The following is a 70614-nucleotide window of genomic DNA, read 5'->3' on the forward strand; positions in this document are numbered from 1 at the left end:
ATGGATAGAGCCAAACTCCCACCTTCCTCTCCCTTCCTTTCCTCCTCACAGATACCAACATCTTGGTGGCAGGCTGTGTTCTTTCCACTTGCGTTTGATGTGTATACTCAAATTTAGAATTGTTTTGTGTGGATTTATATTTGACATAAATAGTATCATATCATATATTTCCTTTTGCAACTTGCTCTTTTCACACAACATTGTGTTTTTGAAATTTATCCAAGTTGATGCATGCAGATCTAGCTCATACATTTTAAAGCCTCCATACAATTTCTTTATACAAAAATGTATAGATTTTTCTTTATTCATTCTTCCAATAATGCGTTATTGCATTACTGGTTATTTACAGTTACTTTTGCTGCTTCGAACAATGGGGCCATGAAAAATCTCTGCATGTATCTCTTTGTGTAAGAGCTTCTCCAGCGTGTGTACTTGGAAGCAGAATTATCAGGTCATAGAGTTGTGTTGCTTCTACTTTGCTGTTGCCAAATGCTCTGTGAAGTGGGTGACCCAGTTATGCTCCCACAGTGTCTGACGATACTAGTCATTCCACATCCTCATGGAAGCTGCATGTTCCTAAACGCAAAACTTGCCAATCCAACGGGAACGAGTTGTTCTCTTTTGCTTTGGCTTTTGGGTTTGCATTTCCCTGAGGACTAGTGAGGCTGGGGCATTTTCACCTGCTTCCTGGCCGTTTGTGCTTCTCCTGTGCATCGTCTGTGTTCTTCCCGTTTTTCTGGGTTGTTTACTTCTATGTGCCAATTTGGAAGAATTCTTTACCTATTCCAGTTACTATTTCTGTGGCAGTTATTGGTGTCACATTTGTAGTTTTCCGTGCTTTGCAACTTGATGGCATCTTTTGTGGTACAGGTGTTTTAAATTTTAATACAGTCAAATTGACCTCCAATTTTTTCTTTATAGCTCTCAATTTCTGTATTTTGTTCAATGATCCTTTCCCTACTCAGATTTCTAAACGTTTAAGGATTTTAATCCCGCCTGAATTTCTTTGTGTACGCTGAGTAAGGCAGAGGTCCACTTCCCCTCCATAAAGATGGTCTATTTGTCCATTGTCCCAGAGCTGTTTGCTAAAAGCCCTTTTCTTCAGTGATACATAGTGGCGCCTAGGCCATAGTCACCTTTCATCTCTGTGGAGACTTACTTATAGACTCTGTTTTGTTCCATTGGCCCATTTGTCTATGCGTGCACCAAGAGCATATTTGCCTGCCGACTGTAGCCTTGAGTCCCTAACAAGTCTTGCTATCTGGAGGACAAGCTCTCCTTTCTTTTTCCTCTTCACAATTATAGTTGCTATTTTGAGTCCTTTATTCTTCAGATAAATATTAGTATTAGCTTTTCAAATTACATAGAAATCATTCTCTTTGGGTTTTGTTTGATATTATAAATTGATTGCTGGGAAAGAGAGCTTTAAAAATGATACTGAATTTCCTTATCAATGAATATGGTATAGCTTATGATCTGCACAGGTCTTTTAAAAAAGACCTGCAACATTTTTCTGTAACATTTAATGTTTTTCTTCAAAAACGTCTTGTGTAGTTTTACTTAGTTTTACTCATAGGTCATATTTGTTGCTATTTGTAAAAGCATTTTTATTTCTTTACATTATGCTTTGAAATTGGTTATTGCTTATGAATAGGAATGCTATTGATTAATGAATATTGATTTCAGATCTAGCAATGTGGTTAAGCTCTCTTATTTAATTGCATATTTTCTACATATATAGTCATACTATCCATAAATAATCATAGTTTTTCTTCCATTTCAATCATTGCATTCATTTTTTTTTTATTGTTTTATTTTGTCCAGCTGGAGGCTGGTAGAGCCTCCAGCCCAATGTTGAATAGAAACAGTCATAAGAGGATTCTTGTTATGTTGCTGACTTTGAAATCATGGTTCTAAAACTTAATTTTTATCTATTATTGGGTTGCTGCTCATCTGGTTTAGCTGTCCATCATAGGATTAAAGATATTTTCTTTTATTCCTTGTTTGGTACATTAAGGAAAATCATGAATGTTGAATTTTGTGAAATATCTTTATTTCTTTTGACTGATGAAACTAGATCTTCTAGCTGTGTTCTTCAATAGTTGGTTGTAGGGTTCTGTGATTCAATTATGTTGTTCAACTCTTCCATATTCATATTAATTTCTCTCTCAGCTTGATCTACCAATTTCTCTTAGCGGTTTGTTAAAACCTCCCATTCCTCTTTATAAAATTCTGTCCACTTTTTAGAATTTATGTAGTGTTCTGAACTTGGGAGCTCCCACTCTACCTTTAAAGTCTTTTATCTATGACATTAAATGAGTCCCCTTTTTTTCATGATAGGCTATCAAAATTGTTTTATTTGCTTTTTATTTTTGGCTGCACCTTACAGCTTGCTTAGTTCCCTGAGCAGAGAGTATTGAACCTGGGCCCTGGCTGTGAAAGTGCTGATTCCTAACCACTGGAGCTCCAGGGAATTCCCTATTTTACTTTGATTTTATCCAACATGGCTGTCTGTCCACATGGTTAAAGGGAATCCTAATTAGCTTGCTGTTTCATTTGCCAGTATTGGACATTCCAGACCTGCTTTTTCTGAGTCTTGTCAGCTATTGCCAGCAAACACTTGCATGGGTAGCTTCCCTCTGTGATATCCAGGAGAGACAAGACCACAGCCCCATCTCACTCTTGCTCCTGGCCTCAGTAGTACAGGAGACCTCCAGGGCCCGCTTCTGAGCCATCAGCCCTGTGCTGGTTGATCTGCTTGGGAGGGGAGTTCGGAGTCAGGGTCAGAGTGAGCACGCTGTGGAGCTTTCTAGGCATTGACAGACATGCCCTAATGGATGTGAGGAAGGCCTAAGCTAGGCAGTGGACATTTCTGTCTTCCATCTCTCCTTCCTATGTTCTTCATCTCGAGATCACTCATCCCCTGCTCTACCTGTGGGGTCAGTTCTTTCCAAGTTTCTGAATCAATCCTAATGGTCCACCACCCACCCACCCATTCATCCATCTACTCATTCATTTGTCCAGCCAGCATCAGTATTGTACAAATACTACAAGCTGTGTGATCTTGGAACTTCAGCGACATCATCTATAAAATGAATATAGTAATAGCATTGACCTCTTAGGACAGTTATGAGTTTGGAATTACACAATGCTTAAAAAGAAGTGGCAGACACATACTAAGTCCTCTATTAAGAATAGCTATTATCTTCATCCCACACTCACTGATTCAGTCAACTAACATTTCCTGAGCATGTACTATTGAGTACCAGAGATACGAGACACAATCCCCGCTCACTTCCAGGTGGACATCAGGAGAGGGTGATACCATTAAATTAACAGCCATGATGCACCATGCATAGTACGTTCCCCAGAGAGCTGGCAGAAGACACTCCAGCAGCACAAAGGAGACACAGCCAGTTTAGACTAAAGGAGTTGGGGGCTAGGGAAGGGCTCCCTTGAAGTGAAACTAAAGTTGAATCCTAAAGAAGGAACAGGGGTTCAAAGAAAGATGCAGGGCATTCCTGGCTGGAAGAGAAACACATAAGTAACCTAAAATCCAAGTGGCCTCTCAGGGCATTGGAGGCGTGTGTGACTGGTGTGAAAAAGTGACTCCAGAGGTACAGGGCTGCACCTGGAAACCAGTTAAGGAGTTCAGACATAGTGCTGTGCACAGGGCCATCGAGGGGCTCCAAGCAGAGGACTGGTGGGGACAGATGTGCAGCTTAACGTCCTACACGACTGTATGCACCAGATAAGCGACCCAGGTCATGTCCAGTGCTCCAGTGCACAGAACCCCGGTCTCTGCATGTCAGTTGAGGTGGGGACCTAGAGCCTGGGGCTCAACACAGGCAGTCTCAACCCTCTGAACTGCAGCTCACCCCCTAATATTTCCTCCTCCTGGCTCAGGTCAGAACCCTGGCCTCTGCAGGTCTCTCCTGAGTTTCACCAGCCTGCTTGGCCTGAATCTGAGCCTAGTTTCTGCACAGGAGGCGACTGGCCAACGAGAGGCTGCAGGAACGGGGACTTCAACAAGCTGGAGTGTAGCTAGATCAGGGCAAAAGGGAGAACTAGACGGGTTGGGGGAGGGAGATGGAGGAGGATGTGCCTCTTACTCTGGGCCTTGGCACATGCTGTTCCTTCTACCTGGAACACTCTGCTCCACACCTCCCTTGGGCATGGCACCTCTTTGTTCTTTGGGCCTTGGTTCGGCTCACTCCTTCCAAGAAGCCTTGCTCTGACTCCACTCCCTGGGTAACATCTCTACTGTGTGCTGTGGCATCTTCCGGTTTGTGCCTTCTCACCCAAGTTACGGGCATTAGCATTAACCTGCTGGTATCTGCCTTCCTTTTGGGCTTCCCTGGTGGCTCAGACAGTAAAAGAAGCTGCCTGCAATGTGGGAGAGCTGGGTTTGATCCTGGGTCGGGAAGATACCCTCTAGACAGAACTGGCAACCCATTCCAGTATTTTTGCCTGAGGAATCCCATGGACAGAGGAGCCTGATGGACTATAGTCCATGGGATTACAGAGTTGGACAGGACTGAGTGACTCACACACACACACACACACACACGCATCTCACCAAGTGGCAGTTGTCACTTTACGTGACTGTTTCTCCCGGCTGGCTGAGCACACTGTGGAGAGGGCAGGCGTCATGTCTTACTGATCTTTGCATCCTAACACCTAGAACCATGCCTGGCATATGTTGGGGTCTCTCCATAGAAATGTTGGTGGGATGGATGGGTAGATGGAAGGATGATTGGAGAGATGAGAGGATGAGTGGGTGGGTGGATGGATGGATGGATGAATGGGTGACTGGTGAATGGATGGAAACATGGGTAAGGTGGGTGGGTGTGTTCTAGAATGTTCTCAAGGCAGGATACTGGTTTCCACGACTCTTGTCGGCCATGGCTCTTCCATGAGAAATTTCCTCACCAGTCCTCTTAAAGAAGAGGCAGGAATCCTCATGCCCTAGATACTAATCCTTGAGACAGTACCGCTCAGTCCTGTCCACTAAGCGGCTCCTTCACGGAGGCTGTGGTATGGGTTTAGGGGAAGGGGAGGTGTGAGTCGCAATGTCGGCTCAGGCCGTGTGACTCATGGTGAGTTATGTAGCCTTTATGGGCCTTCACTGTCCCATCTATCAAACGAGGGGCCAAGGACAGACGTCTCTCCAAGTACAAAAGTTCCAATTTTGGTGTAATATTTAAAAATACTTCACGAGTATGGTACATTTTATAGAGTACATTTCCTACTGTTGTCACAAAAACATCAAATGATGCCCAACCGTGCAAATAAAATAAGGCTCATCATGTTTGTTTGTTATACTTTATATTAAAAATAGTTCATTCTCCAACACTGTGTTCTTATAAAAATGTACACCCCATCTCCATGGGAGAGTCCATGGCCAGTTTTTAACATTTAAGTCTTGCCGATCACACTTCCACCTCCAGCTCTCTGTATCTGTTCCTTGGTGCAGACCCTATGATTTAGGACGGTCACTGCCTCTGCTGGGGTCGGGGCTGCCTAGGGGTGGGGAATAGGGATGGGCAGTGACTCAGAGAGGCCTGAGAGTGAATGGCTCTGCCATTGTTACAAATGGCCTGGACACTTGCACATCATCTGATGTGACCTGAAACCACGAACTTGGTTTCTGGCCAGAAACTCTGGCTTCTGACGACTATGCCCTCTCTGTTTCAAAGATCTTGCTTTGAGCAAAGGCAGAGTGACCAAGCTGGAAGACCCTCAAAAGCCAACCTTTTCTCTGGGCTTCAGGGACAAGCCTCAGGACAGTGCACTTGCCCTGAGAATCAGGATAACCTCAAGCCAGGGAAAGCTCAGCCTTTATTCACTGGTGCTGCCCTGAGTCTATGAGGTCCTGGGCACTATCTTCAGTCAGCGAAACCAGTCTAGCTGTGTGGACAAGCAAACAGGAGCACTGAAGAGTTGCAAATGCTATGATCAGTATGAGCCTGGATTTTTGCAGGAATGGTTAAGGGGTGACTTTGAAAAAGGCTTGGAAAATGGGACATCCCTCGTAGCTCAGTTGGGAAAGAATCGGCCTGCAGTGCAGGAGTCCCCCTGCAATGCAGGAGTCCTGGGTTCGATTCTTGAGTTGGGAAGATCCCCTAGAGAAGGAAATGGCAACCCCACTCCAGTATTCGTGCCTGTGAAATCCCATGGACAGAGGAACCTGGCAGGCTACAGTCCATGGGGTTGCAACTGTCAGACACAACTTAGCAACTAAACCACCACAGGAAAATGGTATCAAGGTTTTCTGCTACTTTGTTGATGAGGAGGTAGGGGCAATCTTGGGGGATTAGAGACGGAAATTGGAGTGTGTACAGTATTTGGGTTCCTCCCCAAAGATTCGAAGAGGCCTCCCAAGCCTTCAAGTGCAGAGGAATCATCTGCAGAGTCGCGAGAGGTGGATACGGCAGTGGATATGGCTTTAGTAGGGCTGAGTCGGGGCTGAGGTTCCGTAAAGCGGAAAGTGCGGGAGGGGAGCGGTGGTGGGGTGGGAGGCAGTAGCGAGGCAAAGACAAGCATGCGCAGTGAAAGGCTCGGGGTGGAGAGGCTTGTGAGCTTCTTTCTGTCAGGACAGCCGCAGCGCGGACAGGCAGGGTGGAGGCACCAGCACTCAGAGCCGAAGGATGTGTTCCCAACTGCACTTTCACAGGTCAGGTGTCTCTCCCTGGCCTCCACTGGGAGCTTCCGGGCCCGAAGTGAGTCTTGGTCGTCTCCCCATGCTCAATTGTGCCGAGAACCTCTTGGTAGAAGAGCCTTTCTGAGATGGTCTCCCCTTCTCAGCAATGGGCCTCACATTGACCTTCACTCCCAGGAGCCAAGAGTGGAGGGGAGCATTCTGAGACATTCTTCCTTTCTACCCACTGGGACCTGCAACCCTCAGGTACAGAGAGAATGTTCTGGCCAAAGACTCCCCCATTTGGCCCGCTAGCCCTCTGCTGTGATGATCAGACTTTGACAAGCAAGGAAAGCATGGTTCAAAGGGGTGTTCCTTTACTCAAGTTTGTGCCACCAGTACAAGACAGAGATGTCAGCCAAACATAGCCGCAGACGGGCCTTCTTCCTACATGCTGGAAGCTTCTCTTCTGCAAGCCTGACAGGAAGCCCAGCTCCAGCTAAGTGACCCTGGTACGTGCAGTCCAGCTGTCCTTTCGAGGCTTAGAATAAAGGCTGCTCTATCTGGATGGTCACTCCTTTTTTCAAATGTTCAATCCTTTCTTGAATGAAATAACAGCAGGCAATCGTTTTTATGTGCTCATTTGCAGTGACTTTGGCAGGACTTGAAACCACATTAGCCCCACATTCTGGAAATTTAGCTCATGGCTGCATGATGCCCAGGAACCTGGGAACCACCACCCCAGGCCAGTCCTGCACCCTCAAGGGCACTGCCCCCATTTCCTCTCTGTAAACCCCTCCTAAGTGGGGTTGCCCCACAGCATCTGAAGTTAAGCTTAAAAAAAGAGGGTAGAGGTTTTCAGGGTCCTGATGGTCATAGACACTTTGCAATTTCTCCGCAAGTTCATCCCATTTCATCTTTTTCCGCAAAGAGTTGGGCAGTGGCAGCTACACAGGACACGGGTGTTAACTGTGGACTTCCCCTCTGGGAACTGCCCTGAGGAGACCCCCCCACCCCACCCTGCCTTAAACTGGGGAGACAGCACAGGGCTGGGGTCATGAAGACACTCCCTTTTTAACTGTTCCACATGATCACTTTCTAGGGGTGTGGGGGCAGTATGGGAACGCTTTAAAAAAAGAGGCGCTCACATTTATGGATGACAAAGGAGATCACCCAGGACGTGGGGTAGACAGCACCCCACCCCTCTTCTTGGGAGCGTGAGGGGAGGGAGAATGGAGATAAACTACTGGGGTGGGGCAGGGGGAGGAGGAAGAATTAAAACGCAACAATCAAACCTTTAAATAGTAACTTTTAAAAATATAAAAACAGGTCATTACAATGACTTTTCATTTTCTTTTTTTCTTCAGGAATCAATTTGTCTTCTACCCTCGCCTTCCCTTGTGGCAAGAGCCTTAACAACAGGTGGTGGCTAAGCATCCGAGACCCAGAGAGAGAGAGACTGAGAGAGGAATAGAGACACAGACAGACTCTGGACACCCCTCCCCAGCCTCAGAAAGGTTAGGGCACCCACCTTGCCCTTCTCTTCCGCCTCCAGAGCCAGGTATGTGGAGGGGCTCACCTGGGAGCAAGAACATTGGAGAGGGGTTCACTGGGAACCCCCCTTCCTTCTAACCAGACAGGATCACACATTAGAAAATAACACATAAAAATGCAGTATAAAAATTATCTTCCATATGCTACATCCACGGAGAGCCCACCACCAGGACTCATAACGGCCTTTAGCTTTTCCTTAAGAAAAAAAAAAAAAAAAAGACCAAAGGAAAACCAAAACAAAAAACAAAATTCTAATACCTCAGAACATTTTGGTACCAAAAAGTGGCACCCGCAGGAGCTGATATTCTACCTGTAAGCTGTTTGGGCTCCTAAGAGAGACAGGAAGCCAGGAGAAGTCAGCACGGTGCACCCCCAGCCCAACCCCAAGTCCCCTCTCCCCGCTGCCCTGCCTGGGGTGGGGGGGCAGGGAGATCAACCTTAGACTCCGTCCTGCAGGCTAAATACACATTTTCCCTCTAAGGAGAGAGTAAGGGGTCAGAGGCAGGAAAGTGGGGAGAAGGCATTTTATGAAAGGACATCACTTCTAATTCCTTTTATTCAAATTAAAAAAAAAAGCACCCACATCAGTTGCTATTTTCCTCTGGTAGCTCCCTGAGCTGAGTTGCTATGCGTTCTTCTACCTTTGTGTCCTTTTCAGGTTGTGTCCGAAGATTAAGTAGGGCTGGAGACAGAGTGCCTTTGAACTTCCATTTCTCATCACGACAACCAAGTGTGCACCAAAGAGAGATGGAGGCGGGGGTGGGATGGGGGAGACAGACAGACAGACAGCTTCAGACACCCGAGAGGGGAGCCAAAGGGCTAAGAGGCAGGTGGAACTCAGGAGGCCACAGAAAAATTCACTGTGTTTCTGCTGCCGTCAGCCTGGGTGGCACCCGTCTCGAGCTCTGCCTGTCCGTCAATCTGTCTGGAGCTGGGTCCTGACACGCCTTAAGACGATTTCCAGGTCCACAAGGAGACACACTCACCCAGGGGTACCTGATGGCTGACCTGGCCGCCAGCCATACTGCCCCTCCTCCACCCAGGAGTCTTCTTCCTCTCCCACTCCCCTCTCCATTCTGCCCCCCTCCCTGCCTCCCCTTCCCAGATGGGAACTTCTGTTTAAAAAAAAAAGCCACCACCACGAGTGGATTACGAATACAGCAGGCGAAATACACGGCTGGCATTGCCGGTGGGAAGGGGCCTCCTCCCCCGCTGACCAGTCCGAGATAGGAGTCTGTTATTTACACTTTTCACAAACCTTGTGCGCTGCACAATCGGGGACGTGAAACCCTCCCCCACTCCCTGGTACAAACGTGTGGTCCACACTCCAGTGTCCCCGGGCTGGGGAAGGAGGACACATCAAAAGAAAGGGGAAGGAAAGAGATTCATGAGGGTGTATGTGGAGAGCCGGAGCCATGAGCCTCCAAATCTACGTGCAGCCTCTGCCAGCATCGTTATGGGAGGAGGAGGGGAGAAATCCATGGGAGTCCGTGAGACACAGGAGTCCCGACGTGACGGGCATGTCCTCTCAGCCCGCCGGAGCGCGGTGCTGGGCCGCTCGCTGCCTGTCCTCCGTGTCTGCGGGGTCTCCCTGGCACAGCCGAGTCGGGGTCTCCCAGAGCTTGACAGCCCCGTCACAGTCCTTGCTTAGTAGATGACCTCATAAACCGTGGCCTTCTTGTCACCAGAGCCTGTTACGATATATTTGTCATCCGCCGAAATGTCACAGCTCAAGACTGACGAGGATTCCTTAGACTGGAGGAGGAGAGAAAGGACAGAAATTCACTCTCTGGGGGTACTCAGCGCTTTCTTGGTACTCGTGGGATTCACCCGCCCTCTGCCCACCCTGGAGAGCATGCTGTGAGGCCTTCAAACACAGCCCTTCCCATCAGTGGGGCCCCTTCTGCCTGCTTCCCCATAAGGAAAAGCTCATTAACTGGGCCAGATGTGATCTTTACAGTCAGCTCCGAGCAGCAAAACACAACACTTGAGTGTGAGCTTTGCATCCTGAGTTTACAAATAGGAAGAAGCGTTTCTGAGCTGAGAGCAGGTGTATCCAGTGTAACTAGAGACTCTTGAAAGTTACATGTGTGATGCACCAGATGCCAGACTTCCAAACTGCATCAAGAGAATGTCTTACTGGCTCTGAAAGAGAGTGTGTGTGACTGTGTAAGTGTGCAAGACTGTGTGTGTGTCTCTCTCTCTGTGTGAGTGTATATGAGTGAGCGAGGGAGAGTGCAGTGTCAGGCCCCAGGCTTTGAAAACCCACACACAAAAAAAGCCTCTTCCCTCTCTCACACCTCTTTCTGGATCCTTCTCTGGCCCCATACCTCTCTCCTTATATTGAAGTGTTGAGATGGAAAATGAACTTACTTTAATACCAGACAACACTGCTCAGAAAAAAAAAGCTGCCCAGTTTGCTCATACGCCCGGTGCGCCTCCTGTGAGGGCTCAGTGTGCAGGCCAGAGCCAAGAGCATGTTTTCATTCCTCCTTGCTCTAGAAATCCTACAAGAGCCCCTGCTAAAAGCCCTCGCCCCAATCGGTCAGATGCCACTAGCAGCAGAGTATGGGTCCCACTGATGTGCCCAAGTCCAAACCCTCGCCGCTGGAGAAGCCGTCTTGGACTCCCAGTAGGTAGGGGTCAGGGCAAGTCCTGCTCTGCCTCCCCCATCCCTGCCCCATCACCGTGGCCAGGCCCAGACTCTCAGCAGAATCAAGAGGGGCACTTGGAGGGCAGGTAGTACCTGGAATATGCTGGCTCCATACGGAGTCCTCCAGGCGTTGAGAAGGTTATCTTTCCCAGTGCTCACAAACCACTTGCCTGCAGGCAAAGGAAACATCAGGTTGTGGGCTGCTGCCCTCTAAAGCAAGACCCGCCCCACATGGCCAGCTACCATGGAAACGCGGTGTGACCCGCTAACTAGTGCTGGGCTGACTCTTCCCTTGTGAGAAGCGTTTTGTAATCAAGACATACCACACACACACGGACACACACGGACACTCAGATACTGCCTTTCTCTGCAATCAAGGGGAGGGGTGGACAGGCTGGGACAGAGAGGGGCAGGATCTGCAGTTAATCACAGGGATTACACTTCGCCAGAAGATTCTTTTTAAAGCCACTAAGCTCAACTGGCCCATCTCGATTCTACTACTGAAAGATGGCAGGAAGGACTGGGGATGGCGAAGCTCCAAGCAGCTAGAGACCCAGCCAGAGGTGGTGCGTCTCTGCAGGCACGCCACCAGAGCTTTGCCTGCGTTAAAGCTCCAGGGTTCCCAAAGCCCTGGGGGGGGTGCCTGCTATTCCTGGTCCATAAAGACCTGTTGGGGTTCAGAGAGGCTGGGACCGTCCTAAGCTGCATGGCTAGTCAGTGGGCCGGCACATACTCCAGTCCAGAGCTGTGGCCACCAAAGCCCATGGTCCAAACCACCTGTAGGCAGGTGCTCTGCTCCTGCCCCAGGCCAGCAAGGTCTGGCTCTGGCCTGGTGTCGCAGGTGCTTGGTACCCTGTGGCAGTACCTGCATCCTCAGATGCGGGGCGGGATGGGGGTACTGGTCTGGGTCAGGAGGCTGGTTCTGAGACCATGCTCACTTAGGGGGGCTCTGGCCCTTCTCCAAGCTCCGAGCGGCATCCCTGCACAGAGGGCTGGCCAGGCTCCCGCTCCCCCAGGCTCACCGCAGTAGGCGAACTTGAGGGACAGCACGCAGCTCTCGTGCAGGTGCAGCTGGTACTTGTCGGGCTTGGTGTGGTGCAGCACCTCCACGTTGCTGCTCTCCATGCCCACGGCCAGCCACTCCCCGGTGGGACAGTAACCCAGCGAGAAGATCTGCAGGGCAGGGGAGGACAGAGATCAGCATCCTCCAAAACCACGGCAGCGGGGTGCCGGGGGCAGTGCGGCGGGGACAGGAGGAGGGAGAAGAGGGGCGCTCCTCCACGGCCCTGCTCAGGAACCCTGTGGGCTCAGTCTTACCGACTCCCTCCCCTAGCACCTCCCCACCTGCCATGTGCAATGTAAAGTCCCCCTCTCTCCCCCTCAAGGGAATAGGATCTCATGTTTTATCCCCAATCAACTTCCCAGGTGAGGAAGCTGAGGCTCAGAGAGGTTGCTGACTCTAAAAAGTAAAGCGGCAGAGCCAAGATTCAAACTCAGAGGTGACACAGACATTTCACTTTCAAAGTTATTCTCTGTCTCAGTGACTTTCACCTTTCCTTAAGAAAAATATGAGTAAATAAAACACTAATGTATTAAACGTGCAAGATTAAAATATTAACACAAATAATACAATAACAAAAAGTAATAATACTTAGCATTTATGGAATGCTTTCTATAGCCAGGCTTACAGCCAAGGCTTTCAGAGGGACCATTGCAGGTACTCACATCAGACCCATGAAGTAGCTATGACTATTCCCATCCCATGAATGAGAAAACTGAGGCCAAATGCTCAATGGCAGAGGAGCTGGGAATCAAGGGGCAAGTGCGACCAACTCCAAAGCCTTGTGAATTCTGCTTCATGGCCACTTCCTCCAGGAAGCCTTCCTAGATGACTCAGCTTGGTCTCAGGTCCATTTGTAATGACTGCGTGTGAGGACCCCTTGGTCCCCTGAACCAGCCCCTGAGACCCAGGGAGGGAAGGCCCCATGCTGCCCCAGTGGACGGGGAGGGTCCCAGGCGCACACCTGGGAGGTGAAGTCGTGCTGCTGCAGCTGCCGGCCCTCCCGCAGGTCCCAGGAGCGCACCGTGTTGTCCAGGCCCCCCGTCCACAGCTTGGTGCCGTCGTGGGAGATGTCTATGCAGCTGGCCCCGTCCGTGTGGCCCTGGAACTGCCTAGGAAGGCCAGGCAGGGGTGAGGGTGAGCCCCAGGGAAGCACTGACTGCTATGTTGACAGCTGTCCCAGGGAGACGCCAACTCTGCCCCAGCAGAACGGGAAGCTCGAGGGCCATGGTCCCTCAGGGCTCCTCTCCCACGCGAGCGTCTCGGCCAGGGCCAGTACTTGCACGAGGTCACAGGGAGGGAGGACTCAGACCCAGCAGCTTAAGCTCCTCCAAACCGGTCTCAACGCTGCCTCTTCTCCCCACATCTCTGCGTGTCTCAACTTATCTGAGTTCTGCCCTGCCAGGTCTGCCCCAGGCCCCCTCTCCCTGGAGCCTGGTGCAAGCTCCTGGTCCACAGAGCCCTCCCGCCTCTGTGGGCACCTGGTACAAGCCGTCCTTTCACCTGGGTGCCCTCACCTGTGCCACCCCGGCCACCCCACAACACCTCAGACCAGCTGGTTGCAGCCACGATGCCAGCACGGCCTCCCCAGGGCGAGGACACCCCCGCTCCCCCCCGTGCCTCACCTGACCAGCGTCTGGTTGTGCAGGTCCCACACGGCAATGTTCCCATCACTGCAGCAGGAGAAGCAGACTTTGGCGTCAGGGCTGATGGCCAGGGCGTAGCAGGCCGGAGCCGAGGACGTCAACTCAGCCTTGATGCGGGGCGTGGGCGAGGCCAGGTCCCAGATGGTGAGCGTGCTGGCCTCACCGCCCACGATGAGCGTGCGCCCATCAGGGAGCAGCTTGCAGGAGCGGATGTAGTTGTCCCTGTTCTGAAGGGGGAGGGGACAATGCTCAGCGCCACCCACCTCTCCTCCCGGGGACCGGGAGAGTCACATCCAGCAACACTGAGCACCCTTGCCACATCTGCTCTCTTCCTGCCCTTAATCGCGGCTGCCAGGCTGACCCCACTGCTCACTCGTGACTTTTTAAACTTTCACTTCTTCACAGACCCCTGGAGACCAGCATCATCTCCCCAGACAACGAAAGCAGGGTTCAGAGAAGTTTGCCAGGTTGCCCAGAGTCGCTCAGTCGATACAGGGCTGCGCCTGGCCAGGTCAGTGGGGCGCTGCCCCAGGCCCCAGCTCTCCTGTAACAGCTAGAAGGGATGCCCGCAGCCCTAGGATCCTCACCAGGCAGTCCAGCTGGGAGATGGGGCTCTTGCTCCCCGGCTGGCTGATGTCCCAGATCTTCACGCAGCCCTTGCCTCCTGTGTAGACGTGGCGCGTGGGGTTGCTGATGGTCACCGCACACACCACCTCCCCGTGGCTGAGGGTGTTGATCTGCCGGGCGTGCCTGGGGATGCCAGGGCCTGCCAGGGCGTCGTGGGGGAAGGGCACGGGCTGCATCTGCCCATCAGCGCTCACATGGAAAGAGTAGGCTCTGAAAGGGGGAGAACCACGCTTCTGCCATCTCCAGTCCTCTAACAGTTTCTCCTAACTGGCCCTAACCCCTGCCTGGCCTGCCTGCCTCCAAGGTGTCCCCTGCCCTCATCTTAGGAAACCTGGTAACCCTAACCTCCTTGACCTGGTTCCACCAGGACGGAGACAGCTTCATAGTCCTGCCTTGACTTCTGCCCCTGCTTATAGATCCTCGCTCCGAACCACGTCACTAACCCCTCGTTGCCTTGGAACACCCTCTCCCGCCATCTATACAATCCCTAGCACTCTGACTCTGGAAAGGGCCCAGCTTGAATGCCACCCCTCCTCTAGGAGCCAGTAGTATTAGGGAAGAAAATCTGCTTGCCCCCCATCCCTGAATGAATCACAGAGTACACATCAGAGCCAGGGGTGAGCCAGTGTAGTCTGCCCGCTGGTTCAGGTCATAGGAGTGCCAGCTGCGGCTAGAACCCACAGGAACCCCCAGGGCAGGGAAGATCCGTGGCATCTGGTTGGGAAGCCCAACATGTGAAATGTTCCTCCCCTCTCAAGTCCAGGGATCACAACCTCAACCCCAAACCTTCTTCCCCTTTCAGAGGGAGCCTGGGGGCGATCAGGAGTGCAGCCAGGCAGCCATCAGTGGGATTGCAACCTGCCCCAGGGGCACCCCTAGAGAGGCAGACACCTTTCCCCAGGAGAGGCCCATCAGGGCAGGGGATGGGTGAGTGGGTGGTGTGCTCTCTGCCCTCCCCAACAAGCAGAAAATAAGTAGTCAAGGCTTACGGTTTTCCACCAGGAATGGAGGCGAGGCTTGAGGGCAGGCCTGTGGCCCGCATGGGAGGGTGAGGGTCAAAGCCAACCTGTAAGGCAAGACAAGGCCAGCCCTTAGTGAGGGGTGCCACCCTCCGTCCCCCTACTATACAACGCCGCAACCCCAGCTTCCTCCTCCACCACGTCCTGTCCCACCAGCACCACGCTGCCTCTTCAGAGCCCAAGATGGCTGAGCAGAGCAAAGCCCCTGTTCCAGCGACAACACAGGCCGGGGCCCTCTCAGTAACAGCAGACACGCCTTGGTATAACACGTGGGCAGCCCCACGGGCCGAGGCCCTGCCTCGTGAAATCTCCTGACTCACCATGGGAGTCCCACCCCAGAGCGCCCAGAGAGACGGGTGCCAGCCCCGCTTCCCAGATGGAAGGGCAGCCCAGGGCGGCTGCTGGAGGTCACGTGGTGACCAAAGGGCAGGGGTGGGAACCAGGCCTGTGACCCCAAGAGTGTTCCCTTCTGCTTCCTCATGAACACTCTCCCCCAAGGAGCTGCCTGTCACTGGACCCAGAGGCGCCCCCTGCACGCAGGACGGGTCTCTCTAACCCCCTCCACTCCCCTCCCACTCCTTGCCCAGCCCCCCAAAAAGGAGCCAAAAGGTCTACGTACAGCTCCAAAGCTCACCATTGGCGATCGGCCGTAGGCGGCGGCAGCGGCGGCTGCAGCCGCGCTCATCTGGGGCGGGATGTTGTGGAGGCCTGCATAGGCGCTGGGGCTGGTGAGGGAGCCATTCATCTCGTGGTGGCTCATCATGGCAAAGGGCGCGGCGTAGGAGCTGGTGATGGAGATGGGCGTGCGCAGGGCCGAGGCTGCAAGGAGGTGGACGTAAGCCCGGACGCACCGCCAAGGGGAGAGGGTCCCACCCCCTCCATCCAGGAAAAGCGCAGGCCACCAGGCTGCCTCTGGCCCAGAAGAAATCTTTCCTGTCTTCTCAAGCTATCCACTCCAGGCAGTCCTCCTGGGCTGAGCTCACCTACCAGAGATCCCCATGTTCACAGCCCAAGAAGGTTTGAGGTGAGAGATGTGCCCACCTTTTTTTAATAGAACAAGATTCAGAGGCCCAGAGAAGAGCATTTTTCAGAATCTCACAGAACTAACAACAAAGGCAGACAGACACTGATGGTGTCCCGAGCTGTCTGAAGCTCTGTCCACACGCTGAGCTCAACGGTGGCCCCAGTGAGCCCTGACATGAGTGCTGAAGCAGCAGGCGTTCACCTCGGTGTCAAACCTGACCAAGTCCCGCAGAGACAGGCCCTGGGACAGCCCTCACTCCGACTCCCTGCCTGGTGCTCTGGCCCATCTGTGAGGCTCCAGCCCTGGCCCGGGGCAGACCCTCCCCTCAAGCACAGTCAGCTCAGCCCCATTGTGCCTACCCATTATACCTAGCGGGTCCATGCCTGGAGGTTTGCCTGGCATCGACCGGAGCCCCGGGGTCGTGCTGGTGCCAGGAGTTGGGGCATCATTCCGCGGGGTTGGTGTGTTGGACTTGAGTCCAGGGGTGGAGGATTTGTCATTCTGCAAGGGGGAAACGCAGACACCAAGGGAGGCTATGAAGATTCCTTTCTCCAAGAGCTAGACACCACATGAGGCCTAGTTCTCAATCTTCTGCCACACAACCCCTTCATTCTTGCCCAGTCTTGTTTGGCAGGGACTGTGTTCATTGTTCCCATTTTACAGATGCAGCAACCGAGGCTCAGAAAGAGTAACTAAGCACAGGGTTCAGCCTGTACGTGGTAAAGCCAGGATGTGAACCCAGGCCAAGCCCCAATCCATGTGCTTTCTGCTCCACCCCTCCACCTTCTAATCAGCAGCACTCCAGGTGCAGCCCCTTTTCCAGAAACTTTTTCTCTCTGCCCCAACCCTCCCTAGCCCTCTCCTAGTCTCTGCGGTGCCAGGAGCAGACCCCACATACATGACCAAGGTCTTTGGTCTTGGAGGAGGGCGTGCTGCTGGAGGAGGCCACGGAGGCGGGGCTGGTGGGGGCATCCTTCTTCAGGCCACGGGCCTTGTCCAGCCCATTTTCAGGAGGGGAGTGTGCCGGGCTGACCCGGGGTGTCGCAGGGTCCTAAGGACACAAGTGAGGCAGAGATGTGCTAAGAGCTACGATGAGCCTGAGTCTTCTCTGGTCCCAAGGGGAGGCCACCAGCTCTTAACAACCTAGTCTGACCCTTCCTCATCCCAGAGACGGGGAGACTGAGGACAGAGCGGGTGGGTGGACGGGATCTGCTCAAGATCAAACATGAGTTCAGGCCTCCATGCTGGGCAGCTGGCCCTCTTGACTTCGTGTAGATCCCTTCTAGCTCCTCATTCCCAGCTGAGGCTGACCCACGGGGCTCACCACCCTAAAACCCTAGGGATGGTGCGGAGAATAGAGCTGACCTAGGGGACCAGGGGAGCCGGCCCCCCACTGGGATCTTCAGGGGTCTCTCTCTCTGGAGACCCATCCTAGGAAGCCAGCATGCTGAATGACTCCCCAGCCACCAAGCAGCCAAGCCCTGTCTTCCTCCTCCTGACCAGCCTGATGCCCCTAACCCAAAGGCCTCAAACCCAGCTGGGGCTGCCGGTAAGGGTGCAATAGCCGAGACACAACAGCTCCCACCTGGGACAGGAACCATCTCCAACTCCCCACGCAGAAAGCCACCCTGCGACCGGGAACTGCCCTCACCTCATTGGAAACGTCCACCACTAGATCATCACTCTTGTCCCCGTCACTATCCTGCATGGAGAGAGAAGCCAATGAGAGGCCACACCCACCCCAGACTGAGCCCAAACCATCCCATTTCCACCAGCCAGGAGCTGAACCTCAGCCAAACCCCAAAGTGCACACTGTCCCCACTCAGCCCCACCAGCGGCGGCCTCCTCTTTGCTGCTTACTAGTGCAGCCTCCCGGACCCAGGGTCTTTCGGCTCCCACAGCCACCGGCAGCCTCACCCACAACTGCCCCATTATGTTTCTAAGATTCCTTTAACTTGTCCCTCTGGAGCCAAACACCTCTCTCCAGCTGGCCTGACATCCGCCATCACTTGTACATGCACTGGTCTCGTTCCATCATTTCCATCACAGTGTGGGAAGGGTGATTAGCCTCATCTCCCAGAAATGCAGCTGAGGCTTTGGCTGCGCGATACGCCCAAAGCCCCAGAGCAGCCAAGGAGCTGGACAGGGAGGGCTGGGCCCAAGGGCACTGGCTCCCACACCACATTGCCCCCTGCCCTCTGCCCCAGCTCTCAGCCCTGCCCAGCCTGGCATAGAGCAGAAACCATGACCACCTGCAGGGTCAAAGTATGAGGGCACCAGGGATGGCACCTGGAGCAGACCACAGATTCTGAGGGGGCCGTGATGGTAGCACGGGGTTGTGGGTCCATCTGGGGGGGGCCCCTAACTCTCCCGACTCCACAGGGCCCAGGGGGACCTCTCTGCTCACTCCCTCCTGGCTGTGGCCCATATGCTCACAGCGCACTGATCTATGCAGGCTTCCCATGCCCAGGCCACCTGCCCTCCTCAGCGGGCCACCTCTCCTCCCCAACCTGTACCTGACTCTTCCACGACCAGGCCCTGGGGCGGGGGAGGGCTCCTCCTTCAGCCCGGCCGACCCAACACAAACCCCAGCAGAGCCCCCAGACGTACGTATCGGCTCAAACTGTCCTTCTCTTCTGCTTTTCGCTTCTTGGCTTCCATGCTGTAGTCTGCAGATCCCCGGTGCTTCTCACTAGCTCGCAGGCTTTCCGAGGGCGACACTGAGTTATTCTGGAAGCAAGGAGGAGACTCAGTGTGAACATTTCATTCGTGCATCGATATAGCTCAGTGGGGTGACCCAGAAGGTCAGTTGAGGTGTCGTGTGTGCCCTGTAGGTCTTGGCTCCATCAGAGCCTCACCAGGGAGGGACGCCCTCCCAACTCCCCAGATTTGGTTCCTCTGGGAGAGGCCCTGAGAGCATGACAATTCTCTTTTGTAGCAATGTCGCTGCTGTTAGATAATTAACCTTGCACGAGCCACTGGCTTCTGGCCTATTAGCCTGTGCGCTTCATGAAGGCGGGGGTCGCACCTATCTCCTTTTCCACCCCTCTGTGCTCAAAGAATGGATAAACTGAATTTGTACAGAGTCTTGAAGACGGATCTGAGCCGACAAACTGGGGCTATGCACAATACCTCATCTGCTAAACCTGACAGGAAGAGGGACTGACAGGCAGGGGAGCTGCCAGGTGCCAACAGGTCTCCCAGTGTAAGTACGCAACGGGGCATTTTGTGTGAATGCCCCTCCATGACGGCTTGGCCTCCCGCAATTTTAGAGAGAAACACCAGGGTTGCAATGACGCAGAAAACACAATGTCATGAAGCCTCTCCCTCTGAAGATGGGAAAAGGCATAGAGGGCAGGTGGAATTCCCCTCCACTCTGTGATGATGGCCAAGTCCAGGTCCCGAGACGACGGGAAACGTGCCCAAGGTCCCCCAGCAGGAGGCCACTTGAAGAAAACCCGAGGCTTTTATGCCTGGAAAGAACTAATGAGTTCTCCCTTCAACTACAAAGCAAGTGAGGATGAGAAGAGTTTGGAATGTAAGGCCTGGGAAGAGGGAAGGTGGGCTAACAAGGTGAGGCAGGAGAAACAATGACAGTGGGTCTGAGGATGGAGCAGTCTTGGAAGTTGAGAGCTTCTCTCAGAGAAGGACTCCAGCTGGTGGTGCGATGGGTGAGTAGGGAACGACAGGCGTCACGTGGCCTCCAACACCAGGCTGGGAGCAGACAGGGAGGTGCGATGGGCAGGGGTACCTGCCAGCAAACCTCTGTGCCAAGGGAAAGATACCACAACCCCCTCTAGGGGACCACTGAGGTTTGTTCCTTCCTAAGAGACTACACTGGTGGCTCAGTGGTAAAGAATCCACCTGCCAATGCAGGAGACACAGGTTCATCCCCTGGGTCAGAAAGATCCCCTGGAGAAGGGAATGGCAACCTATTCCAGTTTTCTTGCCTGTAGAATCCCATGAAGGGGAGGAGCCAGGCAGCTACAGTCCATGGGGTCGCAGAAGAGTGGGACACAACTGAATGACCAAACAATAACACGACAAGAGACCGCACCGCACCTTCCCCTGCATCCCTCGGCACCTTCTTCTGTGCACCTGCCCTGGATCAGGCTTGAGGCTAGATGCAGGTGTGGAGGAATGAACAAGATGCAGTCCCTGCCCTCCAGCAGCTGACCGCCCAGCTGGGGCAGAGCGGGGAGCAAAGTCCAGTCCATCCTCGTCCCCGTGCCCAGGGGTGTGTGACAAGCCTACATGGGGACCTGCAGAGATGTCTCCTCAAAGGCGGAGGCCTTCCAGAGGCAGATGGAAAGTCTCCCCACTTCCCCCAGAGGCAGGGTCTGGCGTTCTGCGGGGAGCTGTGCGGGAAGGAGCCACAGAACCTCATTTCCTCCCCTAAGCCGGTTTCTGGGCAGCCCTTCCCTGCCAAGCTTCTGCCTGAAGCAAATTAAAATGGCAGAGTTATCAAGCCTTGAAGAAAATATGGAGGTTATAATGGAAGTGCAGCTTCAACCTTCCCCGCAGCTGGGCAGGCGCGGCAGCGATGCGCGCGTAGCCGCAATTCAATTAGCCGCGGCGAGCACCGGCAGAAAAATCACTGTCATTTCATTTCATTTCCTCCGACGGCGACCACCCCGTGCTAAGCAGAAACGCTCCCAGCCCCTCTGCTCTTGCGCGGCTAGCAAGGAGAGGGGGGCGTGCGGCCGCTCCTGTTTCTCCCCGCGACCCAGGCCGCGGCTCCGAGAACAGCGGGCTCTTTCTTTTGCAGTCAGCTGCAAAGCCTCGCTGCTACCGGAGGAGAGTCATGTCAGGCGTTTAGCGGCATCGATCCAGCCCGCCTCTGGCTGGCAGGCGGCCAAAAAACTAAGTATTTTTTATTGCTTCGGCTAGGCAAGGAAATATGAATGAAGCTACCTCTAATTGGACTCCAGACTAACCCCTCCGGGACAGCTTCCAGCCCGGCCAGTCGGCCCCCCTCCCACTCCGACACGGCCCTGTCTTTCCTGCCGGGGCCTCATCTGTTGACAGCCTGGTTTCCAAAGGGCTGATTACCTTCGTTTCCACTTCCCGCGACACCATGGCTGCGTGCACACGTGTGAGCCCCTACCGCCTACCCCCAGGGCCGGCCCACAGCCCTCTGGGGCCAAGGACGGTGACCCCATTCATTTCCATTGAACTCTCCAGGGGCCCCTCTGCCCTGTCTCAACATCGGCGAGCGCTGTAAAGAGCCCCGATCTTGGGGGCTCCTCGTGGGATTCTTTAGCAGAAAGCATTCACAGAGAGGGCGCAAAGCCAAGGCCAAGAGAGATGAGGATGAGGACGTGTGAAGGCAGTGAAGGGATTGAGCAGCCACTGCTCTCTGTGGCAAGTCCGTGGTAAGCAGGTAAGCTGGGTCCTGGGTCCTGTGCTAAGTGGGGTCTTCCTAACTAAGGAGAGAGGCTGGCTGAGCAGGAATATTCCCATATTACAGATGGAGAAACTGAGGCTGGGAGAGGCCAAGAGGGCTACCCAATGCCCCATGAAGCCGGGACCAGGCTGAGCCTTGAGGTGTCTAGCCCAGCCCTCTTCCTGTCTAGGTAAACTACCTCTCCAAAAATGTCACCTCCTGGGATCAACACGAAAGCAATCAAAATGGATTTGCAGCTTCAGCTGTTCCTTTCTTATGCACCTAGCCATTCCTGGGCCCAAATGACCTGGATTTCTGAGCACACAGGCGAGAGCCTCGGGGACGGATGTGAGCACTGCTGCTGATGGGAGGTTCAAAATCAGCCCAGTGGAGGACTGGGGAGGGGACATGGGTCGAGATGGAGAAGCCACCCGAGGAAGCTGCTGTTTAGATGGTTAGTTAACTGCCTGACCTTCCAAGTCCTACTTAACACGAGGTAATAACCAAAGCCATCCTAACAGATTAGATGGCCCCAGATACAAGGACAGTGATGAGGAATAAAATAGCTTTGCTAATCGCTGGAGGATTTTTTTATCCAGACTCCACTGCGCTCATTCAGAAGGCTTATTCACTTGAAACAGAACCTCTGAGCCTCAGTGTGATCAGAAAGATTTACGGCAAATCTCAGAGCTGGCAGACACGCAGGCAGCCTGGCCTTAATGCTCGCTTGTGAGCACTTCTTAAACCAAGTTAAAGCCTGCAACAGGGAGAAACCTCAGGTGTTGGGAGGAAATAAAGACGATACAGGATCATATAGGAGACAGCCAACCTAGGGGACAGGGAGGGAACTCCGGCCCCAAATGAGGGAGGGACACCAGGGTCCCGAGCTCTGGGGTCAGCCCCGTGACTCCACAACCCCCCTTGTACGACCCAGGGCTGGCCGGCTGACCTCTCCAGTAATCACCTCTTATATAAAAAGGGGGTTAGTTACAGCTCACTTAGCCCAAATCTTCATTTGACAAACGATGGCCCTAAAGCCTGGAGAGGTAAAAGCTTGCCCAAGTGAAGGTCAATCAACAGGTGATAACAGCTCTTATTTCATGACAATACCCGGCCACCCCCAGGAGCCCACACAGGGTACCCCAAGTACCCTGCACCCCGAACGCACCCCACAGGCCCCAGAGTGCCAGCACTTACCGCACTGGATTCTCTCTCTTCAGGGACAGAAGGCCAGGAAAGGAGGAGGGTCAGGTCCCACAACACAGAAAAACAAAAAGAAAGCAAGGTCAGTCTCGTCCATCTGGCTTTTATGCTTTGCTAGTTCACGGGTTTTAAAATGGGCAGTGGCCTCGCTCTCTGAGTCACCCCGGGTCAGCCAAGGCAGAGCCATTAGGTGACGTCTCTCAGTTTGGAAATTAACCGCCCCAATTCCATCGCTTCGCCGGGCCACCAGGCCTGGGTGGGGCTGCAGGGGGCTCTGTGGCCTAGCTCTCCCTGCCATGCTGAGAAGGGTGCCAAGATTACTGGTCAGCAGTTTTTAAAGCCACGAGCCTGGGAAGGATCGTGCTATGTAAAATATCCATAGGATCTGAGAGTTGAGAACATTACTGTTATTTCTTTTTAATTAATTATAGGAGTGGTTTTTTGGTATGGTGGTGTTTTTATCACCCTTCTCTGTTTCTTTGCCAAGAGCCCCTGGAAGCAGAGGCCTCTGATTATCTGCCTAGTCAAGCACTAGCTCCCTGGTCCTCCTGTCTGCTGCAGAGAGGCCCTCTTCCTCTGTCGGGAGGATCATCCTAAGGCAGAGACAAAAATCTTAGTCTCAGTTCCCAGGACCTGCTACCACTCCCCAGCCTCGGCCTGGGCAGGATGGTGACGCTCCAAGGCCCTCATGCCCATAAGGCATTGGCATGTGCCACAGTGAAATCTAAGCATAAATCAAACCATCACATGGTACACCTTGAATGTGATGTTATGTGTCAATTACGTATCAAAGCTAGAAAAAAACATCTGAGGGCAGACCACACAAAGTGGTCCTGTTTGCAAAGGGTCTGCTAGGAAGCCAGGCCCTTTCCCATCCCGATAAAACGAAGCCCTCCTGATGCCCTCCAGCTTCCTTGTGGGAAGGGCTGAGTAAAGGATGGGGGGCATTCTCATTCCCCATCTTCCCAGTCCTCTCCCTGTAGCGGCACCAGCACTGTCTCTATGTAGCGTACAGCCCCCTAACACGTCTTTACTTGAAAGTCAACTGGGTACCTTTTCCAAGGATCCTTGATGGGTTAAACACCTGGGAACTTGGCCTCTGTTCTCAGAGGGCTAATGATCTCTGTGAGGATGAAACGTTTTCCAGGGAAGGATAGAAGATGATGGCAACAGAGGTCTTGGGACCCCGACTCTTAAACTCCCCTGGGAATTTGGAAAAACCCTCAGCTTGGCCAGGAGGCCCGCCTGAAGGAATGGGACTGGGGCTGACCCTTGGAGAGTGGGCAGGGTGTAGCTAGGAAGACGGGAGGGTACTCTAGGATGAAAGGACCAGATGTCTTCCAGGGCAGAGCAGAGTGGGTACACTCAGGGCAGAGCAGAGTGGGTACACTCAGGGCCTGGGGGTGGGCCTGGGGGTGGGCCTGGTCTCCAGGCACCAGGAGCTTCACTGATGGACGGCTCCAAGGCTTGCTAACTCCTGGTCCTCAGGTGGCAGCGTCCGCGGTGTCCACTCACAGCAGGGCCCCTACAGCCTCTGCCCACACCCCACCCCCGCCCTTGCCCCTGCCCCGGCCCCGGGTCGCACCTCTGTGGTCCAGCTCATGGTGGTTCTTCTCGTCCTTCACTGACAGGTGGGCCTGGCTGCCCAGTGCACCAAGTGCCAGCAGCCCCGAGCTGCTCCCCGTCACTGGGGGGATCCCTGGAGGCTGGAGGCCTGACGGGTGGGGTGGCAGCTGGACCGGGGGGCCGTGTGTGGCATGGGAGAGGTGCTGCGCCTGGAGCTGCTGTTGCTGCAATGAAGTGGGTGGTGAGCACGGCCGAGCCAGCAGGGCGGCAGAGGCCTGGGCCGCCCTCTCGCTCCTCCAGGAGGCAGCAGGGGAACGCGCACCCCAAAGCTTCATCCCCAGCTCAGGCCACATGCTGTCATGCTGGAGGAAGTCTGTTAATGGACTGCAATTTAGACACAAGATTTATGATGGCAAACACCACCTCCTCCCCAACCAGGACAGAATTTCTCAATGTATGATTCCCAGCCCAAGATAAATAAAGCATGCATTTAAAAACCACAGTCATCAGGGCTCCCTCTCTGTGGAGGGCAATCCACTTTTAAGCTCCCAGCGGTCACAGTTTTGCTCATGCTTACATGCCTGCCAACGTCAGCAGCCAGCGTCTCCCACCCTTAACCCCAACCCTGGGGAAGACTCCCTAATTCTGAAGAACTCCACGCCTGTCTTACAGAGCAAGAGCAGCACACAGCAGAAGAGTCCTGGGATCAAGAAGAGTTTGGGGCCAGAGGAATGAGAATCAATGTCACTGAACAGGAGAGTGGAGAACAGGGTGAAGAGGGGGGCTTTGGAATTAAGACAGATCTGGATCCAAATCCCAGCCCTGGCACTTACTAGCTGGGTGACCTCAGGTGGGTCACTAAGTGATCTCTTAACAATAGCTAACATTTACCAGAGGGCTTTTCATGGCCCCCCTTCTCCCCCACTTTCCCCAAATCTAGACAGGTATTAATTCAGTTATTATCATCAATAGATGGAGAAGGAAATGGCAACCCACGCCAGAATTCTTGCCTGGAAAATCCCATGGACTGAGGAGCCTGGAGGGCTACAGTCCACGGGGTCCCAGAGTTGGACAGGACTGAGCATGCATGACAACGACGACCATCAACAGCAAGGACAACAATCCCTAGTCAAGGATTCTGCTCTGTGGATGTCTCGAACACCTCAACCTAGCACTGGTCTCAGGGTCTTCTCTTCCCCTCGTCCCCTTGTTCTCCCCCAGCAGCCGAGACAAAACACCCTTTATCAATCTTAAGATCGTGTCAAGAACCATGGGCACTGTGCCGCTGACTACACCATGACCAAATATTTCATAGAGATTGAAACATTTCTTGGGAATGACTGGGGCCTCGGGTTATACATACATCTTTCCTTTCAACAAGCACGAGGGGAGGGAATGGAAATTTACTGAATGCCTGAATGAATGCCTGGGCCCTTTCCAAAGCTTATCTCTGACCCTTTCAACTACCTGGCAGAAGGGTTGTGCCCACTTTAAAGACGGCAAACTGGTACTCAGGGGCTGGAATACGGTCAACTACCAACATCATCCAAAGAATGTTCCGAAGGAGACCCCCTGCCCCAGAGCAAGAAGAGTTTATGGGGGTGACAGAGAGCCAAAGCCTGACAAGCTCACCTGTCAATGTGAACCGTGGCTCTCTGGCCACTGCTGACAGACGACAAAATACAGAGAAGGCCCACAGCTCTGGATGCACATGCGGCTCCAAGAGGCAGTTAAGTGTATCTGAGATCGGGGATTAAATGCTTCCCAAATGGCTTACCAAGTAAAGAAACTGCCTGCAATGCTGGAGATGCAGGAGACTTAGGTTTAGTCCCTGGGTTAGGAAGATCCCCTGGTGGAGGAAATGGTACCCCGCTCCAGTATTCTCACCAGGAGAGCCCCCTGGACAGAGAAGCCTGGTGGACTAGAGCTCATGGGATCGCAGAGAGTTGGACACGACTGAGTGTCTGAGCACAGAGCACACATTAAGAGACCTGCTCTTCCTCAACTAAACCACAAACTGCCAACCTCATGCACCCCCAAATTCATGATCCCCACTTTGCAAATGAGGAAACTGAGGTACTACACTCCTAGCCCTGCAGGGCTCATTTTTCAGCGTAGGGGGAAAAGGCTGGGATTACAGCCATCGCTCAAGACCTGGGACGTCTCTTGGCGGGAAGTTTATGGAAGCTGCTGGTGGCCACTGGTCCGGGTTGTCTGCCCTGAGACGCCAGAGCAGACACAAAGTGGAGGTGTCTATCCTAAAGCCATCCACCCCCCAGAGGCAAGGCCCATGGAGGTGCAGCTCGAATGGTTAGTTGGGACGAGGAGTGTCAGTGGGGCAGCCTGCTTCCTGAAAGGTGAACCAGTGAACCAGCACCAGAGTCTTGCAACAGAGTCTATATCTGCAGTTGCAGTGTCTGTATGGAAGACACTGGCTTTCAAAGCTGTTTAGCCTCCAAGAGGGAGATGGTGGTTTTCTGGAGTGGCCCATGAAGCAGGTATGTCTTCTTTGCAACAGAGGAAAGGCAGCTTCCGCGTACTTCTCATCTAAAAGCACAAAAGAGCAGGACCCCCTGCACAGCCAGAACTTCCCCCGAGGTCTGCTCTGGATGGATGGAAGGCAGGGTCAGGAGCAGTCCAGCAGGCTCCAGGAGGCAAGGACAGACAGCCGACCCCCAAGGCTTCTGTCTCAGGGCGAGGACAGATGCCAGGGCTCGTCAGGTCAAGGGGCTGCTGACAAGCATCCTGGTTGTGACAGAGAGTGAGAAAAAAATCTCCGCAGCGGGGCGGCTGGCAGTGTTCCACCTGTCTCTCCATCCCAGTGTCACAGGCAGGGCACAGCCATCCTCAGGCTGCTTTCCTGTCCCCATGACACATCTCTGACTTCAGAGGACGAGGGGAGGAAACACAGAGACATCCAAGTGGGAGGGTGACGGGGTTTTCAACCGGGGAGAAATGGGATCGAGGCCCCCATCCGAGGAGGCACTGGGCTCAATTCTGCAGCAGCCTGTCTCCAGCTTCCACTGTCCCCTCTAAGACCAGGATCTCTCTGTCCATGAAGTGAAAGGAAGTCAACAAACCTCCTCAAACCCCCAACCAGGGGGCAAGGCCCCTCGTGAGCGCCCCCTCCTCTTGCCTTTCACATTTCATGCCAGAACAGCAGCCTGTCAGAGAAGACATCCTGGGGGCAGGCGTGTGTCCCTGCCTTCCTCATGGGGCCAAGTGCCAGGTCCTGGGCTCAGAACACAGGGCCACTCATTCACAGGGGACACTGACGGGAGGCCCTTGCTGGCCAAGTCTGTGTGACTGGATGATGCACATCATGCTTCACGCCTCTGCTACCTGATTTAATGCTTCGCTTCTCAGGTTCATGATGTGGGTTAAACCTAGTGAAGTGGTCTAAGCCTTTCCAGGGCTGAGACCCACTGAGGACGTCCCAGCTGTATGAGATGGAGACTTCTCGACTCCCGGGGGAGGGGAGAGCAGCCCCGACCTCTGCCTGGTCCTTCTACTTCTTGCCCACAGAAGAGGCCCCCCAGCTCCAGGTGAATTGTGCGTCTGTGCTCTACTGCAGCTTGGAGGGCTCACAACAATGCTGTTACTCCATTTCAGAGACAGGGACAGGCTCAGGGGCGGTGAAATGACTCTGCTAAGCCAAAGAGACCAGAGCCAGAACGCAAGCCCAGCGTGACTTTTCTCTACCATGGCCCCCGGCTGAGAGAAAAGGATGCGTTCATTCTAAGGCTCCCTTTCTGCACCATCCATCCCCCTGTCAACCGAACCCAGCTCATCAGCACTGTGGAGGGAATGCGAGAACCTCAGGACTGGCTTCAGCACACCCTGTGCAATTTGTGACAAGCTACAACCTCCCTCTTCCTCTTCCTCACCCCACCCCTACCTAACCTGAAAAAAAAAATAAGTAACCACCACCAAGGACCCATTGTGTAGCATAGGGATCGCTGCTCAATATTCTATAATAACCTAAACGGGAAAAGAATTTGAACAAGAAGAGATACACGTGTATGTATAACCGAATCACTGCTATACACTCGAAACTAACATAACACTGTAAATCAACTATACTCCAGTACAACTACACTCCAGAAAAAAAGCTACCAACACTTTAAATCTCTCCCACTAACAATTTTCAAGGGGACACAGCCCAAATTGTCAGTGGACAAGTGGGGTGAGTTGGCCACTTGACACGAAGAGCCGACTCATTGGAAAAGACCCTGATGCTGAGAAAGATTGAGGGCAAGATAAGGGGGTGGCAGAGGATGAGATATATAGGTAACATCACTGACTCAATGGACATGAGTCTGAGCAAACTCCAGGAGATAGTGAAGCACAGGGAAGCCTGGTGTGCTGCAATCCATGGGTTCTCAAAGAGTCGGACGTGACTGAGCAACTGAACAGCAGCAGCAAGTGGGGTGAGAACCCCTCCACCTGCCAGGTTCAGTGACCTGGAGCCAGCGTGGAGCAAACTGAAACGTGAGCTCTGGAAGTGGTGGGTACCATCAGTTCACTGTGTCTACTCTGCCTAGAGAAACCTTTTGCAAGTTGCTGACCAAGGGACAATACTCTGCCCCCGCCCCCATGCTCAGGAACCTTTTGACTGTCTAAGGTTCCCTTAATAACCTGGATCCAAGAAGAGAGGGTGTGGATCAGGTCTGCAGTAACCGGGTTTTGTAGGCCCTCCACGAGCACACACACGCCTTCAGGCCTGCTTTCCCCAGATGGACATGAGTTCCCCGCAGACCAGCAAGCCTGGGCCTCCGTGAGTCCCTCCATCCCCTCTCACCTGGAGGGGAGACCCTAGAAATCCTCTAACTCGTGTGATAAACATGCCCCTCACTGCAGGCACACCAGTGACCAGGCTTGCCAGATACCCGATCTCTCACCTCTCTCTGACATAAGCCAAGGCACGAAGGCAGAATCCTTCCACCCCATGCCCAAGAGAGCCCCAGATGACTGACTGAAGCGGGCACATCATTCGACACTTGCCCAGCCCTTCACTTTTCCACAGATGAAGAAACAGGCCTGGAGGAACTAGGTGACTTGCCCAAGGCCCCTCAGGTCCCAGACCAGGAGGCCAGGCCACTCCTCCCCGCAGAGGGGCAAATCCAGCTGTGCCACGGGGCAGGTACCAGCTGCTGTTGGGACCTCATGGGCCCTCCCTTCCCTGCCCTTTACTGCTGGGGCAGGACTCCAGGCCCCTCACCACCTTCCTCCCATCACTCTCCTGAGTCAGCCGGCCACAAGCCCGCTCTCCCTCTCCCTCCTTCGCGGGATGCCCCAGCTCGAGAGCCTGTCCGTAATTCCTGCCTTGTGAGGCTCTGGCAGGCGCAGCGATTAGACGGCTGCCTGCTTAATGACAGGGCGACGGCTGCGTTCACTCAGAGCTAGAGAAGCAATTACCTCGAAAATGGGGGTCACAGGCCCCACTCGTTGGCTTTAATTGAATTCCAATATCTGCCTCGAGCTGCCTTGACCTAACGCGTAGCTTCCTAAATACTCCTTGAAGGAAGCAGAGCTAATCCAAGCAGTGCTTCTTCTCCTCAATTCCACTCTTTCTTAGAACTTTTTTTTTCAAAAACTATTTTCATAAGAGGATTTTAATTCCAAAGGGGGAGGCGGTCGGGGGAAGAGGGGACCCCACTGTGGCCATGGCAGGGGTGGGAGGGCTGGGCCTACAGTATGGATGGGGGCGAGGGGCTGGGAGAGGAGAAACTTCAGAGAAGGCACTTCCCACCTTGAGCCCTTGCCTACCACTCTCAGCACGGCCATCCAGCTGTGAACTGCCACTGAGGAGGAGGACACTGGCCCCACACCAGGGCCGGACTGGGCAGGGGGTGGCAGGGGAGGAGCCCTGAGCTGAAAGCCAGCCTGGGGCGTCTGGCCTGACTTTGCTCCTGAACGCTGTGTGACTGGCTGTCACTCCCAGCCTCTATAAAGCAAGGGTCAGTTGAATCAGTCGCTCTCCACCTCGGGCGCTTTCATGCACTGCCCCCGGCCCCTCACCAGGACATTTTGCAATGTCTGGAGACATTGTGGGGTGTCACAACTGTGTGTGGAGGTCACCGGCATCCAGTGGGTGGGGACCAGGGCTGCTGCTGAACACCCTCCCGTGCATCCTCACAAAGCACCCGGCCTCAAAGTTCATGAGCCTAGAGGCTGCACGACCCTGGGCTGGGTGGTCTCTGAGGAGACCTCAAACTGTACAATATGGTTTCCCTGCGGGGGGCTCTGCCTCCCAGATCACTGGCTAGAAGCAGTTACCACCCACTCATGTTCTCCTTCCCGGCCTCCTCTCCACTCCTCCTGCACAGCAGGTGAGGGTCTGCCCCTTCCTCACCACTCCCAGGATTCAGACCAGGCTAACACTCCCCTGCCCAGCCCCCCGCAGGCAACTCAGACCAGAAGGACAGAAGCCCATAACCATCACAGGTGCCACTGACATGATGAAGGGTGAGGATCCACCAGCATCACTCTGTCACTCCAACCCTGCCCTCCCAGCAGTCCTGGCCCAAAGAGATGAGCTGATCCACCCCTCTTCTGTAACAGATGCAGACACTAGGGTGCGAGGAAAAGACGGGATCTGCCTGAGGTCACACGGGGAAAAAGTGGAACTAGAACAGAGGGCCCCAGGTTTCTCCCCAGAATCAAGAGCCCAGTGACATCATTCACCCCACCAAGCCAGAACATTCTGCACCTTTAATTCCACCTGGAAATAATGACTGCACTTAAGGACAAGGAGAGGAGTGAAGACCAATCAAAGGGCTGGAGAGACCCTGGCCAACCCGTCTACTGCTTCCCAAGCCAGACTACGGTTCAGAATGATCTGGAAAAACACAAAAACATAGAGGCCCAGTCCCATCCCAGACTGATGGAAAAGAATTCTGAGGGGGGTGCCCTGGAATGTATATTGTTCAGAAGTCCCTTTGGGGACCCACACTCAGGAAGACGTGGCCAGGGGTCCTGGCTGGACTTCACACAGGTCCATGATGGATGCTCAGCCAGGCAGCTCAGCGCACGGGACAGCAAGGCCCAGACCCGAATGCCACAGCACGCTTCACAGCACAGAACAGCAGAGACAGTTCTGACCTCAGGAGGCCAAAGAAGGGCGGATCTTTGCCAGGGAAGGGACAGGCCCCCAGGGAGGTGGGAGAAATCAGGCTGGCCTCCAAGGTGATCCCAGAGCCCACCCCTTCTCTGTTGGAGATGCCAAAAGCCAGGGTAGGATGGGGCTGATGAATTTAGAGGTGGATTAGGGTTGGGTCAGATACCCCTTTAATCTGGGGACTGGGAGGCAACTGGGGAGCCACTGGGGAAGATATCTAGGTGGGTCCAAGCCCGTGAGACGCTGGGGGCACTGGAGCCCTGGGGCCGCACTCTTGGAGGCCAGCTGAGGTCAGGGTCTGTCTCTGGTTACGGTAAATGGGAGGAATAAAAGGGCTATACACACGGTGAGAGGCAGACTGGGGAGTCCACGTACCCCGATGATGGCGTTCAGCTCTGTCATGGTGACCTGCTTGGCTCGCTCCACCGCCTGCGCCACTTGCTGCTGGTGCTGGAGGAACGAGGTCCGGGTCAGAGGTGGCGGCTTCCCTGCCCGAGGAGGCATGGGGTGCGGGGACCACACGGGACGGGCAGGGTCACCGTCCTAACAGGAGGCAGACCAGGGCCACGAACCCAAACAGGACTTGGGGGACGGGGAACCCTTTAAACCCTTTTCAATGAGCATGTATTACTTTTGTAATGAAACCGTCCCATAATTTTAAGCCAAAAGATGGCTATTTGTCAACTGTCACCCTCTACCACAGGAAAAAAAATCTTTATTTGAGGCCTCTGAGAAAGAGCCAACATCAGACGATGCTGCTGCATGATTACTCCCCTTCTAAATGCAGTGACAGTGTTGTTGTCCATACAACAGGAAGGTGTCCTGTTTTTAGGAGAGGCAGCCTGAGTACGGAGAATGCTGTGAGTTTTCAGGATGTTTGCAACTACATTCGAAGGGTTCAGAAGAAAAGTACATGTATCTATACTCAACCTGTATCTATGTAAACAGAAAACAAACCAAAAAAGCATGTGTCTAAACGTGGGCAAACGTGGCACAATGAACCCTGATCTAAGCTATGGACTCGGGTGCTGACGCTGAGATGCTGGGATGCTGATGGCGTGTGAGGCAGGTTCATCCGTTACTCCAGGGTGGGGTGCTGATGGTGGGGAGGCTAGGGGACAGCTCTGTACTATCCATTCAGCTTTGCTATGAACCTCAAAGCACTCTAAAAAATTAAGTCTTTTTTTTTTTTTTTTTTTAATCTTTTTAGAGCATTCATTCCCTTCAGCCTTGGGGTTGACTGGCTGCAAGACCCGAGAGCATCACTTACATCCTGCTTTTATAGGAATTCAATCAGGTAAGGGTCAGTACTCTCGCTCAAGACACCTAGCACCTAGGAGGGAGTGCAGGTGGAGGGGGCCTGGAGGGCAGGCCTGTCCGAGCTGCAGTAAGCTCTACGGGCCCCTCTCGGGCAGCCCACCCGTCTGCCCTGCACCAAGGGGCCTCCTTGGAGAGGGTTTTCTCCTACTGCCCTCCAGTCCAGCCCTGTCTCAGGTAGGGGCCAGGGGGGAGTCTCCTGGAAAAAGCGCTTAAAGATGACGTGACTGACTCGGTTGTCCCTGATGAGTCAGAACCTTTGGGTAAGTGGTTCCCCCCAGAGGGTCTGGCTCCTGGCACTGACTGGGCAGGCTTCCTTGCTCTTAGATGTCTCCAGGCGTGGATGCTGGGGCATGGGGAAGCTGAGGCTGGGAATGCTGGCTTGGACAGGCTGAAGGGTGGAAACGGGAAGAGGCAGAGATACCCACTGCCCATTGTGGCTCCGTCACAGGCCGGGACCCTCCTCTTGGGGCTCAGCAGAAGCAGGGAACAGCTTCCACCGGAAGAAGGAGCAAACGGCCCCTCTGATTTGCCAGAGAAGGTTGTAAAGCCCCAGGCTGTCAACTTCTGTCCACGTGAACGGATGGACAGGGGCCGCTCTGGCAAGGCACAGAAGACAAAGCGAAAGAAGGTCTTACCTCTTGTGACAGGAAAGGCATGATCTGTGCTAAAATCGTGTTCAGCCTCTTCGCAATCTCTGTCTGCAAAGGGAAAGAGACTGCGTGAGGCTCAGGCAAATAAATCAAGTCGCCAAAATGTCAGACTGTGGAAGGGCAACCCCCCGCCAAACCACAGGCCCTCGACAGGCTCCGTCCTTCCACCCTCTATGGACCTCCTGCCAGGAGGCCTCGCTGAATCCACAGCGTGAAGCAATTCCTTCCCACTCCCTCCAACCAACCCAATTTCCAGGAGCTCCAATTTCCTATCAGAGGTGGTCTCTGTGTTTGGTTCAGAGTATACAGTTCGCCTCCTCTGGAATGGAAGCCCTAACCAAAACAATGCAAAGCTAAACAAGAACAACCCCCATACCACCCACTGCGGTGAAACCTCTCATAAGAGCGGACGCAGCGCGGTAAGAAGGAACTGCTTTGCCCAGTGGCCCCACGGGCAACTGCAATTCAGACTCTCAGACGCCCAGACACATCAGGAGGTGGTGGAAGACCCCCGGATGCATGTGCCAAGTGCTCCCTGGGGCTAGCCTCATGCCCACTGATGTGCAGTTGAGAGGGTTTCCCTCACTCCCACTTCCCACTGCTGCCTCTCCCCCTGCAGACCAATCCCTCGCCCTTCTAGTGCTGTCCAGCCGGAAATCCCACCATTGATGCTTCCTTCTGGAGAGAGCAAGCCTTGCCTTCTCTAAGATGCTGCTCAGAACGTAACTATCAGAACCCTAGCCCTTCATCTAAGCTGATCACAGAAAGGCAGATCAATTCTCTGCCCCACCCCTAACACCCCAGAAAAGATCACACTCAGAAAAACATCAGCTGGGGGCTTCCCTTGTGGTCCAGTGGCTAAGACTGCGCTCAAAATACAAGGGGCCTGAGTTCAGTCTCTGGTCAGGGAACTAGATCCCACATGCCGCAATGAAGACTGAGGATCCTGCATGTTGCAATTAACACCCAAATAAATCACAGCCAAATAAATATTAAAAAAATTAAAAAGAAGAAAGAAAAAATCAACTGTTTTTGCCATCCATCTACGTGAGCCATCTCAAATGAAGAATGGTTTAAAAAAAAGAAAAAAGAGTGGGGCTAAATGGTTAACAGTCCAGACAGGAAAGCTGAGGACCACTGACAGACAAGTCTCAGAATCGCCTCTCTTATCCCATTCTGAATCCCAAGGCTGCCGGGACTGAGGTCCCAGAGCTGGCTTCAGAGCTCTCATCAGCACATAGCAATCTTTGAGAGACAAAACCGTGACAACAGCCTTTAAAAATCTGTGATCATCTGCATGTCAAATGACTCCGGATGAGAAATGCTTGTGCATTTAAAGTAAAAGCAATGCTGTCTGAAGGCTTACAAGCAGACCCGGGCCCTAAGGAGAATTCGTGCGGCCAGCACTCCTACTACCCCAACCCCCCACCACAACCCGTCCCCAGCCACTGATGAAGATGCCTCTGGTTGGTGAAGAGATGGGTCTCAGGCTAGGAATCTGTGGGCTTTTGTGGGCCCACATCCCGGGGCTGCTGGCTGCAGTGCAGGTTCCAACACAGACCCCCCCTTGTCCAGAGCAGCAGGGGCTCCTGGGTGGGGATCACAGATCACAGCTCTCTCCCGGAACACTCTAGATTGGGCACTGGGGGTAAAGCAAGTCTTTGGTGCGAAAGACTGTCCCTCATATCCTGGACCAACCAGTGCCAATAATGGTCCCATTTCCAAACGCATCCTTGGCTGAGTTCCAAGGGAGGGACCACAGCCATATCTGTACTTTTGGGGTTTACTTCAGCAAGGACACTGTACAGGAGGGTTTGTCACAGCATCCGTACTAGCCACATATGTGCTCAGTCGTGTCTGGCTCTTCGTGACCCCATGGACAAGAGCCTGCCAGGCTCCTCTTGTTCACAGGATTTCCCAGGCAAGAATACTGGACTGGGTTGCCATTTCCTCCTCCAGGGGATCTTCCCGACCCAGGGATCGAGCCTGAGTCTCCTGCATTGCAGGTGGATTCTTCACCACTGAGCCGCCTGAGACGCCACGCTACACACATTTGGGGCCAGAGAAAACTCTGTTGGGTGGGGCTGCTCCGGGCACTGTAGAGTTTTTAGCAGCAGCCCTGGCCTCTGCCCACTAGATGCCCATCATTCATACTTATAAGGCTCCTGGGACTATTACTAACTATTGTATAAATTAATCTAGGTAAGTGGAAAGAGTTCTAGTCCAAAACAGGGCCCCTTCTCATTTCTTTTCACTTTTTCTTCTCCCACATTGATTGATAGTGGGAAAGGGAGATGAAATTATAAGAGTCAGAATTGTATACGTCAGGAATTCTGGAAACAATCAGCTCAGTCCAAACCTGTATAGAACAACATAATCACTCACCTGTCACATGTTTATGCGCCAAATAAGACTAGAAAGTTTTATTTAAAACACAAAGCAAAGAGAAATAAAATAAATCATCCTTACCAATGAGCTTAGGGAGCTCACTGGTCCAATGTCTCTTACCTCAAATGACTGGCATAGCAGAGACTGGTACATGATAGATGCCCAGTAAAATCTAGAGACAAAAGAATCTCACTGGTTTCCCTGCATGTGTGTTTCAAGACTTCATATTACAGTGTCCCCTGGCTGGGGATGTGGGCCTGCCTCAGTGTGGGCAGCATTAGGGAGAGGGACAGTGGTGGACAAAGTGCTGACCTACAACCGGGAGATGGAGCAGACAGCCCCTCAAGTAGTGGTTAAGCCAGACCAGTCACAAGGCACCCAGCGGGTCCCTAGCTATTGCCCGCTTCTCAGCCAGGAAGGCAGGCGGCAGGCTCTGAACCTTCCCTGTCACTTTGGCCCACTCAGTAACTATAGGTCTTACCATCTTTAAGGTGGGTGGTTATCAAGGAGTCCTGTGTGTGCATGCTAAGTCACTTTAGTCGTGCCTGGCTCTTTGTGACACTTTGGATTGAAGCCCGCCAGGCTCCTCTCTGTCCATTGGATTCTCCAGGCAAGAATACTGGAGTGGGTTGCCATGCCTTCCCCCCAGGGGATCTTCCCCGACCCAGGGATTGAACCTAGGTCTCCTCCATCTCCTGCATCAGCAGGCAGGTGCTTTACACTATCGCCATTGGAAGCCCATAAAGGAGTCCTAGCTTTTGCTTACTTCCTCTAGCAAACAGGTCAAGTGTCAATATTTTGTTAGGTGAAGGGACAAAATAAGAAGTAGCCAGCCAGCCTTGCCCTTCCCCGCATCTTTTAGCAAACGTGTGGCCATAGGCTGCCTCCAGGTGGAATCTTCCCCTGCAGGGCCTGGTCCAGAGCCCAGCATCCTCTGGTTATGAGGAACAACCTACTGGGATTCATGGAGCTCCAACTGGTTCCAGGCTTGGCATCCAGGCTACAAGATGACCACAGCTGGGTCGCTCAGAGCAAGTCCCCTCTCATCTCTCCTTTCCACCACGGGGAACAGTTCTTGCCTCCCAACCCCACAAGTCAACCAAGAGTCAGCAGAACAAGATACAGAATATTCCAGAGGCTTGGGATATCAACCTTCAGGCTCTCCCCTGGGGCCCAGACTCAGTGAAGACCAGCTTCTCTGAGAGGCCGTAAGGACTCTGGCCCATCATGGGTCAGGATCCATAGGGCTGAGGGGCCGTAAGGCCTCTGGCCCACCATGGGTCAGGGCCCATAGGGCTGAGGGGCCGTAAGGCCTCTGGCCCATCATGGGTCAGGGCCTATAGGGCTGAGGGGCCGTAAGGCCTCTGGCCCATCACGGGTCAGGATCCATAGGGCTGAGGGGCCGTAAGGCCTCTGGCCCATCATGGGTCAGGGCCCATAGGGCTGAGGGGCCGTAAGGCCTCTGGCCCATCACGGGTCAGGATCCATAGGGCTCAGGGCCTCTCCATAGGGCATAGGGCTGAGGGGCCGTAAGGCCTCTGGCCCATCACACAGGATCCAGGCTGAGGGGCCGTAAGGCTCTGGCCCATCACGGGTCAGGATCCATAGGGCTGAGGGGCCGTAAGGCCTCTGGCCCATCACGGGTCAGGATCCATAGGGCTGAGGGGCCGTAAGGCTCTGGCCCATCACGGGTCAGGATCCATAGGGCTGAGGGGCCGTAAGGCCTCTGGCCCACCATGGGTCAGGGCCCATAGGGCTGAGGGGCCGTGAGGCCTCTGGCCCATCATGGGTCAGGATCCATAGGGCTGAGGGGTAGGGAGGGGGCGGTGTCACCCTTGGTCCTTGTTCTTGGGTCTGGGGACTTCTTTCTGGGGGGAAGTGGGGGTGGAGAAAGTATGCAAACCCCATCCCTCCCAGCTGGGACTGTCCCCTGCCATGGGCAGCACCGCCCTCCTGGTCTCCCCACCACATGGAAGCAGGAATTGAGCCTTGGTCATCTCTAAACCCGTGGCTCGGTGGTAAAGAATCCTCCTGCAATGCAGGAGACAAGGGAGAAGTGGGTTCCATTCCTTGGTTGGGAAGATCCCCAGGAGAAGGAAATGGCAACCCACTCCAGTCTTCTTGCCTGGGAAATCCCATGGACAGAGGAGCCTGGCAGCTACAATCCACGGGGTTGCAAAGAGTCAGACACGACGGGGCAACTAAGCACACAGGCCAATCCAAACCTGAGTTCAGCATACAGCAGAGGGCCAGAGAATCAACAGGAAAATTGTTCCCTAAATGACTTTAATTCTTTAATGTTTATTTTTTTGAGGGTGGTAACTGAGGACGGGAAGCTCTGCAAATACAAAGTTGGCCTAACAGAACCACTCTTAACAACAATAATAATGGCTAACATCCACAGATCCAGCTGTTCTGAGCATTTTACATGTGTGAGCTCACAAGAACCCTATAGGAAAGGCACTTCCTATAAATCTCCAGTTTTCAGATGGAGAAACTGACGCCTGGTAATTAAGCAACTTCACTAAACGACTTCCTACCAAGAAGCCAAATTTCGACATTTTGAGAGAGCTCAGAGAAGCATTTTTGAAAGAAAAACTACTGTCAGGGTTAATAATTGACAGCATTTCCGATTAGAACAGCTGTTAAAACAGCATTTGATCCAATTCAAACAAGCTCTAAACATTCACTTCCAAGAAAGGAAAGAAAAAAAGAATCAAGACGTGTGGCTTTAACAATCAGGACAGGTCACAAATCACAAATTGGAACTAGAGCCTATTTGTGGCATGCCAGGCATCCCGTTATCAATATGGCAGCTGGGGCTCGCGGGGTAGACCTCCACCCTCCCCTCCATCTCGGCCTCAGCAAAGCCTCTGCCTTCGAGTCAGAGCCTTGGAGGGGAACCTGGGAGGAGGCGAGTGCCAGGCAGCTGGAGGATGGCTTCCTTTGGAAATAGGTGTTTGGGGAGCCTGGTACTGCCTTTCAAAGTTTCTTTTCAAGTGTGGTTCAAAGAAGGCAGCTTTGCTGGTGGAAAAACATCATTCCTCAGAAGGAACTAATCTACTCAACACAGAGAGGCGTGCACAGAGATCCTGCGAAATCCGGAGTCTGCGCTCCCAACTGGCTCTGGCTGCGGGAGGAACATCTGCCCCACGTCTCCATCGAGACTGTTAAGCAAATAAATGTCGGAACACAGGATAGTAGGGGGCGAGTGTAATTTCCCCAAGAGCTGCCTGCTCAGTGTGCCTTAGGAACTCCCATTCACGCAATCATCTCCTCACTGTAGCAGGATCTCGGAGCATCCTGCTATAAAGAGAGGGCTTTCTCAAAGTACACTGCTCCAGTCACAGCCGGCCACTCACATTTGCTGCAGTTCCCATCCTTCTGACCTTTGACCCAGGACACTTAAGGGAGATGGAACCTACTCTTGCCCCACACCCTCAGCAGCCTCTTGCTCCTGGCCTGCAGCCTTTAGCCAGTCTTTGGCTTTTCTTTTAATTTAAATGCCTGCTCAAGAAACAGCTGACAGCCACTTCCCTGAGACTCTCTCTCTGGTACTTAAACTGCCAGGTACTGATCAGGTCTAGAAAATGCAGACTTCATTCTAACCTCAGCCAAATACAAACAAGGAGAGAGAGGAACCTGACTGCTTTAGAGTTCTGAACCCTGAGCCACACAGAAATGACCTGCATGGCTTTGGGCAAATCCCTTCCCTCATCTGGGCTTCAATTTTATTGTCTGCAAAACAGGGGGACGATAATAAGATCCAAGAGCCATCGTTTAGAGTTTGAGAATACTAAATGCTCCCAAGTTGCTCTGTGACACAGGGATTCCTCCAGAAAGCTCAGAAAAGTAGAGCCGAGCATGAGTTTAAAGGACGAGCAAAGAGGCAAGCCACCTTGAAATGTGGATGGACCTCGAAATGTGGATGGATGCTGAGTGGTGTGGGCGAGACTGGGGCTAGCTGGGGCTTGGTCCTCAGGACCAGTCTTCATGGCACGCGAACCATTCGAGTGTGTCCATCAGCCAAACTGCCCACAACAGTCACAGAGCAGGCAAAAGCAGGGATGTCCTATCCTATCTGTGAGTGTCCAGCTGCTCCTGTCTGGGTTCTTTGCATGATTCACAAGGAGCTGCAGCCAGCCAGGAAAGGGCTCAAGGTGTTTCATTCAGCAGGAAGAAACCACTGCCTCTCTGTGAGGCAGCCAAGGGGCGGCTCCTAGGTCCCTGCTTTCGCTTCTAAAACAAGGACTTCTTCACCGGACAACCATGCAGGCTCTTGGAAAGAGCTGTGTGATTCTGGAGATGCGTTTGTGGATGTGTGTGAGAAAGATGAGCTGAGGAAAAGATACCTACGTGAGACCCTGAGTTATATTCCAAGCCATGTGGAATGCTGGCTTTCTCACCAGCTCCCTGTCTGACAAGCCATGTGACCTCTGAAAAGTCACACCCTGGTGGCTGGACCTCTTGAAGCATGTACGTTTGAGGTGGCCACTTCAGTCTGCTCTGAGGTTCTTGAATTTGAATCGGGTTTTACCTAGCTCTCTGACATATGTCCTGGAGTGTTTAAAGTTAGTCTATCTCACCTTGAAGTAACATCACAAGGGCAGAGGGAGAGGTTGGAGGCTGCGCAGAAGGCCTTGGAAGCGCCAGCGGCCAGGTGCCACAGTCACCCAGCAATCAAATATTAGAAGATTCCAGAACAATGCATCCAAGCAATTTTACCTTAAAATATCCCATTGCATTTCCTAGGCAATTCTAAATTGATAGGCCCTCGATTATTGGACTACAAGATGAAATTCCTTGCCAGGCAGTTTCTCCTCGAACCAAACTCAGAGAGCACGGAAATAAAATAAGTGGGTGTTTTATCACCAGAGAAAAGGAAGTCCAGGGAGGGATGAGGCCTCCAGCAAAAGCTGGGGCGGGGCTCCCAGGCCCCACTCCATCCCTACCATGTACAGGCTCAACAAGAGAACAGTTCCACGGTATCTTTAAGAAGGGGGTGAATAAATGACCCACTTAGCAGCCAGGGAGATAATGACCCCTGCTCCTGGAGGGGCCGGGGAGGTTTACATCACAGATCACTCAATGATAGGTGAGCCTCCTTAAAGGCCCTTTTAGCACTGACATATTGATCAAATTATATATAACTACAACGCCATTAAATATTTATGCTTCCGAGGAAGCCTGCTGAATTCTTTATGCCGGGAGGGCTTGGAACAAGAAAAGGCCCAGCCCTGGCATGACCCTGAGGATCTGTCTCCTGGGGGAGGGCAGGGACGCTGCCGGGGGCTGGCCTCTGACACTGGCCCCCACGCCCTTCACACAGAGAAAGGATGGCAGCCCTCATCTGGCAAGGGCAGATGAAAGGCGAGGGAGTCTGGGGGCCTAGGCGTGACGTGACCCTGCCACATGCTCCGCTGAAAGGAGCCTCACCTTCCTTTTCTGTGCTCACCAGAAACCTTAGACATTTTCTGCCAAGAGTCCAGGGAGGAAGGGAATTGGGAATGGTGATGCTAAGTGAGGAAGTGAGGGAGTGGTGCGGGGTGGTGGGTGGCGGGGGGTGGAAGGGACAGAGTTAGTGTCTAGGCCACTAACCCTGGAAAGAGCTGGCGATGCAATGTCCAGAGACCTGCATGCCTGCCCCAGGTGTGTCCTGTGCTAGGACCTCAGCTTCCATTGCATAAATGAGGCAGATTTGGGTTCAGGATAATAGTCAGTGCTCTCAAAACCAAATTCAGTGCTGTATGCAAGTGAGTACCCTGTCCTGGACAGCATTCAACTCCAACCCTACAGACACACGGGTGGACACCACTCCATGGGAGGGACCTGGAAATCTGACAGCCAAGTCCCTCTCTGCCTCTAAGGCTTTCATTTCTCAGACTCTCAGTTTCCATCCACCGGGCTTCCTGTTAACAAGATCCAATAATCTTTAAATATTTGTTCACTTTAATTTCTTGGTTTCTAAAACACATTAAACTCTGCCTGCCTCCCACCCCCACTCCAGGGAATGGTCCTCAAAGAGCCTGCTTGTGTAGATGAACAGGGAAAGTCTTTTCAAATTACAGCTTCTCCCAACACTGTCCATTCATCCCAGGCACGACCAACCGACCAACCCACCAACCCCCTCCCCATCTCTCCCTCCCCTCCCCATCTCTCCCTCCCTCCCCTCAGATAACCCCCAGCCTCCCTCCCCCACCTTCCCAGACTCCATTGGCCAACTCCTGCCAGGAGGAAAAATTCTCAATTCATCCCTGTGGGGTTGCCATGGCAACCCCCAGCCACCTAATCCCCCTTGGAACATTATGCAAATCTCCCTTTGCCCCTCAACAGGCTGTAAAAGTCACATTACCCTTGCAGAGGCAGCTCGTTAAATTTTGGGGGTCTCCCTGTAAGGTCAGTGCTACAAATGAAGCATTGGCTATTGGCTATGAATTTTAAGGATGGGGCTCTCTGGGAAACCTGGGGGGCAGGAAGGGGAAAGCAGGATGTCAGAGTATTCCTTAACAGACTGACCGTGGGCAGAAACAGCCCCATTTTACCCTCACCACCAAGTTCAAAACCCAAGAGCACGTCCTTTTCCTAGTTTAAAAGTGTCAGAGGGGCCTCGCTTCCCCAGACAAAGATGGCAGAAGTGGTGGCATTTCATAGGCCTTAAAAATCAAGATCAGGTATTTAAGAACTTGTTTATATCATCGGCTCGCTCTCAGGCTGGCCTCCTCCCAAACCACCAGCACATTCACCGTCTCATTTCACAGATGAAGAAAACAAAGCCCAGAGAGGGCCTGGCTGCCCAAGGTCACACAGCAAGGCAGTGGCCCTAGAGCCAGACTTCCTCCTCCTCCATCATGGGTTCTCAAGCACAGCAGCTTTGGCTCCCCTGGGGACATTTTGGGGTGTCACAACTGAAGTGGTGCCACTGGAATTAGGAGGTAGAGCAATGCTGCTAAACACCCCAGGGCAACCCCACCACGAAGAATTATCCGGCCCCAAATGCCAACACGGCCAGGGTGGGAAACCCTGGTCTATGCATCACTGACACTTACATTTCACTGAATTCTTAAAATCTCTGAGGACTTCCCAGCACTGGAACTGAAGCCCTGACGCACAGGTGGGTCTGGAGGTGGGCCAGTGGGCAGACCACAAAAGACCACACCTTGATGTGGCCTCTGGATAAAGATCATTGGTCCAAATGAAACAAGCCTAGTTCTCACTTCTGAACCCACCCCTAGTCTACCGTAAGACCGCAATCCAGCCACTTAAACTCTTGAAACATCCGTGTTCCTACTGTGAGGTGGGGCTTAAGGTGTCTACACAGTAGGGCTGGCATGATGGAGCCAACCAGTCACAAATGAGAAAGGGCTCTGGGAAGTCTTACAACATCAGCAACACCAAGGAGCTGGTCCTCGCTCTCTGAGGCCTTGGCAGCTTTGGGGACTGTCCTGTTTTGAGAAGCCCTTGTGAGATCTCCCCACACACAGAGGACTCAATATACATCATCTCACATCATCCTCAAAACACTCTATAAATGCACAGGCCCATATATGATGCCTCCGGCCACACATGGCTAGTGAATGTTCACTAAAGTTCAACTTGACACTCAGTTCCTTGATCACAACAGACACATTCCAAGGCTCAAGAGCCCCATGGGGCTGGTGGCCACCATACAGGCATTTCCATGACTACAGGAAGTTCTATCAGACAACACTGCTCTAAAGGGAGGCAGGCATCCTCATCACCTCTGTTACAAATTCAAGTTCACAGAGGACAAACGGGCCGCCAAGTTGCACAGCCAGTAGACCCTGATTGAGGACTCAAACCTAAGTTTGTCTCACTCCAAAGCCTGTCTCTTAGCCACCAGGTCAGGCCAGCTCCCAGATCCTGGTCCTTTGCCCCTAACTTCCCAGGATTCCCCCTTTGAGAACCAACTGACTTCTAATGAAGAAATTCTGATTCCACTGGCACCTTTGTGAAAAAGGGTTTATCAATGATGCATCACCTGGAGGCCTGGGAAATGCCCAATATTCCTGCAAAACCAGAGGACTGAGAAAGGGATGTGGTCCAAGGGACAGAGAGGGAGAGCCAGGGAAAGGTGGTCCTTTGAGAAGGGTGGGTAGGAATCAGGTAAGAGATGAGAAACCAAAAAATGGCTAACAGAGGGATTTCCCTGGTAGTCCAGTGGCTAAGACTCCAAGCTCCAATGCAGGGAGCCTCAGTTCCATCTCTGGTGAGGGACCTAGATCCCACAGGCCAAAACTAGGTCCCAGCACAAATAAATAAATTAAAAAAAAAAAAAAAAGGCTAAGAGAGACGATCACACACACACACACATGCCACCACCTTAAGGAATTCCTGCAGACTGAGCTCCATGGTGCCACACACACTTCCCAAGTGACACGGCCAGAGGCAAGCCGACAGGGGGGAGGACCCTGGCAAGGGCAGGTGCCTCTCTGGGGCTCTAATGCTCCTCATTTCTGGCTGGCTTCGTGGAGAGCTGTTTCCCTGGGATGAAGTGTGAGGCCCTGGGAGACAGGGTCCCTGGACCTCAGTCCCTCCAGAGTCATGCCCTCGGACTCCTGCTTTTAGGCCAAGCAAGACTCTCCATGGGTGACGGAGCTCTGAGGAAGAGTCCCTGTCTCTTCTCAGAGGAAGGGTTTAAGGAGATGCCAAAGTACCCACTGACCGATCAGGCCCTGGCCAGCTCACCGCCTCCATCTGCCCCATCTCATCTGTTTGTCTTCCCACCAGACCATTCAGCCCCTCACTCTAGACCATGTGGTATCACCTGCAGCTTCTCCACAGGGCCACACAGAGTTGGACATGACTGAAGTGACTTTAGCAGATGCACACAGCTTCTCCCAGGCCCGTGAGTCTGCCCGACGTCTTCCTGGGCAGGAAGTCTGACAGAGCCTGTACCCGGCCCCACCCCAGCTGGAGGACGGACTCCTGTCCTGGTTCCCCAGTCCACGCTAAACTGCCTTGCTCCTCCCCAGCAGATATCACCACTGATTCCCAAACATCTGCCAGGATGTTCAGTTTCAAACCAGGAGGAGAACAGATCTGTTAACTGCTCTCCTTTAAGAAGCCCTGGGAGACTGGGTAGGGGCCCCTCCTCCAACCCTTCATCACACCGTCCTCACCTGGGTGGGTGGTGAAGGCGTTTAAAACCAAAGAAAGCCTCCCTAGCTGACCAGGCAGGAAGAATCACCTCCCCTGCCCCTTGTTGCAAAGAGCTGGAAAGAACTCTCGCGTTTGATGGAAGACGCAGCCTTCCAGTGCAAACTAAGAAGCTCTCATTTGGAATTAAAAGAAAAAAAAAAGTCGAAGAGCTGTGAACAATGGTTATCAAGGATTTAAAAGGGCAATGAGATAAGGCCCTGGCACTTGGAACTCCAGGCCCATATAGATAGCTAAGGCATGACAAGCATCATTGACTAAGTTACCTCCAAGCCATTAACCCTTGCTTCCTGCTGCTCAGGTCCTCCTATAATCTAAATGCAGCATGCTTTCCTGGCTCTTCCCCATTCCTTATCCCCTCATACCTCTGCTTTATTATCCTTCCCAAGTATCTGGTTCTTCACCCCTCTCCTTTCTTCCCCTCACACTGTCCTGTCATGTGAAAGGAGGGGGGGAAGAGCTTAAGCCTATTAAAGACACGTTAAAATACAGGTTTATGACATATTTCTTTCTACAATCACGACTTTCGGAGCCACAGGCCTCTCTCAGTAACCTGAGAAAGCCTGCAACATTCCCAGAATGATGTTACACAGGGTCAGCGAGCCCCTCCAAAAAAAAACTGGAATGTAACAGTCCTGGTCTGTGCATGCTTGTGCGTGCTCAGTCGCTAAGTCATGCCTGACTCTTGGCGACCCCATGGACTGCAGCCCATCAAGTCAAAGTTGCTGTCATGTCCAACTTTGCAACCCCATGGACTACACAGTCTATGGAATTCCCCAGACCAGAATGTGAGAGTGGGTAGCCATTCCCTTCTCCAGGGGATACTCCGTACCCAGGAATCGAAGCAGGGTCTCCTGCACTGCAGGCGGATTCTTTACCAACTGAGCTACCAGGGAAGCCCTATAGCCCACCAGGCCCGTTCTCTAGCCACAGGATTTCCCAGGCAAGAATACTGGAGTGGGTTGCCATTTCCTCCTCCAGGGGACCTTTCTAACCCAGGGATCTAACCAGGGTCTCCTGTGTTGCAGGCGGATTCTTTTCCTGGCCTGAGCCGCCATGGAAGCCCAACAGTCCGAGTCCCCCACAAAATGCACACTGTGCACCCACGACGGGCTCAGGAGCCTCTGTGATACAAAGTGGTCTTGTCCCTCGAGGCGCTCACAGCTCACTGCTGCTCCACACGCTCCCCTCCCACCCCAGCCCCAGTTTAGGAACACAGCCTGGTGGCACCCTGAGCATACAGGTCATCTTCACACCCCAGGCCTTTCCTGACACGCTCTGACGCTTTCCTCCTGGTGTGTTTGTCCTGGACCCACATGGCTGTGAGTTTAGGTTTCTAAGACAAAAATGTCTTATCCGCTTTGCAAACAAGTGCTCCACAAATGTGAAAGCCTGTATTATTATAGTCTCTAACTATAGATCAGAATTTTCACTCTGTCTTCATAAAGGCTTTCTCTTGGCAGTGTCTAGAGGTGGCGGCAGCTGCCCCAGGATCCCACCTGTGTCCCTCGCATGGCAGGTGAACAAAATGGGGCCCCTCTAAGGAGCCAAGGCCAGACTCAACCCCAACAGGGCTCCCCGGTCATCTCAGCCCCACTGCTAGGAACTTTGTTCTTCCTTCACCCTGTACTGGGTCAGGGAAGGTTTTGGCTACAGCAGTGAAGGGAACCCCTTCTCAAAAAGATATTGCACCATTAAAGTCATGATGTCGTGGGGTGAAGTGGAGGGAGGTATTTGTTCTTGGGCAGAATCTTCAAAGCTGAGTCAGTGGGTCCCCCTGTTAATCCCCGAAGCTGGGATGAACGTCCCCTGCAGAAGGCAGGTCCCTGCCCTACTCATCCTCATGATTTTCAGAGGAACCTCTGTACAGAAGGGCCTCCTAAAATCTGCTTTCAAGGGCTTAGAGGGTTCTAATCTGACTCCCCAAAGGCTGACCCCTTTCTCCCTCAGGTGGTCTCTGCCTGCTCATCCACGGTGACAAGGTAACATCTTGGAAGCCTGCCCCCCTCTACCCTCACGCTCACCAGGCAACATCCTTACCCACGGGAGAACTCTACATCACTGCTGGGGAGAACAGCAACTCCCCCGGTAACCTCCTCCAGAAGACCCTCAGGGGAGGCACCCCACCCCCACCGCATACCCCACAGGCTGCCTGCAGTGGATGGTACCCAGACCTTACTTCTGTGGCGGCAGGAAATCCCCCCTTCCCTAAGTTTCTCCTTAGCCTCAACTTGAGAGGGAACATTTCTTTTGAAAGGCAAGAGGTAAAAAAACAAAAGCCAAGGGAAAAAAGCAAAGAGAGAAGGGGAGAGAGCGCATCTTGGCTGTGAGTCTCAGAGAGCATTTGTTGAAAACAAGATATTGTCCCTTTAAGCATATAAAAACAAGGCCCTTGAGCGTGCAGTTCTCACTCTGGTACACAATTATGGGTGCTTTCAGCTGTCTAGCACTACTTCAAGTGCTCTCTTAAACCAGACTGTCAATGGCATGTTGAAAGCTATTTTGCTGGCTTGCTATCATTAATAGCAAAGTGGAGAGCTGGGCTGATGAGAATTAAATATGGGGGAGGGGGCGGGTCATAACCAGTCATTACAGAATTACCAATATGAGCGAGAAGACAATGCCACTTTGGGGGATAAAGTTCAAACCAGCAGATGATGGTGGGGTAGCCAGCAGGGGAGGGAGACAGACTGCAGAGAGCGGCCCCCACCCCACCCCCCAGCCCGGCAGATGGATGCGGGCCAGCCTTAGAGAGCCATCTGGGGACGGAGGAGCCACAGAGCAGCGAGTGTGAGAGCCGAGAGGCCTTGGAGATCACTTCGCTGCAACATGTCACCACCTCGCCTCCCACCCCAAGTGGAGTCCCTCCTCCCCTCCCCCGCCACTGCCAGTTCCCAAGACTTGTGGACTTGTGGCTTCCGGGACACATAGCCCCGTGTTTCCAAGGGCTGCTGCCACCCCAGAGGAGCCTCCGGGGGCGCCTGCCTAATGAACCCTCGCTTTAAGACTCGGCTCAGGTAACAGCCCTTCGGTGTAGTCTTCGCTGGTGTAGTCTTCTCTGACCTGACTCCCCTTTCCCAGGAAGAATGAGCAGCTCTGTCCCAGGGTGCTCCTCCCGTGACACTGGCCCTGTTAGCACTTACCTCACTGCATTGCAATGACTCATTTAGATGCCCAACTCCCCCTGAGGAGGGAAGGGTGTCTGTGAAACCAGCCCCAGCCCACACCCAGCACATCCCAAGCCCCTAATACCCGTTTTGGGAATCAGTCCAACCCCCTCATTTGACTGATGAAGAAACTGGATGCTGAGCCAGAGGAGGAAGTAGCAGGAAGCTCCGCAAGAGCAACTCCCCCTCTCCTACTCACAAGGCTGGGGGAATGGGAATTCCACCCTCTGACAGTAATCCTGAGCAAAGAAAAAGCAATGTGTTTACTGAGCACCTATTATGTGCAAAGCACACACAGGAGACCTCAAAAGAGGGGCTCCCCACAGACACTGAGACTTTCTGCATGCGGATCAGTGGGACACCCCACTGAGGTCTGGCCTGGGCTACCTTTCCCTGGTATCCCAGGATTTTGTACAAACAAGATGAAAAACATCTTGCCCACACAGGAAGAAAAAGGGAATCCCTCCCTTGACTGACTTCAACAACAAAAAGGAAAAAAAGGACCTCTGACACAGACTAGGCCTTCCTGTACGAGGGGGAGGAGGAAGCCACAGACAGAAAGAGGAGCTCTGTGCCCCTCCAGGAGCTCCTGGTCCGGCAGGATTCATGAAGAGTCTTCAATAAGGTCCCCACCCAGGACCAGTACCCATGATCGGTAGGGACCACGTGCCCATCTCCCAGATCATTTCAATAATAGCGTGGATAAGAAGGAAAAGAGCCAGAAAGCACACAGACCCTCACTCTGACAGCTCCATAAACAAGAAGCAATGGGGTCCAGAGAAGGCTGGAATGGACGGCAGCCTTGAGGGTCCAGGGGGCAGATTCTTCCTAGGTGGTCAGGACAAGGTGAAGGGAGCTTTCAACTTGGTGGACCCCAAAGTGGAGCGAGGCAGATACCCTCCTCCACTGCCGAAGAGAATGAGAGCAGAGACAGCTCTGGAGAAGAGCAACAAGGCAAAAACACCAGAAGGAAACTGAGGCTTTAGAGGGGTTCCCGGATCCCGGTATTCTGACCAAAATAAATGATACTCAAAGGTATTTTTTCTTAGCTCAATTCAGATGCCACAAAAACAGGGACTGCCCTAGTATGAAGAAATACATCCCCTTCAATCTGAGTGTCCCAGCTTCTCCCTACCCAGACTGACTCGACTCCTGGGCAGGGTTTTGGTAACTTCATCACTTGCTGGTCCCCTCTCGCTCCTCACACCTTTACAGTGGCCACAGAACTTCAAGATGTTATGCCTGAAGGTCTTCCAGCCCAAGCCCCTTTTTATGTGGGTGTGAGGGCCCAGAGAGGGGAAGTAATAAATGAAAATGTTCCATCTTCCTTTTCAGCCATGTCCATGGCCACCCCCATGGCCATACCCATCCTCAGGTGCAAGATTCACAGGTTCTATCACCTTACCCTACCTGTGAACCTTATCTCCGGGATTGCTAGTTATACATTGTGTTTATTACCAGGCGCAATGAATCATTAGTTGTGCAAATAGCTGGCGGTTCAGAAGAGGACCCTGGGCAGGCAGAGAGATTCAGCTGATATGGTTATACAACCCGAAATGGGGGACTTTGGACTTCGGTGTCGCCAGGTCTGTAGCCTTAACCTCCTGAGATAATAATGCAGAAAGCAGCAATGGTAATTAAAGACACAGAGTGCTATTAGTTAATACACGAGCACTCTCCATTTCTTGAGTTTTGCTAAGAGAGCTGGGTCGGGAGGAAAAGCGGCAACAGCAGCTCCTCTGGTAACTTACTGGACTGGATGGATCTGGAAACCTCAGCTCCCCCTGCCTGGGCCTTAGTTCCTTCATCTGGACCTTGAAAGGTGTGCAGTAGAAGCCAAAGGGCTCTCCCAGTTAGAACAGAAGGTCAGAGGAAGGGCTGCTTGGTGATGGGAAAGTGGGGGCATGACACATTCCCCAAATCAATAGGCCTCCAGTGTTCTTCCAAAACCTCAGTGATCACCAGCAAGGGGTGAAGAGGCAGCCTGGCCCAGCTTTTCAGAGCATCAGTGCCTCAAACCCTATGCACTACAATCGCTCTGGAATGCCTGTTTCTACGCTGGCTTTGTGATTTGTGGCTGACACTGGAGAGTGTCAGCCTCTGTGGGAACAAGATGGGAACTGATGAGCTGGCCAGCCATCATCACCTCCCTGGCCTTGCTGAATCACCCTTGACATCCTGCCTAGAAGCAGAGGCTTGGAGGAGGTGGGTGACCTCTTGAAATCTCAGGCCAGGCCCATGATTCTGTAATCTCTGCTTTGCCACAATTAGGGAGGGAAACCAAGAAGGGGAGGAGAAACCATCGACTGTGTTCTCTGGGATTCATTCGACAGCTTGGAGAAAGAACACAGAGGGAGACAGAGAAACGGCCAGGAAAGGAACCAGCCACAGTAAGTGTAACCTCTCAGTAAAATAAAGACTGGCTGCACGTACCTCATCAGCTGCCCTCTGTCAATACTCAGGCCCGTCTGGCAGAACCTGAGGTTCCGAACTAACAGGCATTTCCCATTGAGCCAGCAAAGAAGGGCTTTTGAAAAAAAATATGTGGTGGTGTTGGTAAGAGGGGTACGTGTGTGCACGCATGTGTGTATGTGTGCATGTGTGTGTGAGCTGGCTGAGGGCTGCCACACTTCCCAAGGTGCTAGCTCTGGAGATCATCTATTATATAAAAGTACAGACAGTCCCCACCCCCACCCCTGAGCTTCAAGATGAAGAATCCAGCCTGTTTGTTCCAGGCAGATGTAATCACACGAACAGTCAAGTCTAGAGGGCAGGACACTGCATGAATAATTCAAGCACTCCAGTCACTTGATTGTGTGTGCAGATAAAACACCAGTCAACCGCTAAACAGGTCAGCTGATAAACTTGTTTGCTCAGGCCTAACCACCATCCGCCAAATGCACCCAAGACCCACACTACAATTAGTGGCCGGTTTTCTTCTGCAGAACCCTAGCAAGCCTAGGGAGGTGGCCAGCCCCAGGAGGTCAGGACTGCATTTCTTAGTGCAGGGTTTCTTCACCTCCTTGCCTCTTTGTTCCTACACAGCCACAGGGCGATTTCACCCAACTCAGAGGTTGCTGTAAATCCAGCAAAGGCACTGTGCTCAGAGCACAGACAGTCCTGCTGGGAAGCAAGTGGGAGCTGAGGCTCCAAGGCAAAGGTGAGTGGCAAACAAGGTAAAGTGCTCGGTCTGGAAGCCAGAGGCCCACGTTTAAGTCCCACCTCTGCCCTCCTGGCTTCCCTAAAGCCTCGGTATCCTCGCCTATAAAAAGGGGGCAAATAAGACATCTATCTCCCTCTGGCAGCTCAGAGGATTAAATGAGATCATGTCGCCAAACCTCAGGCATTCTCCTCCTAAGAACCCAGGGTCTGGGGACGGGCCAGAAGCCCCAGATGCACACAGCTGCTTCTTATGTAAACCCCACCACTGAATGCACTAGGAAGGTGAATAACTCTTCCTGGGTTCAGAGTGGCCCAGGACTCCAGGAGCAGCTTCGCTCCAACAGCCAAGGTGGATTCTTTGTGCCAAAGAACCATCCACTTACAGACACAGGGAACACCACCCATGCAGACCTCAACATGCAACGACATATTACACCTTAATTACGAAGCTTTTAGAAGAACGGCTGCTATAAATTTTAAACCTGGGTGCAATTACCCTCTCTAAACACACCCAAGATACCAAGCACTGAGGACAAAAAAAGAGGGTTGGAGAATGGGAGGCGGTGGCATCTTGCATAACAGCCCAAAGTCCTCGAACACCTGGGACCCCCGTTTCACTTCACACATTCTTAATGGACCAGTCAGATCCAGCCAGTTCCACTTCAAGTTAGGCAGTCTCTAGCCCATACTCCCGGGGGCAAACATCTTTACTTACAAACTGGTGTCTGTTTATGATTCTTGTGGGTCAAGAAGTAAAAGCCTGGTAGCCTTTTCCCGTGTCTCCCTAAAAAGCTAATCCCTGACTGCCTCCCCACATTCCTCAACAAAATCAGGCCCCTTTCTGGCTGCCCTTCACCCAACACTGGGGTTCCCTCCAGAAGGGGGAAGGAACCTGGATTCCAAAGGCTCTCTGTGAAACCACTGGAGCGGGCAGGCAGGAATCTACAAGCATTCCAGAGGTCACCTGCCCTTCTCACCTGCCCTGGGTCCTGCCCTCTTAAAGAGCAAAATTTAAACCTTGTAAACCACTGTTCATTTAGAGCAGAAAATCCATTCAAGTCACGGTCACCAAAGGCTAGAATGAGTCAACAGCCTTCTGAGATTTCAAGAACACCAATTGTTAAAAAGAACCACCGGCCCGCGCCATTTCTCCATGCCAAGTCAACGCTAATCGCTGGCCAAGCCAAACTATAGGCGGCCTCTCCTCGGAATACAAATATACAAACAGGCCTCTCCCACAGCCCTGCCCAGCGCCCAGGACAGAGTTACTGATATGCACTGAGATAAAGGTGTTTGTATTTGCCCAGTTTGAGGTATACTGTTATTAGAAGAGTGACGATACAGGGTAGTTTACATATCCATCACACACCAGCTAAACTGGTTTGACTTCAGGATTTCAAAGCTGAGCTCAACCCCCAGCCATCTCAGAAGTCCTAGCTAGGCTGCCCCTGGGCTTGTTACTTCACCTCTCAGCTTCCCCCTGGAAAATGGGAATGACCGAGGCAGCCTTTACATTACGATGGAGATGAGAAAGTTGCCTCATATACGTAAGGTACGGGGCTGTAACTCATCCTGGATTTATATTTTTAAGCGGTAGGTAGCCTGTTCCCTTAAATTTTGACAGCTCAGCCTGGCTTTTAAGACTCTTGAAGTTTAATCTTATCAAGGTAGAACATCACATTTTTGCACATGCGCACACACACACGCATGCACATACAAACACACACACACACACATACACCCTCCTGCCCTTCCTTTTGTAAATTTTACATTAAAACAGATTAAAGCAGCCAGCCACCTCTGGGTTACAGGAGTTTGTAAAGCGGATCCTGAACGGGCAACTTGCCTTTTGCTCCTTACCCCTCCACCAAGATCCAAGACCAGGACAAACTTCATAAGCTCGGATTGCTAAAAGCTCAACATGTCTGAGAACTCAACCAAGCCTCAGACCCTGCCTGTCAAGAGCTGGATCTGTAATTAGATACATATCCTAAAGCACTTACCTGCTTGTGCATCTCAATGTTCAAACCGTAGGACATCTCGTAGTACTAAAAGTAAAAAGAACTGCCGTTAACTCACAACACCAAAATCTGTGTTCCAGAATCGGCTTTGGCCAAATGGTACTTTTAGGATACATTTGCTAAAGAAGTTTAAGTCAAACCCCAAAGCCAGCTAACAAAGGGGCTGAAGAGATGAAGGACTCAGGAGTGTTGTTCTCATCTTACAGAATACCCTATGTGCAATAATACCCTATGTGTAAGAAGAGTTGGGCCCTCCCTCCCACCAGCCCTGCCTGTGCCATATATCCTGTTTATACAACGTTCGGGTTCAACAGGGAATCAATCCTGTGAACACTGGGGCCGCTTGCCCTATCAGAGTTCTTTAGCAATGTGTCCAAGGTCTCTTATGTGGACAGCAGTGCAGGGAGTCCCACATATGGACCTCCAGTGCCCTCCTCACCATCAGAAGATTAAAACTTGCTGGAAGAGACACTGGGAAAAGGGAGGACACGTCTACACACTGCCCCAGGGTCCATGAGATTCTCAGTGGGGTGATCCCTGAGTGAGCGTGGAGGCAAAAGGCTCCTCCACTCTCAGGAACCCCTGGGGAGAGAGAGGGAAGGGGAGAGGTCTTATGCCCCACTCTGGCTAAATCCCAGGGCTGCAGAGCAGAGAAGTTTCTACACACTCCCAGGAGGTCTCTAAGAACGACTTTTATCCAACCCCGAGACAGGACAACCAGCCCTCAGGGAAACCTTCAGAACACAAATCAAAGGCGCACAAAGGTAGTGTACAGGGAGAGGGGTTGGGTTTCTCTTTCTGCCCCTCCTCTCACCCACCCTCCTCCAAGTGGCCCAGGCTGACAGAGGCTGGTGAAAAAGGGTCGGATGGCACACCCGGACTACACCCGCTGCGGGGGCCGCCCCGCGGAGGCTGGGCAGGGCTCCCCAGGCCCCCGCAACCCTGGCCGAGTCCCAGCCGCCTCTCACCATCACATAATGGCGCTGCATCTCCGTCTTCTCGTTCGCCAGCTTGTCGTACTCCACTTTGAGGCTACGAGGGCAGGAGGAGCCGGCTCAGGCCTGGGGCCTGCACAGCCTCCTCTGGGACCCCAACCCCTAGGGCGTCTCAGAGCCACTTGGCCACTTTCCTGACACCCACCCCCGGGGGTACTCCCCTCATCCCGCAGCCTCGGGCGGAGGGGGACGTGGGTCCCCGACACAGGGAGGGGGAGTGTAACAACTTGAAACTTCCCGCGGCCGAACGAATGAACTTATCCCGGGCTCGGGGTGGGGTGGGGGCCGGGACCCTGACGTTGGCTCGCGACCCCCAGAACCCGGAGCGAGCCGGCTCGCGCCCGGATCCCTCAACTTCCCTCACCCCCGGAGCGGCACGGGGAGCCGAGAGGCTGCCGGCAGCAAAGGGTTAAGGCGCCGCGCTCGGAAAGGGGAAACAAAAGGAGGAGGCCCGGGCTGCCCCGCCGCCCCGGGGTCGAGAGCCCGCTCAGTCCCCGAGGGGTGGTGGCAGGAGCCGCGGCGGGGATGCCCCCGCCCTGCCAGCCCCGGGGCGGCCCCCACAGGCCTTACCTGTGATATTGAGCTTGAAGGAACTGGAATTCGTCTTTGATCCTGTCACAAGACTCAGCCACCGTGAATTTAAATCCTGGCTGCCCTGGTTGATGGGGAGCCTGAAGCCGGCCAGGACAAGACAGGGGAGGGGCGGGGGCGTCAGACCCGGCTCCAAGCTGCCCAGGCCCCTCAGCGGCTTTCCCCGGTCTCCCCCCGCCCCCACCTCTGCCAAAGGGGCCTCCCACAAAGCCCAGAACCTTCCCAACAAGTTTCTCCGGTCCCTGACGGGGAGGGGGGCGCCCTAATCTCTCCCTCTCGGCCGCGGGGCTCCTATCCCTTTTACGAAGGGGCTCCTATTCCCAAGTAAGACGGGGACAGAGGAGACACAACGAATGAGTTGGGAGACTTAGGTGAGGGGGCGGGAGACAGCATGAAAACAAACAGTTCCCCAGGAACACTGGGAGCCCCTCACGCCATTAGGGCGGAATTAACCTCCTCTCTCTACGGCGCCCCCCCATCCCCATCCTTTGTGTGAGCGCGCGCGCGCGCGCACACACACACACACACACACACACACGCACGCACACACACACACATACCATAAAGGTAGCAACAAGCAAAATGGAGGTGCCAGATAAACTGCCTCGTTTACCCTGCCATGATAGATGCTTAAATAAACCGAGTTGCAATTACTCACCGGATGTCTGCCTTGCGGATACATGGCAGGGAGGGGTCGTGATTCCGAGAGCGTGGAAGCGCAGAGAGCCCGGGCCGGGGAGGTGTGGGGGAGGGGGGAGCCAAACCCGAGCGGGGGGCGGCCGGGAAACCGAGAGCTCGCCCCCGGCCCCCCCAGCCCGATCTCGCACCGAAATCCCAGAGTCCGGCGCCCGCACCAAGCGGAGACAAAGAGCCGAGGAGCAGGCGGCAAAGTCGTCGGCGGGCGCGGGCTTTGTGCACCTAGGGCTCCGCGAGCTGCGGCCGGCCGCCTTCCCCCCGCTGCGTGGAGCGCGTCAGAGCCGGGGACTGCGCGGACATCGTCGTCTCCCCGGCGGGTCCGGCGCGGGGTCCCGACTCTGGGGGCCCCTCTTGGGGCAAGCGCGGGCGCCCTCCGGTTCACTCAGCGCGTCGCGCCGGGAGTGGGGGCGCGCCAGGGCAGCCCCAGCATCCGGGGCGCACGGGTCCGATCCCAGGGGCGGCTCTCGGCGAGAAGAGGAAGGAGGCAGGCACCGAGGTGGCGGCTTGGGGCCGCAGGAGCGCCGGAGGGTGAGGGCGGGAGCCCGGCGCTGGCGCTTCGACGCCCCCCCTCGGAGAGGAAAGCCTGCTGTTCCGTCTGCTACTGCCGCCGCCGCCGCCGCCGCCGCCACTGCAAGCCCTTCCCAGGGCCGAGGAGGAAACTCCGGGTTCAGTGGGTGGGAATCAACCGCCCTGGCATTCTAACTCCAGTAGGCACTAGAAGCCGCCGCAAGGGTGTCCTCGCTGCTCCCAGTTCGAGCGCCGAGTCCCCAGCGAGGAGCGCTCGGTGCCGCCACCGCCGCCTCGGAGCGCGCAGGCAGAAGAGCGCTGGAGGGGAGACGCAGCTCGAGACCCGGGAGCTCTGCGGCTTCCTTCCTTCGCCTCGGCCCGGCTCTCCTCTCCGCGCCCCGACACTCCCCCCCACCCCCAACACACACCCAACGCGCGCACGCACACACACACACACACACACACACCAAAAAAGTACCCCGAACCTGCGGATACCACACACAGACAGGCGAGTGGGACGAGCACGAGGTCTGAACTGCCGCGAGAGCAGTTCCAAATAGGGACTGAAAAGTAACAAAATAATGTGGCAGCTTCGCCCAGCGCTGGCCAATGGGAGCTCGGGGCCCCCACGTGGGGCAGCCGGACTCGGCCTGCGACTGGGCGCCGCCGGGCGCAACGTCACAATGCCCTCTTGTGTCTAAAACTATGCATGAAAAGTAGCAATCAGGCCCTACCCGCTGGTGACTTTCGCATGGGAGTGAAAAACAGCGCTCCTCAGATCAGGAATTAACCGAAAGACATATAATAAATAGATATATATTATAGTCCAGGGCTGCTGGGGTTTTTTTCCCCCCCTCTTCTTCTTTTTTTTTTTTCCCACGATATACTAGCAAATAATCATTTGGCGGGAGGGGAAAAGAGGAAAGACAGAATAACAACAAAAGAAAAAGAGACAAGCTGTACAGTCCTCAAAACCTGTGGCTGGTAGCAATGTATCAGTTTATTCTGCAGTGGCGGCGAACGATTCCTCCCTCTAATCTCATTAGGTCTGCAAAGCAGCCCAATTAGATACTATAAAACAAACAGAATCACTTTGTCACTTTAATGTTTTCACTTCACAAGATTTAGGACCGATAAAATGGTGGCTCCCAAAGTTGCCTCCCACCTTAATTTTGCTGGGAACTGAGAGTGTCCCTTTCTTTGCCCCTTCTTCTGCTCACCCACCCCCATCCCCGCCCCCGCGGCCCCAGCTTTTCTTCTTTGTTCATTTGTCCTTTACGGAAAGCCAAATAAACAGCGTCTTTGATGTGCAGCGGCTGCCCGCGAGGACATGTCGGAGGAACTCTTGCTTGGCGGGCTGCGCAGATAGAAGGGCCCGTCTGTCCGCGGACACCCTGCACAGTCCGCGCTGTCCCCACTCGGGGACTCTTTCTCGGTGTAGACCGCTACGCCTTCGCCGCAGCTGCCCAGTGAGCGCCGAGGCCAGGGAAGCGGAGTCGGGAATGCGGTGGCGGCCTTACCCCACCAGCCCGGGAGCTTCGAGTTCCGACCCGGTTTTCTCAGCCTGCCCCCGGCAGTGTCACGGCGTCGGCGGAAGCCTGCAGAGGGGCGCGCGTGCGAGCCTGTGGGCGTCTCGGCCGCCAGCCTCGACGCCCCGGGAGGCGCAGACGCTCACCCGCCCCCGTTCGCTCCTCTCCCACCCCCACCTCCGCGCCTCCGGGACTCCCCGCGCGGTCGCACAGGCCACTCGACTCCGGGGGCCAGTTTGCCCGCAAACCCATAGCCTCCATCTACTGAGCTCGGGGTTACGTCAGGGCAGACGGGCCGGGGGGACGCGGCCCTCGAGCGTCGGGGGGCTGGGGGGGGGCCGCGCCCTGGGCCGCAGGGGCACCTACGGGCGGGGGGCCCACTTGGGCCCCCCTCCCCAACATCTCCGCGAACCCGCACGCACCCGGGGGCCGGCGGCGGGCCCGGGATCTATATTTTCCCCTCATTAGGAGCTGGAGTTCGCTTTTGCATTTTAATGAGGAGCTGAGAGCGAGCGGGCGCTCGGAGGCCGGTGCGCTGGGAGTTACACGTGAGCGCCCGCCTCGGAGTTGAGCCTCCCCGCGTCCCCTCCGGCCGCCAGTCCCGAACCGCGCTCCTCTCTTCATTTATTTATTTTCCTAAATAAAAACATAAATCGTGTGCGCCACGCACTGAAGAGGGGGGTGGGGAGAAGCCCGGCTCGACAGATGCGAGCATCTGGCCGCAGCATTCATTAGACACAAAATGGCTCCTCTTTGGAGCTTCCTTCCCCCCTCCCCCTTCTCTGCCCTCCCCCTTACGTCACGGGTGGGCGCACCCGCTTCCCACCCGCCCCGCCCCTTTCTCGCCCCTGCCCCCACGTGGGGGCCGCAGACCCCGCCCCCTAGCGAGGCTCAGAAGACCAATCAGAGACGGTTGATGAGAGTCTCAGTTACTGATTGGTTAAATTGCCGAGCCCTGTCAGTCGGCGACCAAGGCTGTCAGTCAAAACCACGCGGGGTGGGGGAGCGCTGACAAATGCCGAGGCTTCTGAGCCTCCCGCTTGCAAATAGTGCTTGGAATGGCTGCTTAATTAGCTTTGAATGGCTTTTCCTTCCAGCTCAAACAATCTGTCACTACCATGTGGTATAAAGGAGCCATGCATAAAAAAGTAAGCAGAGGCTAAATATCAATTTGATTTTGTGTATCAAAGGAATATTTTATTTTTCTCCCTAGTAATGAAACGTATCAATTTAAATAATAAAAGGTAAAAACACACACACAAACCAAAAAAAGAAAAAAAGAAGGGGGGCTGGGCAGAAAGAAAGAAGGGGAAAAAACCAAACTCCACGGTTCTCCGACTCCTGTGCAAGCCTTAAACAGGTAATTTCTACGGCCCACGTTCAGGAGGAAGCCTAAAGAGTACACCCATCCTCACCTCTTTCAAACTTGCATTGTGTGTTCTGTTGTCGTCCAGAGGTCTAGAAGGAGTGATGGGGGAGGGGTGGCCCGTAAAAGGGGAGGTGGGGGCGAGGAAGGGGGCAAACTTTAAAGGGAGCTCTTTGAAGCTGCTAATCAAAGTGGAGGGGGGTTTTAAAACCCCATAAACTTGGGATCCCGCAGCAGGTCTCGATTTGGGAGCTGAGAGGGAGTGAGGGGTCGGGGGAGAGAGTGGGTGTGCGTCTCGCCGGGATTTATTAAACACAATGCCTTCAAGATGCCCGGGATGCGGCGCTTGGTCCGGCCTTCCCTCTCTCCGTTCTCACTTAAGACTGGCTCCATTGGCGTCCGCCCGCAGTTGGCCAACAAACGTAGCCCCTAGGTCGGGTCCACTTGGATCGGGGCCAGAAGAGCGGTCTGGGGTTTGGTGTCGCTCCTAGCCGGACGACCACTCTCCGGGTCGTTGAGCCAGTGCCCTCCTGCCTGGTAGACTCACGTCGAGTTCACCTGTGAGCCTCAGCGCCAGCCCTGGAACCTTGGAGCCCTCGTGCAGAGAGTCGCCTTCTCGGCAGGATTCCACTGGAGGACCCCACCACCTAGTCTGAAATAATAGCGGCGCCAAAGCCCTTTCTATGTACAAGGCAGGACACTGCTACCCAGGCACTCCCGAAGGAAGCGGCCTGACTGGTAGCCTTGTTTTATAGAGTAAAGGAGAAGACCTAGAAAGTCCAGTAATTTACCCCAAGCTGGGCATAGGTGTCAGGATTCGAGTCCAGGGCAACCGGTTCAACAGCCAACTTCAGCGTCCTCTTTGATAGCAGGAGCTGGACCCCTGCGAATATGTGCTAAAGGAAAGGCATTCACTCATTCATCTTCATTCATTCATTCATACTGAGGGTCTGGCGATGAGGTCACAGGCCCAGCTCCCCAGCGCTGGGCTTCCACTGGCTCCTCACAGAGCATCATTCCCAGGTCTGCTGGGTGTCTGGCCTCCAGCATGTAGAGGAGCAGAGAGGTAAAAGCAACTAGCCCAGCTCTCCTTTCAGATGGCCACTGCTTTACCCCCCACCTTGCCACACCACAAATTAGGAAAAACAGGGAGAAAAATAATTCTTTATGCTCGAGGTAGAAAAGAAAAAAAACATGTATAGGACACCCCGCCCAAAGTGCTTGACAATTATTTTTCAAGAAGGAGGAGAGTGGAGAGAGAGTTCAAACGTCTCTGTCTCCAGTTCTAATTGGAAACGTTTCAACTGTTTATGTTACAAGAAGTGTCAGGGTCATTTGCTACTGGAGAGCTGACTTTTCATTGGCTGCTTAATTGAGTACCTCGGAGTCCACCCCACGTGGGAGAGGAATTCCTGGCACACACACACACACACACACACACACATATACAAAAGTCACCCGGTGAGACAGAAAGCCTGGCCTGGATTTGCAGAGCGGAGGTTCCCCAGCCCTTCATTGGGGGGTGAGAGGTGGTTGGTGGGCAGTTGTTCACCAGCTCCAAGAGCTGCTTTTCTGGCTTTTAAAAATTAACTGTCAAGCACGTTAGAGTGTTAATAAATGGTTTCTCCTTTTCCCAGGAATCAAAGGGCTTGACTCAGGTCAGCCACAGGGCTGTGGCCTCCAATTTGAGGAAGAACTCAGTACCTTGCAGCTTAGATGGTAAAGAATCTGCCTGCAATTCAGGAGACTAGGGATCCATCCCTGAGTCAGGAAGATCCCCTGGAGAAGGAAATGGTAACCCACTCCAGTATTCTCGCTGGGAAATCGTACTGGACAGAGGAGCCTGGCGGGCTACAGTCCGTGGGGTCGCAAAGAGTCAGACACCACTGAGTGACTACACTTGTACTTTCAGTACCTTGGGTGGGTTTCAGATCACTCCGTGTTATCCCTTCCCCCACAGCCTCCACTGGCTTTGATTTTCTCAAGGTCTGTCATTGGGACTGCACAAAGGGAAGAGAAATCTTTCTCTGTCCTCTCCCATTTGGTTGATTCTGTAAGTCTCCTCTGATGGTTGGCCCTTGACTCCATTGCTAGGGCAGTTCTGTCCCCTCACCATCACCACCCCTATCCACCAGTCATCCCCAGCCTTCCTCCACAAGTGAGCACCTCACCACAAAGTAAAAGGAAAGGGAATTTTTATTTATTTAACAAACTCTTACATAGTGCTTAACTCTGTCCCAGACACTGTTCTAAGCACTTGACAAATATTAACACACTTAATCCTCTCACAGTGAATGAAGTGGGTACTATCAGTATCACCCCTGTTATACAGGGGGTTGGGGGTGGGGGGCAATTGACATGCTATGTACAATGACTTGCCCAAAGTCACTTCAGTGGCTGATGGACTTGAACCCAGGCAGTATGGCTCCAGAGTCTTCACCCCCACACTCCACTGTCTCCAAAAGCTTGACTTTCCTGGGAATGCAGATTAGGGCCACAGGACAGACCACAGGAAACAGGAAGGCCCCTAGGAAGTCCCAGACAGAGCCCCTGTAGAGCTCATTCTGCAACCACCTTATTTCAGGGACAGGAACTGAGCTCTAGGAGGGCGGGAACTTCCCAGGGTCTCCTTATCCCCACTTCCAATTCTCTGGCTGGTCCCAGCTATGTGACCTGGAGGGATGTATTTGATCTTGCTAAGCCTCCATTTCCTCATCTGTAAAGTGGAGATAACAGTCCTGTCCACCTCAGAGAGTTGTTCCAAGGATGGATGGAGATAATGCATGCAATGTACTTAGTGCAGAGCCTGGCTCATTAAGTGATCAATAATAGCCATGTTGGCCATGATGATGATGCAGAACCATCCTTACACATTCTTCAACTCCTTACACATTTCCTGAGTGCCTGCAGAGATGAGGGAGGTCTAATGCCCCAACCCTTGAGGGGAATAATTCAGGCAGTAGCCAAGCCCACGTGGGAACATTGAGCTCACTGAAGCTCACCCGCCCCCCACCCCACCCTGGCCCCACGCCTCATCCCCCACAGAGGTCATCAGGCCTTCCCCTCACTCTCTGGAATTCCCGTTCTTTATCATGGTCCTATGATGTCCTTGGATATCCCTACTGCCCAAGGACCCTTGAGATATGTGTGGGAGGGGGAGGGCCAAAGGCAATTCAAAGCTAAGCTTTGGGGGGTTGGTGGGTGGGGAATTCTGGAGGCAGAGAAATTTGATAAACAGCAGTGGAGTCCGTAGCATTTCTGAGAAGGCCAGCCACAACAATGAAGTATGTGAGGATAAAGTAGTCCGGCTCTGAGGGAGAACAGGAGTTGTGAAAGGGGCTCCTGGGAGGGCTGCCTGGGAGAGTGGAGCTTGAGCTTAGCCCAGAAGGATGGACAAAAGTTCCAGTGGGTAAAGGGGACCAGGATGAGCAAATGCTGCTGACAGGGACCTGTCCCCTTTAGCCTGCGCCTGGGTGCTTTCTGCTTCCCTGAATCCTTTCTGTGTTTTGCCACCTGAAAGAGGCCTTTGGCTCCCTTCCCTAAGGCCCCTGCCATCATCCCCACTTGTAGTTCGGGCTCCAGTGAAATGTCTCTAAAGTCTCCTAAGGTCAGAAGAGAGGAATCCACTCAGTATGCCTGGCAGCCCCAGCCTGAATCAAGAGGCCTGAGGAGCTGCCAGATTCTGGGGAAGACCCGGAAACTCCTAGGGTCTCAGTTTCCAGATCTGTAGAATGGGAATAGTGACCCTTAATTGCTTACCTGGCAGGAGTTTACAGAAAGTCTACTCTAAGACCTTTTTGGAGGTACCAAAGTCTAAGGGAAACCTTTGGAACATACACAAGCACAGACAGCCTCTAATTCCAGGCTGTATGTGGGCCCTAAGAACTAAATAGGGTCTATGCAGGGGAGCAGTTTTGGGTAGAAGGGATAGATAGAAGTAAAATCAGGGAAGCTGCCTGTAGAGGGTGGTGCTTAGTGTGGCTAAGTGCAGAGGAAGGGGAAGAGTTCCAGACAGGGACAAAGGTGGTCAGCCAAGACATTCTAGAGAATGCTGGGGATGGTTTGCTTTGCTTGATGGTGCAACTGGCAGAGGAGGCCACCACATCTCTCCAGAAATCTAAGGAAGCCAGGCAATAATTTAATGAGCCCCTGGTGTCCACCTGGGACTCTGTACAGAGGAGGCATGGAATGTGTTTGTTTACCTCTCTTTAGGAGAAGTGTAAGACTGGAAACATTCTCCCAGCATTCCATCCAAAGCCGAATTCCCCCGCATCCTGCTGTTCCCAAGGCGCACTTTGCTGACCTCCATTGACTAAGGGGGCAGGGTTTCTGTGCCTCATGCCGGAACTGGGTAAATATTTATCGAAGTGATTGGGCGTCCTAATTAAGAGATTTGTGCCATTTCTTTCTTTCCTTTTTCAGGATTCAAAGTGGAGGCTTAGGAGATTAAGAAATATTTTGCTGGTATTATGCATCCAACTTCACAAGGGTGAGGCTCATGCCGCAAGAATTATACGGGCCAGCAGAGCCAGCAGTGGGGAGTGCTCTGGGTCAGGCTGAAGGATTGAGAGAGGGGACTGTCGCCACCTGGTCTGTGATGGTGGGTGCAGATGTGAGGAGGTCTGTATTTGCCTCAGAGCTTTGATGTTCACTTCCAAATCTGGTCTCAGCTTTCTATCCTTTTAGTAAATGAATTGATAAAAGTGGGCTTGTCACATACAGGCCATAATAGTGAAGAGTTTGTTTATACAGTGTATTCATGTATATCAGTGGTCCTCAACCAGGAGGGATTTTGCTCCTAAGAGGATGTTGGCAATATCTGGGGACACTTTTGGTCGTCAAAATTGAGGGTAGTCATGCTACTGACATCTACTGAGTACAGGCCAAGGATGACTCTAAACATCCTGCAGTGCACAGAGCAGCCCCCACAGCAAAGAATGACCGAGTCCCAGATGCCCATCACACTGAGGTCGAGGAGCCCTGCAAACCTGTCTCATCTAACTTTAACGAGCAAAGGAGCGCTCTCTGCTCCTCTTTGGCAGATGAGCAAACAGAGATACACAAAGGTATCACGTGTGTAGGACATGAAGAAGCAGTTGTTGAACTCAGACCCTCTATCTTCAAACACTGGATCAAGGTCTTTAGACCCCCTTTCTACTCTTTTCTCTATTCTTAGTGCTGTCTCTACCAGAAAGTAATTAGAACCAACTAGCTCTGGCATCCTCCCTTGTGTAGAGTTTAAGCCATTTTAAAGGTTGCCCTACAAATCAGTAATCATGTAGTAGTTCTAATAAAGTCTCTCTATGAAGGGCTGGCTCTCAACAAGGTCCTGGGATTTCCTGGTAGCTCCTCCAAGTGGGGACATTAAGCCTGGCCCCTCTGGCCAACTGTGTTACACTGGGAAGTAGTCAGGAAAGTAGATGTTGGCTCAGCTCTGAAAGAAATCCAAGTGAAAGGCTAAATAGGATGAGATTGTGTGGAGTTCAACGACGGAGGGGTGGGCCAGTAATGATGTATGTATGTATTCTTTGGCTTTGGAGGTTCCCTTCCCGGAATGAAGGTCCTGCAGGAGGGAGCCTGGAGCAACTTAAAAAGGGTGGGCTGGGGCAAAAGTAAGGGTATAGAGGAAAGAGAGCTGGAGACTCTGACGGTCCAGACTGCTGGTAGACCCAGAATTCTGGAAACATGGAGATGGGGGCAGGAGAAAAGGGAGGGGGCTCCTGAGGTAAGAAAGAAGGAAATAAGGCAGAAAGACCATTTCAGATTTTGAGGTTGGAGTAGAACTGTAAAAAAACTCATTTTGAAAGTCTGAAGGACCGACATTGTTTGACTCCTGAACCCCTACAAAACATCTATAGGAAGAGGTAAGGTACAAACAAAACCAAAGCTGTGTTTTCAGCTTACAGTACTGTCATATATATGGACTTGTAGGCAAGATACAACTTGTAGAGCAGGGAAATAGCCCCATTTGGCAGATGAGAAAACTGAGGATCAAAGAGAGAAAGTGGCTTGCCCGCTACCATACAAGTTGATAAATGTGAGTTTGCTCAGAATTAGGCCTTCTGGCATTGGAATAAACCAGTCAGGGTTTTCAACTGTGCTCTAGGGTGGTCCTGGGATATGTGTAAGTCCCAGGGTGGGAAGAAGATGGGGAAGTGGAGAGGGTGGTGACAGGGATCCCCTTTCCCACTTCCATTGGAAGAGCTCCAATTTTTATCTGTTTAATACATTAGGTTCTACAAAATACTTTGAGGAAATAAAGAAGAGGTTCTTGGGCTAAAAAATAAGTTTTAGAATCGCTAAACTACATGATATCTTTCCAGACATTCTCAGCTGTGACTACAGAATTTTTTCCAGCTCAGTGGGAAGTGCTCTGGAAGCCTGGGAGGGGCATTGCCAATGCCTCACAGCAGAAGGCACCTAGGGAGCCCTTAGTGCTAATTTGGTCTCCCATTTGCTCTTGGAAAATGGCCTAAGAGGACATGGAGACTCTGGGAGGCTAAGGGCCACACTCACACCCTCAGAGCAGATTGAATGGCTCAAATTCTGAGGCTGAAATTCTGGGCCACCTCCTTCCCCACCACCCACATCTGCCCTTTTACAAAGAATGGAAGGGAAACCCAGAGAGACCCGTGATCTGCTTAAGTCACTCAGCTCAGTCATGGAAGACCTGGGGTTGCACACCAGCCCTGTCCAGCTGCAGAGTTAGCATCCATGAGCACTGAACTCCTCCACCCAGGACCACCCTGCTTCATCAACCCACCATTCTTCTGTTCTTGGAAAGTCACAGTGAACTAATGCTCCACTGTTGGCTAAGCTGGGGTCTGGAACTAATATATCATCTACTGTATTACCTTGGTCCCCACCCCCACCCCACCCTGCCCAGTGCTCATCATTCATTCCAACTTACTTACTGGCCACCTTTCTATACTGCAGAGACTGACAGCTAAACATCACACTTCTAGACTCCTTCACTGCAAGGGCCGTGAACAAAAATACAGTTCCACAATTAGATGCTCTTGAGCAAGACTGGAAAGCAGCAGTAAGGCAGAGTCCCATCGCTGGCTACCCCAGTCATCTCTGACTGGGGATGTGTTTGTGGAGATGGTGGTTTTTTCTGCACTCATGTTCCAGTGTCTAATCACTAGCTTCATAAATGTCAAGAGTAAGTTGGTGGGGTGCGGGTGGGGGTACAGATTTCTGAGCTCTGACTCTTGGTAACAGCAGGTATTCACCAAGTCAAAGATACTAGAGGTGGATGTCTATTTCCCCATCTTCCTGACTGTGCCAAGCAGCTCTCCCCACGAGACTCCTAGAGGAAAGCATGGGGGGAAAACCTTCATAACATTGGATTTAGCAATGATTTATTGGAGATGACACCAAAAGAACAGGCAATAAACACAAAAATAGACAAATGGAACTATATAAAACTTAAAACTTCTGTGTGTCAAAGGAAACAACCAACACAGTGAAAAGGCAGCCTATGGAGGGACAGAAAATATCTGCAAATCATTTATCTGAAGAGGGGATAATATTAAGATTTTCCAGGAACTTACACAACTAAACAACAACAACAAAACAAATAACTGAATTTAAAAATGGGCAAAGAACATAATAGGCATTTCTCCAAAGAAGATATACAGAAGGCCAACAAGCACAGGAAAAGATATTCAACATCATTAGTCTTTAGAGAAATGCAAACCGAAACCACAACAGTATATCTCAACCTCATTAAGATGACCATTGTGTTAAAAAACAACGACAACAACAAATGTTAGTGATGATGTGGTAAAAGTTGAACACTTGTACACTATTGGGAGTGTTAAATGGTATAGCCACTATTGGAAATAGTGTGGAGGCTCTTCAAAAAATTAAAAATAGAATTGCCATCAGATCAGATCAGATCAGTCGCTCAGTTGTGTCCGACTCTTTGCGACCCCCTGAATCGCAGCACGCCAGGCCTCCCTGTCCATCACCAACTCCCGGAGTTCACTCAGACTCACGTCCATCGAGTCAGTGATGCCATCCAGCCATCTCATCCTCTGTCGTCCCCTTCTCCTCTTGCCCCCAATCCCTCCCAGCATCAGAGTCTTTTCCAATGAGTCAACTCTTCACATGAGGTGGCCAAAGTACTGGAGTTTAATTCCACTTCTGGGTATATATCTAAAAACCATTGAAAGCAGTATCTTGAAAAGATATTTGCACACCTATGTTTATTGCAGCATTATTCACAATAGCCAAGAGGTGGAAGCAACCCGACTGTCTACGGATGAATGGATAAACAGAATGTGATATATATGCACAATGGAATATTACTCACTTATAAGAAAGAAGGAAATCCTGTCACGTGCTACAATATGGATAAAACTTGACATTAATGCTAAGCAGAGTAAGCCAGTCACGTAAAGACACATATTGTATGATCCCACTAAACTGATGTATGTAAACTAGTCAATTTCATAGAAACAGAAAGTAGAATGGTGGTTGCCAGGAGGTGGGGGGAGGGGAGCGGGTACTGAGTTTCAGTTTTGCAAGACGAAAATAATTCTAGAGATCTGTTGCACAACCATGTGCATTTAGTTAACACTCTCAAACTGCACACTTAAAAATGATTAAGATGGTAAATCTCATGTGGTTTTTACGACAGCTGAAAGAGACAGCCGCCTGGCAGACACGTTCTGTGGAGCTGGAGGTGCGCTTCCCAGAGGGCCAGTCCCAGCCCTCCGCTCTAGCCCTTCAGTGGTGTGTCAGATACCAGCTCCTCCCACTGGGTGCTGTGGCTTCTATTCCCTGCACCTGACTGCTGGCGGGTACCCTACTGCTTCTTTCTGCCAGCCTCCTGACGTGCCAGTCACAGCCTGACCTGGGCTTTGGGGCTGTTTCATCTTTTTTTGCTGTTTACCTGTTCACAAGAATAATGATATTGAAAATAACAATGACTCAGGGCCACTGAGCCTGAACAGAAACAGATGAATCTGTGCAACCTATCAGAGGGTACGTTCTCCTATTCAGAGCCCAAGTGCTATTGGCAGACAGGTATGGGTTGGAATTCTGACTCTTCTGCTGCTGCTTTTCTTTTTTGCTGTGGAACCTTGGGCAAGACACTTGTTTTGCTAAGCCTCAATTTCCTCATCTGTAGAACGGGGATAGTAATGGTGCCTTCCTGACAGGGGGCTGTGAGAATTAAGTGGGATAACGTTGGCTGGCAGCAAGCTTTCGGTGACTGTTAGTGATTCTGAATGAATGAGGGCATGTCAACTGCTTTGTCTCAATATGTTCAGACCCCTTAGCCTCTTTATCTAAATCCAAACTTAGATGCTTTTCTACTAGAGCTAGATTCTCCGCTCCCAGAACCTAAATATATCTCACATTAGTGGGAGACCTGGAAAGAGGGGAAGCTGGGGGCTCAGAAGCCCAGATGCTAGAGGGCAGTCTTAATCAGAGGGCCCTGGGAGTCCTTGCAAAGGGAAAATGCAATGGTGGTGGGTTTTTGGTGGGTAATGGATGTGTGCGAGTGGGTAGGTGAGATGGGGTTGGGGACTTGCTCACCCAGAGCTAGCAAGAGCCAGACATGGATGCAGTCCCTGCCCTCCTGCCTGCAGCCTCCTACCCTACAAAGACCAAATCCAGGAACTAGAGCCAAGTGTTCCCCACAATTACAATTCAGGGATCCCCTTTAGCCAATGAGGAGTATTACCATCCCAGGCCAATTAACGGCAGGCTCATAACTCCTAGGGCTTTCCAGGTGGTGCTAGTGGTAAAGAACCTGCCTGCCGATGAAAGAGATGAAAGAGAAGTGGGTTCAATCCCTGGGTCAGGAAGATCCCCTTGGAGGAGAGCCTGGCAACCCACTCCAGGATTCTTGCCTGGAGTTGCCTGGAGAATCCCCGTAGACAGAGGAGCCTGGCAGGCTACGTTCCAGAGGGCCACAGAGAATCGGACATAACTGAGCAACTGAGCACATACATCATAACTCCTCCTAACCAAGATGAGAATGCGGCTAGAGCCAAACGGAGGAAGACCGAAGCCCCCATGACTATGACCAGGAGACTAGGCAGGAGACAGACTCTTGAGACCAATGTTACGCTATTGGTTGAGATCTCCAGAATCGAAGGTTAGAGCGGATCTGGTTATCTGTGAACAGAGTCTCCCTCTCCCTCAATCAACAGGACTGACTTTGGAAAGGGTTCTCAGAAAGGAGCTGAGGGGAACTGGAAGAGCATGTAACTTGCAACTGGATAATTGATAGCCTTGACGGCCAGGCCACGTGACCTGGCTTTTATTTGGGAGATGCTAAAATCATTGACTACTAGGTGTCAGGTCCATGCTAAGCTGTTTTCATAATCATCTCGTCAAACTGTGTAACCACTGGGTCATGGTTGCAGGGTGGGCCGTGGCCCAGACTCCCCTGGGACCAAAGCCCCATGCCTTAGCTGTGGGGAGTTTGGGGAGCTCCCAGAACTGCCTTCAGCAGAGGACAACCCCCTTGCCCAAGCTCACACCCCATCGGGCCCCACCCTGCCAGGGAAAGCCAGAATCCAATGCGGGTGGGCTATAGGAGTATAAAACCCAGTGCCCTAGTCTCAGCTTGGACAACTCTGAAGGCCACGCAGCTCCAGCTCCCAAGCGTCCCTGCAGGTCGACTGAGACCGCTGTGTGATGTTGTCCCAGCGCTAAGGCTTCTCTCTCTGCCCCTTCTTGCTCCCCTTGCTTAGGTATCACCCTTCAGTAAACCCCTCGAACATTCTCCACTTTACAGCTGTGGGAGGTCATGAGTAAAAACACAGGATACTCACTGAAATTTGAATTTTGGCTAAACAAATAATTTCTTTTTAGTCTAAGTATATCCACAGTGTTGCACAGGATATACTTATACTAAACAAAATCCTTCATTTATCCAAAAATCAAATTTTACTGAGCATCCTGTATTTATTTGACAACCCTGCTCCACCTGAGTCCGTCCTTGGGTGAATCTGACCTGTAACAAAGCCTGTGAAGCGGTACTCTCATTGCCCCAATTTAGAAACAAAACTGAGCCTGAAAAGAATTACAGTCACATATGTGACCCCAGTTATTACCTGAGGGTGAAACCACATAAGCAGTAGGCTTGGGAGCTGGAGCCACTGGAGTGGGTTGGGGTGGCGAGGCAGAAACTCCTCGGTCATTTTTGAAGCCCCACCACTCACTGGGCCCGCAGCTCTGGAGGAGATGGTTCCTCCCCGGGTTTTCCAGCGAGCCTTCCCAGGGCAGAGCTGAACAACCCGGGAAGAACATTTTAATCAGCCACCCTGGTCTCTGCCTCTCTTGGCCTTTGCTTTCATTGTCAGAGTCTGTGTCAATAGCTGGAAATCCAGGCAGCAGCGCAAGTAGACAGCTTGCTCCTTCCTAAGCAGAAATCTCACAAAGGGCAGGGCTCCCCTTTTTACAAGGAAAACAAACAGGCCTCTAGGCTCCCAGGGGGTGGGGGCGGACTTGGGGGAGGGGCTGAGGCCAGGCAGCTGGCTCAGCCCGGCCCAGGCTTCCCACTTCCATCTGGCGGGGGGAGCC

The 70614-nt window shown here is 52.8% G+C and overlaps 1 protein-coding gene across 8 annotated transcripts; it reads right to left on the reverse strand.

Moving 5' to 3' along the window:
* Positions 1 to 7929: 7929 nt before the first annotated feature.
* TLE3 (TLE family member 3, transcriptional corepressor) lies at positions 7930 to 56645 on the reverse strand. Of its 8 annotated transcripts, none has more exons than XM_070377356.1 (20): positions 55628 to 56645; positions 54949 to 55049; positions 54352 to 54415; positions 53366 to 53410; positions 33454 to 33516; positions 31844 to 31948; positions 24398 to 24602; positions 22807 to 22823; positions 18834 to 18953; positions 17875 to 17925; positions 17122 to 17274; positions 16583 to 16724; positions 15834 to 16018; positions 15170 to 15246; positions 14141 to 14390; positions 13533 to 13780; positions 12872 to 13019; positions 11870 to 12020; positions 10941 to 11017; positions 7930 to 9949 (listed from the first exon to the last, which is right to left on the reverse strand). In XM_070377356.1, the coding sequence occupies exons 1-20, from the start codon at positions 55649 to 55651 to the stop codon at positions 9842 to 9844; spliced, it is 2334 nt and encodes a 777-aa protein (XP_070233457.1). In that variant the 5' UTR covers positions 55652 to 56645; the 3' UTR covers positions 7930 to 9841. The 8 variants fall into 8 exon arrangements, with proteins under 8 accessions (XP_070233457.1, XP_070233455.1, XP_070233461.1 ...); XM_070377354.1 differs by having other exon boundaries at positions 15819 to 16018; XM_070377360.1 differs by having other exon boundaries at positions 31874 to 31948; positions 55628 to 56643.
* Between the last annotated feature and the right edge of the window lie 13969 nt (positions 56646 to 70614).

The sequence above is a fragment of the Bos mutus genome, chromosome 10, assembly GCF_027580195.1.
Source record: "Bos mutus isolate GX-2022 chromosome 10, NWIPB_WYAK_1.1, whole genome shotgun sequence".
Classification (NCBI taxonomy): Eukaryota; Metazoa; Chordata; class Mammalia; order Artiodactyla; family Bovidae; genus Bos; species Bos mutus.

Bases quoted from the DNA above. Each gene is read 5' to 3' on its own strand.
- TLE3 (XM_070377354.1), bottom strand. From the start codon at position 55,651: ATGTATCCGCAAGGCAGACATCCG. The intron at 54,416-54,948 runs GTAAGGCCTGTG...CTGCCCTCGTAG, and splicing joins CTTCAAGCTCAATATCACAG to CCTCAAAGTGGAGTACGACA. The intron at 11,018-11,869 runs GTGAGCCTGGGG...CTTTGCCTGCAG, and splicing joins CCTCAAGTTCGCCTACTGCG to GCAAGTGGTTTGTGAGCACT.